Source organism: Pholis gunnellus (assembly GCF_910591455.1).
Source record: "Pholis gunnellus genome assembly, chromosome: 14".
NCBI classification, from domain to species: Eukaryota; Metazoa; Chordata; class Actinopteri; order Perciformes; family Pholidae; genus Pholis; species Pholis gunnellus.
In genome coordinates, this window is record NC_136541.1 from 15,864,426 (window position 1) to 15,936,514 (window position 72,089).

The 72,089-nt window shown below is 42.6% G+C and overlaps 2 protein-coding genes across 2 annotated transcripts in view; both read right to left on the reverse strand.

Annotated features, from left to right (window-relative positions):
- Window positions 1-12,160, reverse strand: part of ptch2 (patched 2) — a gene marked incomplete at its 5' end in the record, with an annotated part of 29,308 nt that extends 17,148 nt beyond the window's left edge. Inside the window, 5 exons of the mRNA XM_079173533.1 lie at window positions 524-615; window positions 716-785; window positions 881-1,070; window positions 10,143-10,335; window positions 12,014-12,160. Coding sequence (XP_079029659.1) covers window positions 524-615; window positions 716-785; window positions 881-1,070; window positions 10,143-10,335; window positions 12,014-12,160 — 692 coding nt within the window. The remainder of the gene's footprint in view (window positions 1-523; window positions 616-715; window positions 786-880; window positions 1,071-10,142; window positions 10,336-12,013) is intronic.
- Window positions 12,161-23,396: 11,236 nt separating this feature from the next.
- Window positions 23,397-52,291, reverse strand: eif2b3 (eukaryotic translation initiation factor 2B, subunit 3 gamma). The gene is made up of 12 exons (XM_079173796.1): window positions 52,020-52,291; window positions 51,198-51,363; window positions 48,464-48,618; window positions 42,105-42,264; window positions 41,699-41,810; window positions 34,882-34,971; window positions 32,603-32,739; window positions 32,148-32,338; window positions 31,554-31,616; window positions 31,183-31,331; window positions 26,979-27,082; window positions 23,397-23,635 (listed from the first exon to the last, which is right to left on the reverse strand). The coding sequence occupies exons 2-12, from the start codon at window positions 51,343-51,345 to the stop codon at window positions 23,583-23,585; spliced, it is 1,362 nt and encodes a 453-aa protein (XP_079029922.1). The 5' UTR covers window positions 51,346-51,363; window positions 52,020-52,291; the 3' UTR covers window positions 23,397-23,582.
- Window positions 52,292-72,089: the final 19,798 nt, after the last annotated feature.

A 72,089-nucleotide genomic window follows, 5' to 3' on the forward strand; every position in this document is an offset into this window, starting at 1 on the left:
GCACTGATGGACACTCACTCGTAAACTGAAAGAATGCTTACCATTGTCTGACCCAAAGGGCTCCCCTGCCACCACCACCACCACCACCACCACCACCACCGCAGCCGCCGCCGCCTCCCCGCCCTCCGTTCTACCAACCCACCACCCAGTTGCTTCTGCAGCCATCTCTCCTCTCTCTCTCTCTCTCTCTCTCTCTCTCCATCCCTCCCTCGTCCTCACTTTCTCCCTTTGAATTTCTCTGTCAGAACCCCCCCCCCCCCTTCCAGTCCCTCTCTGGGCCCTTAAAGAACTCTATTACTGACCGCCGCTGTCAGTCACAGCACTCACTGACCGAATACTGAAAGCCCAACTGTATGTCTCCATCGAGCATGTGTTAAAAGTTACGGAACTCTCCAAAAGCTCTAGTCTGCAACGCAAGTCAGGTGGAAGCAATGACAGCAAAGGGAGAGCCAAAACTTTCGATGAAATGTTTCAATGTGCAAAAAAGAGAAATGTACGTTGGGTCAAATATTAGAAGACTTACGGTAAATAGGCGGAGCCTCCCTGTAGTTTGGCCCCTTCCCAAAAACAGTCCAATGGGGTGATTATCATACAGGGGAATAGCTTGTCAATCATCTGGGATGAGGAAATAGAAAGGAAGCATGATTAAAGATCACAAACCAGGATGAAAATCGGTATATAGAGGAATAAAAAAATCGGTTTGTTGTGAACTCACCCTTTCAATCATGACATTTTCTATAATAGGAACTCCTGATTTATAGCATATTTTGTTCAGATCCCACGACCTACGAGAGAGAGAAAACATGTTATAATTGGCAGCCGTTGTTGTCGACACTCGATTCAAACTTTTTTTCACATAACTTGTCCGTGGTCCACTTACTTTCCAAACAGTGACACCTGGACCTTGCTGGCGGACAGGGCGGCTTCCATGTGAACCAGCAAAGCCTCCTGGGTAAGAATATTGGTGCCCTCTTCTTTAGGGGTCTGGATCAGCATCTGTGAGGTAAATACTGAGTCCTCTCCCTGCTTCTCCTTGGTGTAGCGAAGCTCCGTGCTCACCCGACTACCAGCTAGAAAACAAAGAATAAAGGGAAAATGAATACTGAATTCTCGAGATAGATAGATAGATAGATAGATAGATAGAGGTGCTGTATTATTCATACATTAGCACATATTTATACAAAGACACACACTCAATTAGATCCTATAACAAGGTGTGTTGCATGTGCATATATGCACACACACACACACTTACACAAGAACACACATACATATATCGACCAACGCCCTTGGCCCTCGCCAGTGTTGGTTTTGAAGGCACTTCACACAAGCCAGTGTCTGGCCAAGAGAAATGAGTAATACAGCTTCTCATTGGCTCCTTCTGTGAAACAGATGTGCCCTGTTCATTTGGAAAACCAGCCCTCTGATGCCCCCAAAACCCTCTGCCACTCTGCTCGGGGCAGGAGATATCCAGTTCGACATTTTGAGTACTCAAGAGAAAAGGCCACGATGAGAGGGAGGAGTGAAGAGTCGGTTAGGAGGGAACAGCCAGTGGCTGTGTAGGTACGGCACACAGATGCTCGGTGGTGAAACACATCAAATAACTTACAAGACATTCAAGAAAGGCAAATAGAAGAGAGAGATATTAGATGTCAAGAGGTGGTGATGAACAAAAAGCAGAGACAGAGAGAGGAGGAAAGAGAGAGAGAGAGAGAGAGAGAGAGAGAGAGAGAGAGAGAGAGAGAGAGAGAGAGAGATGTTGTGCTGTGCGGTGGACTCCAGCCCCCTAATTACAGGAGGTTGCCCTGAAAAGAGTTTGCCAGCCGGGGGGATCTGTGCCTGTGCCAAGTGGACATGAAACATGCCGCGCTGGATCACAGAGGGCCCGTCTGCCCCTCTCGCTGTCCCACTACATGACAACCCCAGAGAGAGAAAGAGAGGGAGGGGGGGGAGGATGGAGGAAGTTTGGAAACAAGGGCTACCTCCTTTTTAAATCTATCGCTCGTCACTCTCGTGCTCACCTTCCCTACGCTGCACTCAAACCTGACTGCATCTATTCTCCTCTCAACACTGTCCACTAATCCTGCCTCTTGTCTTTCTCTCCGTCCGTCTCCCTCTTCCTTTCTTTCTTTCTCTCTCTCTCTCTCTCTCTCTCTCTCTCTCTTCCCCTCACACTCTCTGCACCTCCCCCAGCCTGGAGCAGGCTCCTATAATTGATGGGGAGAAAAAGAAAAAACAAACTATTCAGCCTCCGCCGCAAAAGTGTGAGATCAGGTTAGAACTGTGGGCCTCGGAGACGCAGTCCAATATTTCTAGGCTGCGCTTTCAAGGCTTTAATTACCTACGCACGGGGCTTCAGAATATAAGGTCGCCTCATTTATTTGCAGACAAGGGTGTCTATTTGTTTTAAGTGTCTGGCTCAGTCCATCCCAAAAAAGAGAAAGAAAACAACTCAAAATGATCTCGCTGGGTAACTTTTGCACATCTGGTCCTTCAAAAAAAAGTTTAAGTCGAGAAGAAGAATATCCTCACTCTTGTATTTGAGAAATAAAGAGTTTATTTAACATTCATTTCCACACTGTCACGTACGAGTCAAGAACCGGACTCGGGGTAAAGAACCGGTGCTTAGAGGTATACAGTTCTCCTCGGCTCCGCTCAGTTTCCTTGCCACACAGATTTCCAATAAAAAAAAAAAAGGCTACTACAAAATGAAGCCCTTTCCGTCCGTGGACCTCTTTGACATCTGTTAAACCTTTTTTGACGTTTCGTATGTTAACCTCTGCAGTGTGGGGTTTTGATCCCAACAGGAACTGGGTGGCTCGGAGAGACTCTGGCTCTGTAATTACAGGCCTCCTGAAGTAAATTATAGCTATTTGTGTCTCGTTCCTCCCATCTGGACCACCCAGGCAGCCAGTCCTCTCTCTCTTCTCTCTCTCTCTCTCTCTCTCTCTCTCTCTCTCTCGCGCTCTCTTTCTCGCCTTCTCTCCTCAACCCCTGGTCCGGCCCCAACCACCCAACTCTGAGCTTCGCGACTTTTCTGCTCAGTTCAGCTCTGTTCAGCTTACCGCTCGCTCCAGAAGGAACCTTGTCCTTTCTTGTCTTATCTGTCTTTCCATGGTTTTTCTCCCCCCCCCCCCCCTCTTTATCCTTTTCTACTTCTTTTCTCTTTCTCACTCTTTTTCAATCCCCCTACCCTCTCTCCCTGCGCTCAGCCTTAAAGAGACAGTTCCTGGAAATTGTTCCCACCCTGGGAAGAAAGCGCCTTTGAGTGTGGAAACCCGGCGCTTCAACACCCCGGCGGCTGCTAATTTTACTACATGAGCAATTTTCATGAAACATGAAATATGAGTCCGTGTTTGTCAACACGATAAAAATATGGGGGGGAGGGGGGGGGGGGTCACAAAATAATTATAACTCTTTCTAAATCACATCCATGGTTCTTTCATTGGATGTTTTTTTGAGAAACTCTGAAGAATCTTTGCACACAACTCGACTTGCTGGGTGCAACATGTGAATTCATTTAGCTTCACCACTAAAGGCACTTTCACAACAGTTACGACACTGGGAGAGAGAAAAAGCGAATGAAAAACGTCACAACAAGCCCTGACATGGTTTCATGGCTGTGTGTACGGATATAATGCCTGTATGAATGTGTGTGTGAGTGTGCGTGTGTGTGTGTGTGTGTGTGTGTGTGTGTGTGTGTGTGCGCGCGCACCGGTTTAAACACTGGACTCTGTCTCCACCAAACCCAGTCATTTCCTCTCCACCTGACCCTTCCATTTCCAAAAAGCCGAACACCCAGAATCCCCTAACTCTCTGAAAATATGTGCGGCTTCTCACATCTGGCTGCTGGGACGGAGGCAGTGCCATCTTTAAAGTGCTGCGCCTCAAACGCATTCTATTTTATTCTATTCTGTCTTCGGTGGCTTATAGGCCTAGTCCCAGTTCCAGGCCATGCTAGGTCAGACCAGGCCACCTTCAAAGTTCAGTGTGGTAGATTAGCTGGATTAGGGGGCCTCTGAAAGGCCCCACGCTGCTATGGAGGAAGACCCAAGACGAAGAGGGCTGAAAGTGACATGTATGCTTTTACCTGCTACACAGTGCATTGGATTTGACCCTTTCCTGATTTACACAGCACGTCAACATGAGGAGCACTGAACTACTTCTATACAGGACCTCCTTTAATAAAATATAGATTAAAGGGAAAAAGAGGTCTGCTCACAACAGAGTAGCAACAATATGAAAAAGGACAGAAAGTCATTCCTCGGCTGCCATTTATATGCATCATTTACTTTTTCTCTCAGATGCTTTTTTCCAATAGAGGTCCTTTATTTCCTCTTGATTTACAGCAAAGGAGCCAAATAAGTAACTCATTCTCTTGGCCTGGCACCCAGCGTCACAAAAAAAACGTCCTTTTGTCACTTGTGGACCCACCAGAATCAGGACTGTGCCCCACTCTGGGTCCTCAGCCCGGCCCTGCCCTATGGCGTTCCCCTAGCCAGGGCACTGCCGAATGCGGGCTGCCCCCAGCAGATGGGCCGTTCCTCCATACAATCCTTCAGCGCTGCAGCTCCAGTCTGAATGCAGACCCTTTTGTCATTCAACCCCTTCAATTTCTTTCAGATGTTTCCCAACAAACAGCAGAATAAAATAAAAGAGGGAACGTTCTTTTTTTTTTTTTTTTTTTCACAACAAAAGCAAATGGACCAAAACTTTCCCAGCCTGTAAAACAATGGCTGTGGGAGGGTGAGGCTGGCACTTTGGTATCTTACCTATAGAAATACAGTCTGTGTGTGTGCGTGTTTTTGTCTTCACACGCACGCTTGTTTCTGTTCATTAATCGTCCGGGACAGTTGTGTTATTTTAGGAGGAGAAAACCCTAATTGATGTGCGAGCATGAGAAAACTAAATTGATCAGCTTCAATGTGTTTAAATCATGCAGCTCCCACCATCACCAAATAAAAAAAATAAAAAACTGCCCCGAGATCACACCTTAAAAACAGCATAAAACAGCGAAAACAACATGAAAAATCAGTTTCACTTACATTCTATTCAGATGTGCCAGTGGTGTTAGCCACCACACATAAATTTCCACCAGGGTTGGCATTTAGGCACTTTCTATTTCCATATGTATAGGCTTGCCTCTGCTAATTATGCTAATCATGGGCAGAGTTGGCCACTGTGAAAAATAGTCACATTAGACACTCCACTGACCGCTAATACTGCTTAATGTGTGGTTGAAACATACATTCATCCCGGCCTGAAAGGCAAAATTTTTCCACGTTGCTGGTCTCATTCAGCCGAGAAATGAATTTATCGAGCCCCGAGAACCCATTTCTTTTTTTTCCCCCTCCCAAGTGCCGAGGAAGTGTTGAGGCTCTCTCCGTCTCCCTCACCCTTTACTTTTTTTATACTTTCATGGTGTAAAGACAGAAGCAAATGGTGCAAACTCTGAGGTGACTGGTGCCGCTTTATTTCGCGCAGACCAAAGACAAAGGTCGCTCTTCAGCCGGGAAAGAAAGGGCTCCACGCTATATTGATTGCGTTTTCATTATTCCGTCTTCAGTTGCATTGCAGCCTTTCTCCGTATACTGCATTCAGTGTCACGGTGACTGACAGTCCGGTGACCTTTTTTTAATAAAAAAAAAAAAAAAAGCTTTGGCACCAAAATAACCATTCAATGTGTGTTTTATGTTATCGCTGTAAATGTGGCCACCTGGTGAATACTTTTAGTTTTAACATTGCTACTTCAAAAAAAAACAAATAGGTAGGGAGCAGTCAGTGTGCCTCCTGCATCATGGAGGCCATGTGTCTGTCATATGCACATGTATCTGTAGCTGCTCAATGTGTGTTGATTTGTTGGAGGGTGGTCTTGGTCTGACTGTTGAAGAGTGTGTGTGTGTGTGTGTTGGGGGGGGGTGCTGAAAAAAGGGATGGAACGAGGGGGACTTGGATTGAAGGATGGCGGGAAGGAGGGGGGGGGGGGGGGGGGGGGTGAAATAAACATTTAGAAGTGACCCAGGTTGACTCTGGTCTTGTTTGTTCTCTCTACCAGTGAGGTCCCGGGCCCTGAGCGCTGGGAGTTTATTTATCTAGCTGGGGCACCACCGCGCACTATTCACCTCCAATAATGCCTCATAGAGCTCCCTTTCTCTGTCTGAACTGGGGCGCTGTGTGCGCTCCAATGAATTATAGCATTTACCTGCTGTGCCGCTCCGAGGTTTGTTTAGAGAAACCGCTCCAAACACCCAAAATGCCCACGCGTGCATTCGCTCATTTACGCAAACTCAGACGTCGTCGCTCGCTCTCTCTCTCTCTCTCTCTCTCTCTCATCCGGGCTCTCTTTTTAATCAATACACTTCTTGGTCTGATTCCATTGCTAGCTGGCTAAGCTAGTCTCTATGCATTCACGTTACGGGGACCGTGTACGGTCTCGGCCTCCCCCTTTTCCTATCCTCTGTCTACATGGCCTCTTTATGGGACATGTGGTGCGCCTGCTATCCGGATAGGCCCTGTCTCGCTGCACTCATATTTGGACAGCTTGAGTATGTGTACATGTCTGTCATGCCTCACCCAAACTCTGCCAAGAAGAATGAGTTTGGTTAACGTGAGAGTAAACACCGCCACTTTTACACGGAGGCCATTTCTATCGTCTCAAACATCCAAACAAGCTTTTCAAATGGGCCTTTGTCAAAAACAAAAAAAAAAACATGATCTGAGCTGAAAAGTCTTAAAGGTCTGATACAAGACTTGAAACAATTATCGTGACGCGTTGCAAAAATAAATCATTTAGTAGTAAAAATGTCAAGCGACCCTCTCTCTCATAGAGTCTCACGGTCCTTTATGGTGGAAGAAAGACATGCATGAGACAGTCTCACACTTGATTGTTTGTTCAAGTGAGACAAGCAAAAACATGGGCAAGAAAAAGCTAGCCGTAAAACTTCCGCCCTGTTCCTGCCCCAACCCCCTCAACGCCTGCTCTCATCCCTCTCTTCTTCCTGCACCTTTTTTTTTTTTTTTTACGATCTCTCTCTTTTCTGCTTGTGGACAATACAGACTGGGTGACACGTTCCCCCGGCTCACACGCTCAAAGGTGGGCAGGCTGTATAAGCATAAACGGTGTAGGACGGCGTGATGTATGTTTACAGCATGCAGAGCTTCATTTGCCCTGAGAAATGAAACACAGATTCAGGCACCTTTTAGATGATATGCGTCGCTGAGGGAATAATGGAAACATCCCGTAGTCGTGTTCCTCCCTCACGTCTTCAGACACTTTTCAAAAAAAAAAACTATGGGTGATGTCTGTCTCAGAGTGACCGAGCAGTAAGCTAGAAATAATCCCCCTGTCAGACCAAACACCCTGATACTGTGGCTTTTATTCCCACCTACACAGGTGGGAGGAATGAAGGCATGATTAACCCTTTTACTCTTTTGTTGCATGCCCCCCCCCCCCCCCTCCCTCGCAAATGCACAAGAATCCTGAAGGCAAACAGAGAGGAAACGAATAAAGGCCGCATACGGTGGAAGTATGTCTGCTTAGGAACGCAGGTACAGACACTGACTTCCCACAACCTCCCTATTCTGTCTACTCTCTCTAGACAGACTCCACTGCTGTGCTCCGCTTCACAGTGTTTTGGTCCTGTAGGAGGGGAGGAAGCAATTAAAAAAGACCTGGTGGCCTGACTTCACAGAGCAGGCAGGCAGGCAGACAGACAGACAGGTAGAAATATAAACAGACATACACAAAGCATAAGCAGACAGACAGTTAGGAAATTCAGGCGGGCAGACAGACGGCTCGGCAGGCTGTACACACCAAAGGTGGCAAAGATGACAAGTGCGTGTGTGTGCGTGTTTATGTATGCGTGGGAGCAAGCTCTGGTATGAATATATGATAGGAAGCATATGCCCCTAACACATTCACACACACACACACACACACACACACACACACACACACACACAGTTTACACCACTGGCATTGTTAACACATACGGTGTCAATTCACAGCTAGTTTATTCTGAACAAATGAGGAGACAAAGTGGGAAGGCTGTGTTTATGCTGCAATCTGATAGATTAAACACATGAGAAGTAAAAATGTCTCCTAAATTAAGAAATATACAGAAAACACAATCTAATACAACTTAAAAACTAATGTAGAAAAACGTTTTAAGGCTCTTAATATGACATCAGCTGTCTCATTTGAGGGAATATCATTCCTGCTTCGTTCTGCTTATGTGCAACGGGGCATGTGTGTGTGTGTGTGTGTGTGTTTCTGTGTTTGTGTGTGTGTATGAGAGAGAGAGAGAGAGAGAGAGAGAGAGAGAACTAACCTCTCCTTGTTACCGAACCACTTTACTCTCCATTGAGGCCCTAGCAGCTTTGTCAATGGGCTATTGGTGGAAACAAGGCAGGCAGAAACTTTAGAAACATGGCCACGGCCTCTTAAAGGCACAGCATTCCTTTTCAGCCCCCCTTGTTCAACTCTCTCAATCCCGCAGCAAAACAACTGGCACACAAACATCTAAACATCTCCTTTAAGAGATGGATCTGCCAATTAGCTCAAGAGGTAATCCTGAAGCTTTACACTAACCAGAAAGAAACCAAAGAAGAAGAAAAAAAGAGAGACTGTGGAAATTCAAACTCTTGTTGCCTGCCTTTGTTGCAAATTCAGGCTTTTGAAACGTCACGCTAATTATCTCAGAGACTACATTTACAGAGATTGGTTTTTTTTGTTGTTGTTGTTATTATTGTGCCTGATACTGGAAATCTTTTTAATTCCCGTGCGTTTGAAGCGCACAGCCTCCAAACACTTCTCCTGACGCCAGCAGCAGCGTGTGATTGCTCAAACACCTCCGCACAGCTCCTGTGGGAGCCGCCTGTCCCCGTCCTCTAGTGACATGGTGGGCTTAAAAAACCCCATAGAGTCTGTTTATATTCACCAACTGCTGTAGCGCTTTTAGAGTGTGCAAAACAGGTGGGTAAACTTCAGCTGCATTCACTTATATTTTTTCTTCTCGTGAGGAGGAGGAGGAGGAGGAGGGGGAGGGGGGGGGGGGGGGGGGTGGGAGGAGGGAGGGGGGTTTCAGGGAGGTGGTGCCTGCTTGCCTGCCTGCCTGCCTGCTTGCCTCTTGTTGAATGGAATCCAAGAATAGTTAGGGACCACACAGGGAGGTGAGGGGGGGAGGGGTCAGAGCCCTCAAAGATGGCTAACCATTCACACAGTCCATCTGCTGCGGGGATCAGCCCCGGCACTGAAAGCCTGGGGGTTTAAAAGGAATTTGGCCAATGTGAAAAACCAAATAAAGCGGCCGCTACCCCTGAAAATGTACCGATCACCTAAATCTAAAAATGCTCTAAGAGAGCGGTGTCAAATCTAAAGGTTTGTGAGTCAGCGCAGAATCATAAACACAGCCGTGCAGAAAGGACAAGCGGCAGATAGTCAGTGTGTGTGTGTGTGTGTGTGTGTGTGTGTGTGTGTGTGTGTGTGTGAGAGAGACAGAAGAGGGACTATTGTAATGCAGTCCTGTGTTTGAGTTTCTCAGGTAAACTGTGATTTAGTGAGACATGAGCGACCTGCACTGAGCACAGAGTAAAACATGCAGCACAATCCCATCCACAACACACAGGAAACAGAGAAGCAAAACAATTAATACTCTATCTACAAGCTTCTTGGTTACTTGTGTTCCTTCTATACAGAGATGATGGCGTTGATAATTCTACACATCCAGACAAACATAAAACAACTTAAAACCGGCTCACACACATCTTATTCCTTGCTGCTTTAGTCTAGATTTCAGGCAGACAGGCAGTCAGTCTATCAGTCACTGAACACTCCCATGGCACTGAGATGACACTTAACACGGCCACCCTGCATCTTCCCAGCAGCCACTATTGTCATTCAAACTCCATGTTAAACCCAGTGGGGGAAAACAAGCTCATGAAAACGTACAAACTTCTCCCAGCTGAATATTCGGAACAGAAAGTCAGTAAATCCAGCCACGAAAGCCTGCACTGAACTCACAACGGCCATGCCACCTGAAGGATATAGCGATGGTGTGTTTGCGTGAGCAATCAGCAAACAACACCAGAGTCCTTCACGAGAACGCCGCTCAAAAGACAAGGAGAAATATCTTGAAACTCACCTTCCACCCACAGCTGCTCGATGTCCGTTTCGATGGCTGCGACCCGGAGTCCCACAGACAGAGCCCCGAACACTAAGAGTCCAATAAAGAGCACCTTCCCACAGTGCCTCTGGATGTGGCAGCCCAGAGAGAACAGGAGGGCCTGGAACCTCGCCCGGATCCACAGAGGGGCTTTCTGACCTACCGCCTTACCCTGGATTCGAAGAAGCAGGAGGGAAAGGGACAGAGTTATTATCAGCGTTGCCACACATGAGCAATGCTTCATTGCACAACTGTCCACAAAGGCAGCATATAGCTTGTAATCTCTATCTGTGTCACAAGTGTGAAGAATATGTGAAGCGTGTAGTGACTACTTGCATCCAAGACACTGGATTGCACATGCATCAGTATATACAGAGAGAGAGAGAGAGAGAGAGAGAGGCGTCTTTCTGTGGAATTTGAGGTGAAGCCTTGTATAACGCGATGACAAGCGAAGGTGCGAACTCGCTGTAGCCACAGATTCGATGCCGGTGCTGTCATATACCCCCGAAAGAGTGTGTGCTGTCAGATTCCTGCTAAAACACTCATGTCTACCGCCTGAACTGCAGCGCAGACACCAGGCAGGATCTCCACATCTGAGGTGATCTAAACTGCACGGTTGAAGGCAACAATTTTGTACTAATGGCAACTTTTCAGGGAAACTAATTCCTAATAGTTTAAAAAGACAACTTCAATGAAAAAGAGCTTAAAAACACAATGTGCACTAACACAGAACAAACCCAGGACTTAATGGGAGCTACATAGTGACAATTTAGATTATAGCTGCAGTTTAAGAAAATCAACAACACTGTCTTATCAAAAAAGGTGTCACTCTGTATTAGGCACCTTTATAATCTGGTGTTTATTGCAAGAGCAGTACAAGGTTATCATCATGTGTGCACTGCTGTAAAATAGACTATTGGTGGTTAACTATTACATCAGTATAAACTAATACTAGAGTGTAATCTGACAGCTATTTCCCTGCAGTAATCTACAATATACCGTTTTTTTTTTTTTCTCTCCCCTCTAATTTGCAAACTATTTGTCAGCCTCTCGGCCGTTCAGTCCCCCCGGTGCTACAAATGTCACCGCTGCAGGAGAGACATCGCACTGGTGTTGTGGTTTCTCTCAGCAGTGCTGAAACACGTCCAAGCATCCGGGCGGTCCAAAGATGCTTTGTCAGATCAAACTCAATCAGTGAATTCCTTCACAGGACCCACCACATTTCCAAACAGACCGCGGGCCAGTGCGCTCTCCGCCTGCTGCACAAAGCCAAAAAAACACGCACAACACGGGGCTGCGATACGGGAACAAACCCCTCACCCACTCCCTCTCCCTCCCGGTTGGCATTAACAACATACATGAATGAGAGAGAGAGAGAGAGAGAAAGAGAGGGAGGGAGAGAGAGAGAGACTGGTGTCCAGCAACGTTAACGTGCTGCCAAAACGTGAAACTCTTAAGTTGTTATCACTTTATTCCAGGGGAGGGTTCCCAAAAATGTCACGCGAGCTGAGCCTTCAAACGGGGTTTTGTCCCATTAAACACAAACTATTTATGTTTCCTATACCAACCTCTGGTGACAATCTCTACACTGTTTTCGGTAAATGATAAACCGTTTAACTGAACCACTCCTGGGTTTCGCTGTCGTCTCCCTCGGGGAGCTCCGGTGGTCCCCGGATCCCGGTCAGGGAGCTGCTGCGTCAGCCCACCCCGACACATTCCCACATGCGATTAGATAACGGCTAAATCAAAAAGCTGCCTCTGAAGACGTTTCGTTCACATTTTTGAATGGAAAGCTGCAACCCCATATTAAAAAAACATAAATCCACGCTACACCGCGGGCGTCGCATCACCTTTGAGATCTGTTTAAGTGCGAAAGCAGCGTGGCAGTAGCTGGGTCTCCGGAGCACGTCTGGGTTCGCGGGCGGCTGGGAGCGCGTATAACTCGGGGGTAAATCTCCATAGACGCCGGCCCCTGGGACCCCGCGATCCGAGGCCATAGTCCAAAAGGGGGCGAACGGGGGGCGCTGAGCGGTGTGAATCGGTGCGAGTTCAGTAGAAACGACAATAATCCAACATAGAAGGGGAGCGCATCCAGCACCGCCGGCGACAAGTTGGAGGGACGTCTTCTAGTCTTCCCTGGAGGAGCCAAACAAGTCTCGAAACTCCATCCCAACATTATGCGCCGAAATCCGTAAAGATCCCTCAGTCTTCATTCGTCCCGGTAGTTGGTGAAACGACGTCTCAGAGAGGGAGTAGTAGTAGTAGTAGTAGTAGCCTAGTAGTAGTAGTAGTAGTAGTGGTAGTGGTAGCCTAAGTCTGAGCCGTCCGTGTCAAGTCTAACTCCGATCCCGTAGCGGTAACATTTGGAGAAGTTCGCCTCTCGGCAAATCCTGAAAAGGGAGGTTTGATGGAAAAGTGCTCCGGCTCCCATTGGCCAAGGAAGAGGCAAATTACTTTGCAAACATCGCCTATTATTAGCTGCTAAGCAACAGCTCACCAAAGTGGAGAGAGAGGGGGACCACCCAGGCTGCTGCTGCCTGGGCTGGAGGGGAGGGGAGGAGGAGGAGGTGGACGGGGGAGGAGGAGGAGGGGGGAGGAGGAGGGGGAGGAGGGAGAGAGGAACTCTTTCAATAAACTCTGCACAGCCGCGCGCACACGCACGCACACGCACACACACACACACACACACACACACACACACACACACACACGCGCGCGCGCACTCACTCACTCACTCACGCACACAGCTTGCTGCCTGCCCGCCTCACTTGCTCTGTGAACATTGTTCCCAGCGGCCGGGCCCTGCAAGAAGCAATCGCACATGCCATCTATTGATATCACAGCCACACAGGCACGCACACTATTTCTGTGTTTTCTTCTGTTTCATCAGCAAAGGCCAATCAGTGAAAGGAAGAAAAAAAAAAATGTTAATTCAGCTTTTTACGCAAGAATGTAAACATTTTTTTTTTTATTATTTAAGGGAGTATTACAGATCTTTCAACACTTTTCATATCTCAGTCCTTCTCGTGTTTGATGAGGATTTGGATGCCTCATATTTGTTACAGAACACAAAACTTCTTTTTTTTTTAAAAGCTTTCGTGTCTTTGGCAGCTGTGAGAAGAATTGTGTGTAGGGTTTTTAGCACTAACAGCTGTAACCTCAACTCTTGTGCCCAAAAAGCTTCTAAAAGTAGGTTTGATGGGTCTTCTTACACCCTAGAAAATATAACCTCTCATACTTGTAAAGTTTCCCCCTTTAAAAGATTGCAGGAATTGTTGTGTGCATTAAGTAACACCTCGGAGCTGCCTGGTTCAGCGTCACACCCTTATGTAGAGACGTTTGGAGCGTTTCCATGTCTTGCCATGCATGATTTCATGAGTTCAGAGAGCAGTTCACCTAAGAACAACATCTGAGAATCAAAGAAAGAAAGAATGAAAGAAAGAGGCTTCTCAGACCAGACTGTTTCTCATCTCTCAACAAAAAAAAAAAAGGTGTCTTGGTGGTTTGCTAATGTAAGCCCCCATTTGGCCCCACTCATGGCAGTATGGGGGTGAAGAAGAAACACCTTTACCAGATTACACAGTAATTCTCTGCCTGCCAACCTGTGTGGAATACGTGTCAGGTGGCTGGTGCTAATCTGAGGCCCTTAGAGCGACTGTAAAACAATTTGAAGCTAAAGTAAAGCAATTTGTAGGTGTCGGCGCCATAAGTGCAGTGTGTTTGTGACACCGTTACGTCCATCATCACTGTTTACATGCATGAGACAAAGCACACGAGGACCATTTTAAGAGATTAAGAGCGTGTAGCCTTTAAGGGCATATATTGGTATAAAAGGAATCATATATTACTAAATATGTTTTCTTTAGTGTATCATTGATACATGACAATCATTGTGTTTTTGTTACCTTAGAATGAGCCGTTGATATATGCATGCATCGTCGATCCTCTTCATGGAGCAGGCCGCCATGTTGCTACAGAAGCCCAGAACGGACAAACCAAACACTCTAGCTAGGGCGTTCTCACTTTTTTTTCTTCTTCGGTCACCGTAGTTCTCCGACCTACACGATCTGCAACCTTCCACTAGACGTCACCAAATCCTATACACAAGACCTTTAGATATATATTTGTATATATCATAATGGCTTCATGCAAAAACACATGGCGTCAGCTTCCCTAACAGTTGTTATTCAGTGTCTAAGATGAATTTAAATGATTTTGAGATCATATCTATGTCTGCTGATGATCATTTTCATGATAGAATAATCAGTTTCTTTTCAAGTAATTTAATTCATTGTTTACTTTATAAAATGTCAGAACAAAGTGGAAATTGTGTGTGTGTGTGTGTGTGTGTATGTGTGTGTGTGCGTATATATATACGTATATGCCCAGATGGTATGGTATCAAACTACATATGAAACTCGTATAAACACTAAACATGGTATAAGGTGGGACATTTGAATGAAAGAGTCTGTCAGTGTTCAAAACACTCATCCATAAAAAGTTTAGCAACAGTGTCCAACATGATATGCATTTTTCTCTCCAGCTACAATATTTAAAAGTAGATTTAATTCTACTTTCAGGTCAAAATAATATTCAGTGGTGGAAAGTAACTAGGTGTTTACTCAAGTCCTGTACTTCAGTTTAATTTTGAGTTATTTGTACTTTACCCATGCTACCCTTTTTATACTTCTACCCCAAAACTACAACACTACACAATTGTGCTCTTTACTCTAAAACATTCATTTGACAGCGGTTACTACTAGTTACTTTCATATGAACAAACATAGAATTTACTACAATGCGTTGTTATAGATTTAGCTGATAAAAGGTCAAATTACTTCAACCAACTAGGGCAGTATGATGTAACTTACACATTGATGCATATTAACAATATAATGAGATAATCGGTCCATCCATTCATCATCTTTAACCGCTTATCCTGTTCAGGGTCACGGTGGGGGGGCTGGAGCCGATCCCAGCTGACATTGGGTGAAGGACGGGTTCACCCTGTACAGGTAGCCAGACTATCGCAGGGCAGACAGACAGACAGCCAAGGCTTTGGACTGTGGGAGGAAGCTGGAGAACCCGGAGAGAACTCGGAGAGAACCCGGAGAGAACCCGGAGAGAACCCACGCTGCCACGGGGAGAACATGCAAACTCCACACTGAAGGCCAGAGATAATATGTATTTGGAGTCAAGTACTTTTCCTTAATATTTGAATACTTTTTTTCTGAAAATGTACTTGAATAATATTTTGAACAAAGGACTTTTACTTGCAGGTTATTGATATTTTTGGTACTTTTAGATAAGTGAGGGGATCCAAAAACTTCTTCCACCACTGATCACGATCACAACAATAGACATGAATATAAAGCCTATAGCTTCAAATTGTTCTGTTTGCTTTAAAAATATGATTTATCACTGATGTCAGGGTTACGAGTACAGAAAATTCACCTGTCAGGTCACCGCTGGTGGCTAAATAATCAAAGCTTTCACATAAACTGGGATAATAATTAAATCAAAAGGATCAAATATCTGTGTAACGCTCGTTTTGTGATCCTCTTTGAACTCTTTATTTCAGATCTCCATCTTCTTTAAGCTTTACATGTCTGAAAGAGATATAAGTGGAGTCATACATGCTCTCCTCAGATCTCATATCTTGATAAAAACAGGATGTATCCACTGACTGTATCAGTCTATCTGTTGACTTGGAACGTAGGATCACAGATGCTCTTGTTAACGCCTCCTTTGCCGCCACACCGCAGCGCTCTGTGGCAGTTGACCGATACACCCACATATATACTGACTCGTCCAAACGGAGGCGACCATAGAGTTAGAGTGACGCTGGCCGGCGCTGGAACTGGGTATAGTTAGCGTGAACTGGGTTGGGTCGGGTTGAGTGGTAGAGGGAAACAGGCAGCTGGAAATGGGAGCTAATGTGGAATGTGAGGAATTGGGTTGTGTAGTAGGGGGCCCCTTCAAGCCTAACAAACTCAGGGAGGTCCGAGGCCTGGTCTGGAGGCCTTGGATAAATAAACCATCTGAGATGACCATGCGCTGTGTAGATATCTGCCATCACACTGCCCCGGCCTCCAAACACAAACCGCCCAAGCCCTCTCTCCCTCCTTCCCTTCCTCCATGTCCTGTGTCCCACATGGTCCCTCTCCTTCCATCCATCCCTCTCTTTATCCTCTCCGTTTTAATCTCTCTATACTCTTCCTTTTATTTCAGATTGTCTTCATGGCACCTTGGACTTTCCCCTCCGTTTCATCTGCTTCCCTGCTCCTGCTCTTCCTCCCTCCTTCTCCCTCTCCTTCCTATCTCCATTCCTCCGTTTCATGTCTCCCCAGTGACTCCATCCATCCATCCGTTCATCCATGCATGCATGGCTGGCCGTCCGTCCGGGGTTCTGTATGTGCTAGGCAGAGCTACGGAACCGCGCTGGCACTCAGCCGTCGCACAACAGCCCAGACGCCCAGGGTTCAGGCCCAGAGAGTGTTTATTTATCGAAGAGAGAGGCTGTGAGACTGCTCACGACTGCGTTTCTTCTTTTTCTCTCAGAAGGAGTAAGTAGAGATGGAGGAATGAAAGAGTGATAAAATATATGGTGTTTTTCTGCTTTGGAGCAGCAGCGATGGCCGTCGTCATTTAGGACACGTAGTAGAAGTGCGTGAGGTACAAATTCAACCATAAGGGATATTATGGGATATGCCTTTTCAAACAACGATGAGGCAGATCTTTCCAGGAAGGAAATGTGTTTGACAGAAATTGGAACCAAGATGTCAAACAAGTAAATATGGAATAACTGGAAAGGAGAGTCTATCATACCCAAATGACGAGTGTTCGTTGTATTTGTACTTTTAGTTCCTGGTTCCCCAAAAAGGGTGAAAAACTATTTTTTCTTTAAAAGTACAACCTTGTATCAGAAGGGGTTATCTTTTAAAGCCTTCTGCTTTCCAACTTTAATGTTAAAGTTAAGTCCGAGTCTCCTTGAGCAGTGTAACATGATATCAGTGTGTCCCCATAGGTCCAGTTTCTTGATAGATAGTACTTGGCCCAAACAGCTGTCACACGTAATTACAGGAACGTGTTGAGATCACAGTCAAAGATAGGTATATATATATATATATATATAAAAAGAGCCTTTCTACACTTGCCCATGATTGTCTAAATGTATCGCAGCACCGAAACGACAGAAAGACTTAAAAGCTGAGAAGCTGTGCCTTAACAAATAAGACAGTCAGACATGAGGGACACAGTTATAAAACCTTTACATCTCCCCAAAAAAATTAACATTATACAATCACTGAGCAATCTGAAGGCCGGTGAGGAAACATGATAATAATTGTTCTCGTCTCATTATACCCTGTGTATACATCACATCTTAATAATAAAGACTAACTATAACAAAAAAAAAGGGAACAGATCAAAAACACATTTCTGGTTCAAGTCCATTGAAATGAATACATTGTTTTCAAGATAACCAAAAAGAATGTGTGGCTATGTGTTGATAGACTAGACAAATAAAGATGTGTAAAAACACACACATTTTGGTGTTTGATGATGGCAACAAATATACACCATATTCTAGATGAATCAAAACCTCTTTTCAGCGATAAAACATTTGCATTTGAGGGGTTTGAGTTAAAGTTCACAGAGTCATGTTACATATTGTTGGGAAAACCCAGAAGAGGTCTTTAATTACATGTTTCTCAGATATCAGTGAAAAGGCAAAAAGTTGCCCAGTAGCAGGGAGACGCTTTCTGCATTGAGCACCTCTGTCAGTCTCAGAGCAGAGTCGGAGCTGCCACCCACAGTCTCACACAAGATTAATTATGATAATGCATTTCTTTACCCCTTTGTCATCGTAATGAATGGTTGCCTTTCTGGGGGAAAAACACACAAAACACAGAGAAACACACTTTTCTTTAAGTCTTTGTTTGTGCGGTTGTAACAGAGGTATTGTCAGACGAAGCTAGCAGGTGGTAATGCAAACTCAGACCTGTAGAAAGCACAGAACCCCACAACTGTGTGTGTGTGTGTGTGTGTGTGTGTGTGTGTGTGTGCATCTTTAAGTATATGTGGGCAAACATAGCTGTATAGCTTCTTTTTTTTTTTTTTTTTAAAGCACAATTGTGATCGGTTACAAACGATGAAGAAGCCCATCAGAAAGGCTCCTATCCAAACACTTTGAGACCACATACAGCTGTCTTCTTATGCACAGAAATGATGTTTAGAAACCTTTTTGAAGAACTGTAGTAAGAAAATAAGCCTTTTTCAAATCATACAGGAACTTTCTTTAAACTATGTATATCTCTTTTACATCAATAATACAAAATCTGTGATTCAGGAATCCCTCAATTTCAAACATTTCCTGTGTCCATTAAGCTCATTACTAGCAGCCTTGGTGTGAAATTGAATAGATTAAGGGGATTCTTCAGGAGGAGTGATTGTAGTAAAATTACAGTGCAAAATAATAAAAAAAGGAAACATAATTGAATGTTTGGGACAGAATTTTTGCAGTTGCAGCTGTGGATGTTATAAACATTCTAACTAATAAGATTAAAAAGAAAGGTCACCTGAGGGTGTGAAGCAGGTCAGTCTTTTGCTTCTTCCTGTGAGTTTACTGCTAAAGCAATTTAAGATGTGAACCCAATCAGCCACCCAGTCAATGTTTAGTTAATTAGCCGGGGGGCCTCCACAGTGACAGACAGGGATATCTGGCTTAGTGTGTGTATGTGTGTGTAAGGCATGTCGCCGAGGTTGTTATCCCATACATGGGATCTCTGTCTCCACACACACTCTTTGTTGGCTAAGCAACATAAGCAACTGATGTATCTCTAAAGCTTGTAAAAAGAGTGTGTGTGTGTGTGTGTGTGTGTGTGTGTGTATGTATTCAGATGTTTGAGTTAGAGATGGGGTGGTGTTGGTTTGTGTGTGTGTGTGTGTGTGTGTGTATGTGTTTGGGGGGGGGGGGGGGGAGAGTGGTAGCATCTTGAAAGGTAGTGTGTGGAGAGGAAAAAAAGGAGGGAGGAAATTCATTTGTGGCCGGAGAACACAGAAGACAAATTGAGGAAGTGTTGTGCTAATGTGTAGGGGTCAGCAGCAAACACACACAGGTTTCTGACTGACTGCCACTTGGGTGGCCTGCTCGCTCTCTCTCTCTCTCTCTCTCTCTCTTGCTCACCCACGATCAGCCCTCAAGCCATGAAGCCACCCAGCTACTCAGTCAGACTCCACCCCACCTCTGTGTGCATCTGAGTATGACTATGTATCGCACATTTGTCTCCACGATCGAACCGATCCATCTATCTGGGACTGGGCTTCTTTATTTTCTACATCTTTCCCCCCCCAGCAGAAGCAAAACTAAGACATCATGTGTTCGCAGAGGATGTTTCAGAATACATCACGTGTGAAGGCGATCAACATGTATTTTTTTTTTTTTTAGCCATTAAAACACATTTCCCCCCCCCCTCTCGCTTTTAGCCTTAAAATGGTTAAAACCATCTAATTCCTCACAGTTTCCCCAAATTCCAACATGACATATTTGCTATCTTTGGAACTTTTGGGATCTCCATTAAAAAAAATGAATAAATCATCTGTTCGTTTGGAGCAATTCTTGGCTGCAAAGGTTGCGTTGGTAATAATGCCTGACCCACTAATGGGCCGCTGCTTAAGCCGTTAATGGGCTTGTTGTGTTCGACTGGAAAAAGTAAAAGAAACACTGGCCAGACTACTTGGTTGCGTATTTTCTGTTCCTCATTGTTTCTTAGTCAACGTCTCACTTCATAAATCATAGATGAGGAAGGTCAAACACTTCCTCCCTAACTTTATCTCACTTTCTCTCGACAATCTACAGACTTTACTTTGGACAGTTTTCCTCGCAGCTTCTTACTCAGTGGAAGGTAGTTCCAACAAAAACTATAGCCAGACATTTATATCCTGAAAAACACATTACTGCAGTATTTTTACATGTCATTTTTCAATACTTTGTGCACCACAAAACACAATTCCACTCACCTACATTGCATTCAGGTGGCAGAGGTCAATACCTCGGAACGGTGGCCCTCAAAGCTAAATTCTTCACGGCCAGACACCAATTGTGATGACCATTTTATAATACTTACCAACCAGGATATCATTTAGAAAACAGGGTATTGGAGGTACATGTGACATACGACGCATTTATCTTAACTAAAAAACGCCAAATGTTAACAGAGTTTTCCCCAAAGCGCTTTGGGTTCCTTCCCAGACTCTGATGCAGCTTTTAAATCTACAGACATTTGTTAACTTCTATGACATTAATGTCCTAAAAAAAGTGATGTCTTTACGATTCACTCTGCACACCGACGCAAGAAAACAACACATTCATCACAGAAATGAAGTAAGTGCAACAGAAACAGATCTTAAAGCTCATGCACACAAAATAAAAGGAGCCAGTTTTTAAATGCCGCTGCAGATGTGCAAGAGCATCTTCATTCATTAATCTGCTCGATTTCATCCTTGTTAAAACAAACTTTGCGGGCAAACGTGCTGCCAGCAAAACGGGTGACTGATGATAGTCCGTGCATGAAAATGTTTTATTTTACAGATCATTTCATCTTCTCTCTGGGTTTAAAGAAATTAGTTTGGGATGCATAATTAGATGAAAATCTTCTTCCCCATGGCTACAAAACCAAAAGGCTGTCAGACCGACAGACATGCCTGATATATGATCTGCGGCTCAACATCTGATCTCCAGATCTGCACAGCAAACATGCACGTTTCAGTACGCATGTGTGCACACGCATTGCATGCATTCACTCAAAGGGGGTGTGAGAGAGGGCATTGATTAGTTTGTGTGCCAGAGGATTAACAATGGTCACACACACAGGTAAACCTGCGCACATGTGTGCACATACACCAGCGAACACATGTATGTGCTGAAAGGGGGGGGGGATCAACCAAGGTGGCGTTGTATTGAGGGGACTCTGGGGTCTTTGAGTCAATATACAAACCTCTACGCAAACACACCCGGGCTGCCAGATCTCATCATGTGGTTGAAGAGAGAGGTCAGGGTGTGAGACCGCTAAAAAGGTTAACAAAGCCAAGACAAAGAAGTCGGACAATGTGAACCTTAACTGTGGTTTTCACGATTTTAAGCTCAAAACTCAGGTGAAGCATGCAGTCTTTCACCTCCTCTACGGTCCTGCTTGTCATCGGGGGGAAAATGACTATGCCAGGTTGAAGAACCACAAAAATCACTTCCTTGTTGTGATTCAAATTTGCAACATATAGAGGGGAATAACTGATAATGCAAGGGTGAACAATGAGGACTCACAGTGTGAATGAAATGGGAATAATGTAACGGGAAGATGAACACAGGTGAGACAAGAGGAATGGAAAAATACTGAACAATGAAGTATTTCTGTCTGTGAGCTGAAGCCCCTTCTAGAGTAAACACAGTGGGAAGACAATTCAGCGGTGGGGCCACATAAAGAATACTCTTTATTTAGCAGTTTTCAGCCCGAGACTCACATTTATGGAATCTATTCTTGTAAGGACACCAGTCAACTGTGACTCCTTGGTTTTCACTCCTCCATGTGCAGACTGGCCCAATCCCAAATTCATCGTACATACTATCGCCACTGTTCGAGCTGCTAGCATACAAAAAAATAAAACATACTTTCATATTTTAAGAGAAATGATAAGACGTGCAAGTCGCCGCCAATCAAACTTAACAAAGAAAAACGAAATATCTCTCTTAAGACTTTTTGTTTTCCGAGATCTTTGGATTGTAGGTGGAGCTGTCCCACCACTGCTCACAATCTAAATGTTTCCAGCTGTGAGCGGCCTTTCCTCTGTGCATTGCATTGTGGGAAATTACATTAACAACGCGTTCAAAAATCGATTGGTTAATGTATGACATCTTAGACCGGGTTGAAAAAAATGTTACATCCTACATTTCCACTAATGCAACTTAAACACAGATATTTCCAATACAAAAGAAATAAGTCTTGGATCTCAAGCCCAAAATAACCCTGATGACATCAGCAGGGTTGTATTCTCTGACTTATGGAAGCTTCTCCAGAGCCACAGAAGACATACAAGTGTTTCTACCACACATGAGTAAACTGATCTCCATGTGTAAAATCAATAGTTACAGGTTTCTGTTTCAACAACATCTCATACTGAGCAAAGCTCTGTGCAGTTCAGGAGTCATCAACAAACTACTTTCGACAGTTTTGGGGATGAAAACATAACTGAGTTTACGACTATTCTTTATTAGATACCCAACAATATTACAATTTTAGTGCAGTATACTGTACGTGGATATAAATAGTTGATGCAACAGATGAAAGCCACACTAGTTATTGTCATTTCTTAAAGAATAATGATAAAAACATGTCCCTCTAACTGACAGGATAACAAGCACATCTAATGGCCAGTACAGATGGAAGAAAAGACATCATCTCTCTCACACACACACACACACATCATCATGTAATCAGGCCACAAGAGACAGCCTAAATGACTCCTGCAGACAATAGGAAACAGAGGACTCAAACACACGTACACACAAAAGCCCACGCGCAGACATCCCTGTCCTCACCGTCTTCCTTCGTGACTAAGGAACTTCAAACCTGTAATTTAAGAAATACCCGGCAGAAGGAATGTAATAAATCTGGTGACAGCGAAGTGAGCAGAGAGGGAGAGAAGAGCAGAAGAAAAAAAAGAAAGAAAAGTGTCAGGCGTGAGTCAGTTTCCTCCTCCGCTGTGTTTGTGTGTGAGGGCGGGGTGTCGGTGTTAACTGATACAGGATCAAGCTGGGTGGTCCGGGGCCTGCACATACACCATTTTTGTGTACAAATAAACTTAACCCCCCCCACGCCATTGTGGTCACCCCTCCCACGGCTTTCTTCCCCTCCATCTCTGGTCTTCACAGCTGCACAGTGTGCACGCTGACACCCATGCACATTCAAACGTCGTACGAGGCTCCACCCTCTCCAACGGGGTAAATTGAGTCCTGCCATTACAGGAGACGGCAAGAGTCTGATAATAACTATGTGGCAAAAAGAATTACATAGATCTACTGACAACTAGTCAAGATGTCTCTGTTGAACATGTTCTCAAAGAGATGGAGACCTAACACTAAAAGTCCAAAAAGATGAACAAAATCATTTGTGATTTCGGGCTATACAAATAAATTTAAATTGAATTGAAATGAACAAATAAAAACACCAACATGCTGACTCATGGGTTTAAGCACTTGTTTTATTTGGACACAATGTAGAAAAGGCCTATGAAGAAGAGAGTGTAGAACTGTTCAAGCAGCATCCAGGCTTCCGGTTGGTCAGTCAGCTGATGAATTAGTTGACCGCTATGTTTTGCTGCTCTCTGATTGGTTAATGAGGGGATGCCACTCTATCCCTGTGGGAGCTAGATCTCCATCAGCTGGTCCGTTCCAACGATGACCTCGTTAGTCCTCTCAGCTAAAAAGAAATAACATTTATTTTAACAATCAACACTTGAAATGATGAAGGCAGTACAACATGTAAAGAGAGAGGCATTTATAATGCAGGTACTGATGTTTGAAAACCACCAAAAACAACATTAAATAAAGACAAAAGGTGCAGTGGTTAAGAGACAGCTGGTAAAGTGAACGAGCATGTGGTGGGCAGAATGATTCTGTCTTTACTTTAGCCAACAGGAGATTCAACTATTCACGGTTCCTACAACTCAATGCAAGTACTATTAAAGACGTTAATAGATGCCACGAATTATTCCCATGTCTTGGTACTTTTAATAACTTTGGAAGATTGATTTTAGACATTTGAATACCCATTAAGGCCTTATTTTTAGATGAATAGATTGAATGACTTTCAAGAATCTTTAAGGCTCCGTGGGAACCCTGTTTATTACACGACGCAGAAAACTTTTACCAAAGATTTATAGGCACTGGAGTGTTTACCCCAATGTGATACCCATTAAGTCATGTCTGCATATTCATTTTACCAAACTGAAATGAATGGAAACCAATGTCTGCCTGGCATATGTATGCAATTTGTAGATAACCGCTGTCCCCTCTTAGTCGATTAGTCAACTACTCGGATGTTTTGGTCTTAGTCAACTGTGATTTCTTTCATCGATTAGTCATTTCTTTACAGCCCGAGTCAACAGGCTACAACGTGCAAACCCACTGTACTCTATGATGTATTAGAAATCAGTCCCAGAACCGTCAGAGTGTTGTCACCCTGACCGCTACCCCTGAACCTCACAAAAAGCATTTTCTGTCGCTATCTCTCTCTCTCTCTCTCAACCCAAAGCTAGTTCAGCACGAGGAGAGCAGACGCTGCTCCCCCCTCCGGCTCCGAGCACCGGTCCCGAGCACCGGTCCGGATCCAAAGCAAACGGTGGCAGAGACTAACGTTCCGTCCACACAGACGGCTTTTAGTGTGAAGGAATCTGCCGCTCAGAAGGAGTTTATGCTCTGCAGTGGAGGAGTGAGGGGAGGACAAATGGAGCGTTGGACAGCAGCAGAGGAAGCGACTATAGAGGAAGGGATGAAGGGAGGAAGGGAGACTCTATCTGGGTCTGTTAATTCATCAGTAACTTATCCTGTATAGCGTTTAAATGTATTAGAACTATATATATATTTACAACTCCTCCTGGGCTTTGATAATAGAGAGCTCACACTCTGACCTGATTCAACAAATAAAGGAGAGAAATAAGCCACATGTCGTCAGCACATATTCTAACCGACTGTTAGTTGATTGTCAGGTAAATAGTTGAATGTAATCAGGATGCACCATTAGAGAAGAACGTAGCGTCATCTCCAGGAGACAAAGGGAAGAAGAGCAGAGACAGTGTGTTAATGTATGCGTGTGTATTTATCAAAGCACCCAGAGGAAAAGGTGTGTATCTTTTAAATATCAACACCTGACGGACCTGTATCTGTGTGTGTGTGAGTGTGAGTGAGTGTGTGTGAGGCTAACTAGCAGGGTGGTCCCTGGCTGCTAACAGCTTCAGCAGTGGACTGGGTGTGTAATGTCTTTCGCAGCCTGCGGTCAGCAGGCCAGATTAGTAGCTAGAGACAAGCCTGTGCTTTCTTACAATAGGAAAGCAAACAGGAGAGCAGGTTTATCATTAGAGCAGCGTATTATAGAGATGAAACTAATCGGATCTAAGCCTGATCCATAAACCGGTAGATGTTTAGGGATTCTACCAAAAACTGTTGGCATTTTTTAAGTGGATTACAGTGGACTATATATATATATATATATATATATATATATAAAATATATATAATATATATCAAAAACTGTTAAGTACTCGTGTATTCAACATGATACTGTGCATAAAGGGTTGTCCATGATCCAAGACTAAGATAAAAGTTTAGTTTGGGTATGTTTTTGTTTCCTTCTCACTCAGCTCGAGGTGAAATGGATTTTGATATCCACCACATGGGTCCGTGCATGTGCCAGAAAGTTAATGCGCCAAATTTCTGTAATTATGAACAAACTCGGTGATTCAAGAGCCTATGTGGTTTCATCCCCTCTTCAGACATGGGAGACAGGGTCGTTCGTCTATTGCTCTTTCTGAGCTCCTATTTTTGTTTCCTGTATTCACTTTGAGAATAAGAGAGTGCTGTATGCTGTACATACTGTAAAGCCCTCTGAGGGAAAACCTGCGGTTTTGGGCTATTTAAATAAACTTGACTTCACTTGACTATATACACAGCAGACTGCCTTTACAATGTCTACTGAAGAGACAACAAGACATTTTATAAAATAACATCACAGAGAGAAACTATACAATAAAATGTGAGACAAAGAGAGACTGTCCGTCCATCAGAGACATAGAGGCTGGAACTTTGCAATTGTGTGACTGAACTTTTGGCCATGCAGTGTACGCAAAACAATTATGCAACCAGGGGTCTAAGTTTCCAGCGTTCAACAACATAAAGTCAGCAGCTCGTTGCCGGCCAGTGAGGAAACACGTCCCTCAGAAAAGCTGAAGCAAGATCTGTTCTGATGCTTCAAAAAGTCTCAAACACTGTTTTTTTTTTAGGCGAGTTTAGCTCAAATTCACACTGTTGTTACTTAGAGCACCCTGTTGTTCACTCAATTAGGCTGCTTAGTCTGGTAGCCGAGCCTGCTCTCTATATGTGTGTGTGTGTGTGTGTGTGTGTGTGAGTGAGTGTGTGTGTGTTGGATGTGGCTGGAGGCTGCTGCTGTTGAATTCCGGGTGGTCCTGTTCTGGCCCTGCTCTCTAACCTCTCCATCAATGTGACACACACACATACACATGCACACACACACGCGCACACACACACACACACACACACACACACACACACTTAGCTAGCTTTGGGGACAAGAGGATTAAGGAAATAAAAAAATAAAAAATAAAAAATCTCTGACAAATCGCTCTATCACACAGAATTCAGAATGAAGAAACTTTCCTGGTTGGCTTGAACACTTGGCACTTCCAGATACCACACACACACATTAACACCTTATCGGAGTCAGCAGAGGAGAAGTGCCGCGGGCTTCAGAAGATAGCATTGATTTGTAGGCTGTTTGAAGTTCTTGTACTGAATGGTGTTATGATGTGAGGCGTTTCTGTTACTTTGCTTACTCTGTCCTTTCTTTCATTGTCAAGTTGATTTAATATGGAGACGCAAAAATGGTCAACTACTGTTTGTTCTGCTCCATCCAAACACCTAAAATGTACTTTCAGCTTCCCGGGGTAATGAGACGAGGGAGGGTGTTGACCATCGCTGTGAGAAAAGAAAGCCATTATTCTTTACGTGTTTACGACAGTGGACCTCACCTTCTGGTTCGATCTGTTGTCCGCTTCCCACCAGACAGTACTTGAGGTCTGCTCCTCGGCCGATGACGGCGTTACTGCAGATCACGCAGCCCTGGATGTTACACCTGGAAACCACACACACACACACACACACACACACACACACACACACACACACATTACATTAGTCACATTGTTCGGATATTTCTACAGCCGTGGTTCCCAACCAGGCTGTCGGAACTCCTCATTGCGTCACAAGATAATAAAAAAAAAGATTGGAAAGAAAAAACATGTTTCTGTGACATGCTGATTATGTTTTTCTCCCCTGTAGAATAGTCAATTCTTTCAATTCTTCAGGACTTCAATCTAAAGGTCTTTACACACCGGGGACATGAGGAATAAACTTTTTCAGTAAAAGGTTCAATATATTGTTGCACACAGAGGACCAGCTACCGGGATCTGAGGTACGTTGTTGTATAGCCTCAGCTAATGTAAGCTATTTAATTGAAGTTCCCTCCGGTAAACGGTAACGCAGTGTGTAGGTCTGATAAGAACGGACTGAGTGGATCTGGTATGCTCGGCCTTTGTCAAGGATGACAGGAGCAATAAAGTTTGCAGTCTTGGTTCGGACATCGAAGCCTCAGTGTTGTTGAACACTATAGTGCATGTTTTGAATATGTCACGTATGACAGAACGTGATTGGTTGAGGCCTTCATGTGTGGTGCGATATAGAAATGAAACATCACTCATTGGTGGAACTGCTCATAACTCTTCTACATTTTGGCCACAAACAGTGATGTGATGTCACATTGCTTTGTTTCATTAGATACACCTAGCTAGAAAATAATGCCATCTAATACAACAGACCCGCAATAATCCCATCCTTCTTAAAAGTTTCATGCTTGATTTCTGGTACTCTTGAGTAGTTAGAGATTCATATTTGTTCTCGGACGGGTTTGATGGTGTTGAAACAGGATTTTCCGACCCTGCTGTTTGTTCTCTGGGCCTGCAGGAGATCCAAACATGTTTGTGGTTCACATTCTGTTTTCTACCGCCCACCCTTACGTACACACACGACACACAGGGGGCGCGGGCGCGGGCGCGGGCGCGCGCGCACACACACACACACACGCAGTTAAGAACATTCATACTGGGAGCTGCCCAGTACGGCCACAGTGTTCCACTGTTGACTGTTGACTGTTCCTCCGCTCCCCACATTAGTGGAGCGATCAGGGATCCTCACACCTGCCACGAAGACTCAAACGCATCCAATCAACTGAAATCATTCACAGGATATTAGCATATGTATATTAAAGAACAAAAGCAGCCCATGCTGTGTGCACGTGTGTCTTTGTGTATGTCTGTGTATGTCTGTGTGTGTGTGTGTGTTAAGACATTGTTGGCTCTGTGCTACGGTCCCACCTGAGCTGGCAGTGCCAACCCACCGTGCTCACATTCAGCCAAACCATCACCATAAAATTCTTGGAGGGGAGACACAGACAGTCTTGTGTGTCCTGTGTCAGCTAACCGTGGAGGGCGTGTACGTGAAAAGTGCGTGGGTTAGAGAATGTGTGCCTCAGTGGCTCGGGGAGCCCGGCGGAGAACACGTGTTGGTCTTGCCCGGGCAGTGACGCACACACACTTGGCCCTCTGCAACTCACACACAGACGCAGGTTTGTGTTGGCCTATTCTGTTCAGGTGGTTAGGCCTGGAAGGAGAGGGAGAAAGGAGTGTGTGGATGTGTGTGTGTGTGTGTGTGTGTGTGTGTGTGTGTGTGCGTGTGTAAGTGACTCTACCTAGGAGGTGGTGGTGGTAGTTGGTGATGGGAGATTACAAGATTCAGAGTTTTGTAACATTAGAGAGAGAGGGAGTGAGAGAGACCACCAAAGAAGCTTCAGAGCTGAAACACCACTAATTACTAACACCGGGGCTCCTCCTTGCCCCCCCCCCCCCCCCCATCCTCCTTCTCACTCACACACACACGTCAACCCCCACCACCTCCCGTGCCAACACCCCCCCCCCCCCCTGTAAAGTTGACCCTTACTATCCCCCTTCCCAAACATGCAGCGCTTTGTCAACAAGTTCTGGTCAGCTCCAAACAAAGAGAGCAGAAATGCGAGGGGTTTCTGCGACATGGCCGGGGTCTGCTAATCCCCTCACACTGGCTCTTTCTTTCCTTCTTTCTCCTTCCTTCTTATGTCCTTTAAAAAAAAAAAAAAAAGAAAGAAAGAAAGAAAAGAAAGAATCGCAGTTTCTTTCTTGCGTGCTAGCTTGCTTTCCCCTCGCTTCTTTCTTCCCTTCTCTCTCGTTCTTTCATGCCTTTGTGCGTGCACCTACATGGGCATGATGAGGGTCCCCACGCTGGCTGGCTGGGGTCCCTGAAAAGGCTTAAGAAGAGATGGAGAGAGACAGAAAGAGAGAGAGAGAGAGAGAGAGAGAGAGAGAGAGAGAGAGAGGAGATAGATGGCGTTGAGGCGTTGATGGAGAGAAAAGAGAGGGAAGAGTAAGAAACTGAGATATGAAAAAAGGAGCTTCTGAATGAGTGCATTAAAATCCAGACTTGAGGCCAAGATGAGTCTCTTTCCGCTAGTTTCTGGCTGAGAGACTGAGCACATCAATCTACATGCTAATTCTACAGTGGCTGCTGGCGCTCTCTGTACAAAGTCCTCTTTGGTTGCAACAAAGCAGTCAATTTTGACCACTTTTAACTACTCGCTACCTTTGAAAACCGTGATGCGTAATAAAGTGACTGATCGTGATTCATCACTATTCAGACTGGGGCTTTTTTTCTTCTTTCTTTCTTCTCCCTAAGTGACATCATAATGTGGCAAACACAATATCTGCTATGTCCTGCGACTTGGAATATAAAAAAATCCTTCCGGGTTCATTCAAGTGATGTAACAGTTGTAAAGAATGACGTAAATAGTTTGGTTTCTCCTGTTGGTTTCTACGAAGAAAAGCAGCACATTTGTAGAATTTTCAGCACATCCAATTTCTGTAGGAAATGATGTCTAGTGACCATCATAAACAGCCAATGAAAGAATTATTCAAATAATAACAATATTACTTGGAAACAAATTAGATTTGTGAAGATGTATTCAGCAAATGCTTGATGTCCCCTTAAACCTCATTGACCCGGTGGTGAGACGGTCTTTACAAACTCTTGATGTACAACCAAACTTAATTCAAATGCAATGAACTTTCATTCCAACGTTAAGAACTGAATATAACTGATTTCCTATGAATGGAATGGTGCAGTCATGAAAATATTTCATTGTAAATACCATAATATCAACCGTAAAGCTAAAAAGAAAATAGGAAAAACTGGGAAAACTAACCTGTATGTGAAGGGACTGACCTAATAAATGACATAACAGATTATCAAAATACAAAGACACATTTTCTGGCATTTGATTAGCTGGTATTAATGAAACTCATCAATGAATAATAATTTCAATTCGTCTTACTTCCTAAGACAACCATCAAACAGCTCAGACTTTTTGTCTGGAATACACCTTTCAAACCCCCACAGCGTTCCACAAATTCCATAACCAGTGGGAACTTTGGTATGGCCAAGTAAATTAGTGGCTAAACAAAATATATGAACGCTGTGTGTTTCAGTTCAACAGCTCCGTGTTTGTTTGGAACTGGTCTCTGGCTGGTTGCACACCAATAGATGCATTGTTAACTCGACGCTCCCCGTTTGACCCCCGGGCAGCACAGAACACAGAACCTGTTACACGTCCCATCAACGGACACACACACACATCCACAAGCATCTGCCCACCACACACACACACACACACACACACACACACACACACACACACACACACACACACACACACACGTCTGCACACAGGAGCACCTAGGAAATGCAATGGAAAGGTACGCAGTGAATGAAGATATGTGAGAGACAAACAGTGTTAACAGATAAAAGGAAGCAGTTGAGTCATTTTTGGGGGATTGTGCAAGGACACGTTTTATCCTGGCATCATAAGATCACTCGTCCTATTTTGAAATCTTTGTTTATTAAATTCCACTGCGTTGCCGTCTTTGTCTCACACTGAAGTCATGTACTGACTGAGCACTGACGTGACAATTAAAACTGTAATTCAGAAACATGCCTCGAAGGTGAAATTCTTTTCCAGGCTAAGTTAATGTGTTTGCAAAATCACTTCAAAGTACGAGTTATCAACGAGTGTGTGCATGTGTGTGTTCTCACCCCTCCTCGATGGTAACCCCGTGCATGATGATAGAGTTGGTGACTTTGACCTTCTCTTTGACCGTGGTGGAGTTTCCGATGGTGGACCTCTTTATGGAAGTCTTATCTGCTACCTGGCACAGTGCTCCGATGATGCTGTCTGATCCCATCTGTTGGCCGAGCACAAACGGTAACATTACTCACACATAGACGCATTCACAGGCCTCTCCAGTGGAAGTGCAGATTAGACTAGATCAAATTAGATGATAGCGAGTGAGCTGTGATACAGGACAATTGGTAAAACTGCTAATTAAGAGGGAAATGTAAGAAAATAGAAATAAAAAAACTGAGTTTTGAACTGTCTAATGGTTCTTCTTCTGCATTACACTTACCTGACATCTCTCAGAAATGACAGCGGTTGGGTGGACTGCTGGCTCCTCAAACAGCTTTGGGGCCTAGTTGGGAGGAGGCAGAGGAGAGGGAGACATGAGATTTAAATAAAGATGATAAGCTAACTTTAATGATCCATCTGGAGGAATTGGGTCATAGGGCCAAGTACACAGGACTCAAACAAGCATGCAATTCTGCATTAGAAGTGGCAAAATAGAAGCAGAATTATGAGCAATGAAAATGGAAACGACGACATCGACAAGAATGAGAGGGATAAGAGATGCGGAAGAGACAATATTGATCACCGCAGTTATTTTCTTAATTAATCCCAACAAAAACTTACAAATACTAAAAAATAACAGCTAATTGTAGCTTATAAAAGGCTGGAACCAGAGAATGCTGGGTATTTTTCTCATCTTTGCCGTCCTAATACTTTATGTAATCAAATTAAAGTCATGTATACATGAACATATCTAGGCACATACAACTGAATTCCCTCCAGTCTTACTCAAATGCACATGCAGTTTGGACACAACATGCACACTTTAAAAAATGCGTGTTTAACAAAAAAAGGTGCAGGATTCTGTCCGACTCACCAGCCGGTTTGCTTCTATGTAAGCAGCTAAAGTGTTGACGCGGTAGCAAAGGCCCTGGTCAATGATGTGAACGTAGCAGCGGAGCTTTCCTCCGTGGTAAGCCTCGCTCATGTCACCGCGGTGGTCGTTCCAACAGGAGCGCTCCTGGGCCAGCTGGAGGAGAGGCTCGTCTCGTGAGGAGATGAGGAGCTCTGGACAATAAAAAAAGAGGCAAGTAGAGCGACACACACACACGCACTGTTTAGGGGGAATTTGTGTGCCTCTGGATTAGGCAGAGTTGTCCTTTTTTGTCTACTTTCTATGAGTTCTATGTCAGTGTTCATTTAAAACAAAAGCCAAACATCGATATCCTCCATGGCTCATATGAATAAGACCCAGAGCTATTCTAACACCGCCGTGGCTGTTAAATGGTGTTTCCCCTCTGATTTTAGCGATGTGTCCGCGTGAACACTGACCGTGGCAGGTGGAGCCGTCGACCGTTTTCTGGTTCTGATCCTCCGCGTCCTCTTTGATTTTGGGACTGTTGGTTGTTTTTGAAAACTGCTTCCGCACCAAATACGGCACCAGCTCGCCACGGATCGAAGAGATGGACCTACGGTACAAGAAGAGGAAAGATTAAATAAGATTTCAACATCATGTTGAGCATCCTAAAAAGTCATCAGCATCACACACACGCCACAACATAAGTCCATGATCTCAGTTTAATGTTCTATCGTTAGACAATGGCTTCCTCATCGTCAATTTGTTAGGAAAGCTTCACTTCTAGTAACAGTGATTGAAATAATACATAAAGAAGTGTATCCTTCTGGTGCTATGCATCTAAGACATTCACATCCTCTTGCTTTGCTGCCACTTGTGCCCAACATCTGATTCTGTCAGATGAATCAACATCTGATATCTCGATTATCTTTGCAGAGAGATAGAGTAACCCGAAAGAACTTTTGAGAATTGCAAACAGGAAGTCAAATGATGCCTATATCATTACTGTAATTGAGTATTGATTGTTACTCGATTGTTGAATTGAGTATTGATTGTTAGTAAATTCAATAGACGCTAATTAAAAAATATAGTTCATCTAATTAAAAGCAGGTCACGACAATAAGCACCTCGGTGTAAAATGATGACTTCAAGTCTCCCTCTGTGTAACCACGAGGTAACGTGGTCTTACCGTCTTAATTTCCTTTTCCTCCTCCATGCACTGTGCTGTGCTACCAACCCCCCCGCCCCCCCTTTCACTTGCCCGCTCTTACTTTCTTTTAAAAAGGGAGATTAGAATTTCCATCTGAATGACAGGAGAAAAACAACAGTTACTCTGTCCATTTCTCTCCTTGAGCAAGAGACAGCATGGAGGAGAAAGGAGGAGAGAGAGAGAGAGGAGCTGTTTAAAAGAAAGTCCAAGAAAAGAGCTGAAGAAAGAAATGAGTCATCTAACAAGAGAGATGATATACGGCGGCGGCAGAGGGTCCATTAGTGATGTAATGACGTAAGATTTATATCTATGGCACCGCTTGCCTTAACCAGAAATATACATCGGGGGTGAAGAGATGGGTGTCGGGTGATTTGTGTTCGTTGGCTTTGGATGTATTTATGTATTATCTAAAACTGGACACTCCATTTGAAATTGTTCACACTTAAAAACGTTCTGCACACACACATCGTCATCACCACCCTGTATGGAGAAGCTTGGCGCCGCGCTGTATCTTAGCGCGCAACCCTGTCTGGGATGCATCTGGATCAAGTGCCGTCGTTATCAAACACGCTTGATATATTTGTCTTTAAATGTGCTACAGTAGATCTCCTCCTCCAGTGTGCCCAGCTTGCCAAAAATGTTCTGTTATTAATGTACGGGAGGAGATGAGGTAAGACTTCCTCTGACAAAACCTCGTCTGGAGGGCAGACCAGGGCAGACCTGGTCAGATTTGTTGTTAACAATCCATCCTCTAACGGGTTGTGGCACAATATTCTGCGATACAAAGCTGTTTGAGGACATTCTTGTCAACATATCTTATATTATTCAGTGAATATTAAAGAAGTTCAGCTTGTAAAACCAGATGATTTATTTTTTTAATTCAAGAGCTTTGATTTTTAGCTGCGATACTTGGCATTTTGCAGCTAAATCTTTTAGAAAAACTTTAGAAAATGAAACAGTTATTGGACATGATGCACCTGATGAGTAATAACTAATAAATGTTCTATTAAAATACTTATTGTACTTTTTTGTGGGTGTATCAAACCATGAGGCCTTTTTTTTTAACTGAATCATGAGCTGACTGTATTGTTGCACCCCTACTTAATACTAATATGTCATTACTAACACCTAAATATATCTACAAAACATTTGAATACGAGCTCATATCATATCGGTCTTTTGATTTCTCTTACCAATCTGACCATGTTCGTACTGCCAGTGGAGCCACAGAGGCTCCCTGTGACACTGCCTTGCCTCAGAGGCTAAAGGCCTAACAGCCTGCCTCAGTGGCACATAGTAAAACAAATTAACACCTCGCTAGAATACCGTGCTAACGGGTCCTTTCAAAGCCTTACACACCATGTAACCACGTTTAACACGTTCTACTGCGAATGTCTGTTTGACTGTATGGGTTCCTACCAAGTGTATGCGCGCATGTAACACCAATACTGCCCGCGCCGCAGATATACACTGGTCATTTTTAAATTAGTTTGAAACTATGGTTGGATAGCAAAAATATCTAATTATGTTCATTGAAGAACTCACTTGTTGTCGGCGAGAAAGTCCACCACTGCTTTTTTCAGACAGTAGAGGTGAGCGTCCACGAGGCCCGTTTTGATGTGCATCCTGGGATGTCTGCAGGTAGAAGACAAGAGTCAAGAGAGGACAATCACATCAAATCTGACTTTTTATTAATTCATCAGCACTAAAAAGATATTGGGCCTCATTCACAATTACGTGCGTAGAAATGTTCTTAATTTGCACAACAAAAGAAGTCGTTGTAAGAGAGAAGCATGGCCCCTAAAGCAAAAAAGCAACAGAATTTCACAACTGGACGTGGGCTTCATATGCCCAATTTCATGGCAGTTGGTGGAGGAGCCGAGTCAGTAAAAACAATTAAAACCACAACTGTTACATTTCGATGTGGACATGGTCATAAACGCCAGTGTAAGCCAAGTCTGGGACACTCAGTTTATATATATATTTTAATTATGACAATAATTGAGGATGAAAGTGAACCAATTTCATAGTTATTTAATACATTTGGTCAATGCAATAGTATATTTATTCATTTTTAATGAATGCGGTTTTAATATGAGATGCATTTAGTTAACAGGTGTGTCATCATTTTTTGCTGTTTGTGAATATAGCCCATTTTTTTCTGACATTTTAACGAAGGCTGAAAAAAAAATACACCAGAGTTTTCATCAGAATATGCTTTTGTGGAGTCCCACCGCACTGCATGCGTGCACCACTTTCATGACAAGCATTATAACCATGGCTGCTACTTCGAGGAGAACTCGCTTTGATTCTTTCCATCACCTGCTGTGTTTATGTTTTACGTTTGCTACTCGTTTACTGAAAGCCCTTTTAATTTACCTCCGCTTTGCACATAGGACAGGAACTTTTGATGAAAGCCAGACACGGCCGTGGGCTCACATAAAAGTCAGAGAATAGTGACATCTGTCTATTGTCCTCCGTCAGCTACCGTAGATGTCGCCCCCACAGAGCTGCCGCCAGTGAGACAGGTTTATGTTGACTGGGGGGGGGGGGGGGGGGGGGGCGCACATGCACACAGACACAGCGTCACCCCCAATCATGCATTCACTCATTCACACATTTATTTATTTACACACGGACACACAGTTTGACCATGTGACATTTACGAAGCGAGGGCCAAAGAAAACCATGTCATCCTCCGGGTTTCAATAAAGCCCTTCATCCTCTCCGACGACCTATCCTCCTCTTCCTCGGCCCCTTCAATCACTACATAGTAAAAGCTGCGGGGCGCATTGTTCCTGAAAGGAGCGTACCAGTGCTTTTACATGTTTTAGTCCATTTGCTGCAAATCACATATAGGCCTTCCATTACTGCTCACCAGATTTCAAAGCATGCTGCACTGATTTAGATTATTAAAGTTGTAAAAGCAGATTGATTTGAAAAGTCTGTGCCTCGTTACCACACAACAATAGCGTAACTCTGACTAAATTAAAAGCAGACGACGGTTCACTGTTTATATGTGAAGATCTTGAGCGTGCCGATCCACGTTTTCAAACTGAAATCAGTTGAAACTAAATCTGAGATTCTATCTTATTTTACATGCAAAAATAAGTACTATATATTCTTTTATTTAGTGTTTTGACGATGATGTTCTCTCAAATCTGGGTTACTGGTGACCGAAAACTCCATGGCGTGTGATTCAGATCATTTGGCTCAACTTACCAATACCCTCCTGGGGATCAATAAAATATTTATTTTATGTTTCTTTTTAATTTGACCTTTATTTAACCAAATAAGTCAACTGAGAACCAGTTCTCATTAACAATGACGACCTGGCCAAAAAGGCAAGCAAACGAATCTGGTACAAAGATTACGACATCATAATATGTACAATCAATAAACAAACAGTTGCAGTGATCCCAGTCTATCGTTTGTAATGAGGTATTGGAGGAGGGTGACGGAATGAGGGTGTGGAGTTTTAGCTTTTTTTTGCAACTCGTTCCAGTCTGCTGCTCCGAGCGACTGGAACGAGCAGCGGCCGAAGGCGGTGCGGACGTTTGGAATGACCGTGTTGATTAAATTGCTGGAGCGTAAATTGCGGTTCCTGTTGGAGATGATGAGTAGAGGGCGGAGGTATGTGGGGGTTTCACCAATGATAGATTTAAAGATGAACTGATACCAGGGGATTAATCCGCGGGTGTGGAGTGACGGCCAGTTGACTAGAGACTATTTCTGATTCTAATCAGAAGCATTTTCATTTATTAAGCTTTACTTGCATTTATGTTTTTTCTTTAAATTTGTCAACCATCTGTACATACATATTGGTTCTACTAATGAACCTCTTATTGTTGGTATCGGTATCCAGCACTAATCTACCATCACCAGCAGTGCGCCAGTAACGGGACCATAAACTGAAAACACCTGTGTGGGTGTTCAGAGACTTTAAAACTCCTCTTTACTCTTTAACATGCACAGAGAAATTTCTAAAATGTCAAATAAAATATATCTGCCATGATCCAGGATAGGATACTGAAAATGGCATGGGAATAAATGAAAATGGTGATTGATGCAACCCCTCTACCTCTCCTCCGCCCACTTCCTTCCTCTCTCTTTCATCAAAAACTCTTCTCTACAATGTTGACCGTTCTCCTTTTAACTCTCCCCGTCTTAACCAGGCCTGCCCTATAACTAGAGTGACTCAGGAGGATTGCCTAGTCACACATATTTCACAACCAAATGCTGAAAGCCATAAATCGAACTGTGTGTGTGTGTGTGTGGTTCCGTCTGTGTTTGGCTATTTTATTAAAAAGCATAAAAACACATGTGCGAGCACAGACACGCTCTGCGGGTGTTTGTCAAATGTATTTATTCATACAACTTTTCCCAGGTGTGCGCCTGTGTGTGTGTGTGTGTGTGTGTATCGTGGGCTGAAAGCGGAATTTATGGGAACACCCAGCATGTGACATCACCGTTTGGCATCTGGGGGTACGAGTCGAGAGCAAGAACCAGAGAGAGAGAGAGAGAGAGCAGGAACAGGTGCTCTTAAAAGTGAAGGGCAGCATGGTGAAGAACAGGTATAAGGGATGTGCAGCACTTCAGGCTTCACAAAAACATGTTGAACAGCAGAGTGAAGTCTCGCAATCAAGTGTTGGTTCTGCCCACTGCCATTCATTATATGAATCCAGCCACCGAATGAATTATTTTTGACTTTAGCACTCTTAATTTCATGCAAGGCGGTTTTTTTGTTTTTTGACAAAAAATAATAAGACAATATTAGACCTCTTATTTCACTGAAATATTAAAAATGAACCAGCAAAAACAAAACAGTAAACAAATCATTCTCTTGTATTAGGCTAAACCAATAGAAATGCAACACAACTTAAAATGTGTCACTTGTTCTAATACATTTCTGTTTAAGGATGACATTACCCAAGTTATAAACAAAAAATATTATTTTTCTTTAACCCCAAAATCAAGACTCTCCAAAGCTTCGATCCTAAACTGAATCGTCTGTATGAACTGAATGGGATTCCTTTTAAAGCAGGAAAGTATTCTACTATTTGGAAACTAATACACAAATTACATTTTGTTTTAAAAAGGTTGCTAGTCCTTTTGATGAAAACACCGAGCACTGGCCACATACCACTTTATTCGTTTACACGTTTCGCAGAATCCAACAAACATCTTGTGTTTCCCAAACAAGGGTAAACATGTTGCTCTTCCAGCAACATCACGTGACTTCTGGTTGCTGTGAGTGCTGTAGACCTCGGTGTCAAGTGGAGCAGGAATTTAGTCTCTGCAGGCGAGGATGACTCAACACTTGGATTAATGACGGACTACTAAAGTACCACTAAAGTCCTCAGTGGGAGAGAGGAGTCACATCTCTCTCGCGCGCAAACACACGCAGCATCGTGTCTTATTTAGTTAAACTAAAACCCCACAGCGGACGATGACTCAGGCACAGCAGAACGACCGTTAATTCTCTCATTAGTCAGGTTTCCACTCCAGAGCCAGCAGGGCTAAAAGAGCTCACGACTCATTCAGAGCATGGAACTACTGCGTCCAAAACTAAATGCGTGTGATTCCCTTAATACCATGCTAAGCTAAAAAGATGCTTCCTTAATTGAGCTGGCTCACATATTTGAGCGCACATGGACCTGCAGGTGTGGTGCAGTTACTATTGATGACTGACCAGCACATCTTTATATATATATATACAAAATCCTATTTAGTGCATAAAATGTCACTAAGTCAGAGCTTGAAATTGAGATTTTGTAGAACAAACAATCTGGCACAAAGATATTCCATCGCATTTGAGAAGCTGTTACCAGCATGCGTTGGGCTTTTGTGTTTAATAAATGGCAAATACTCGATCATTTCAGGCCTAATGTTTATGTTTTGAAATTTCATAAATGTTGAAGAAAGGAAAATTAAAACCAGACCAACGCATATGCCAGCATTTGGATTTTAGGTTTTGAAGCCTGCCAAATGATTCAGAGGTTCTGACATTTAAAAAATAAATAAAAATGAGCCAGCAAGTAAACAAATATCCATAAAACAAATAAAGCTGATGCACAACAGAACTCATAGAAGAGTGTACAAATACAAGAAAATAATTATTAACTTTCCCTTTTTGGCTTCCAGTAGCAGCATGTGTTGATGGTACATTTAGTACCAGGTACAGTGACACAAAGGTTACACATCAAAACAGTTTGTTCCTAAAATGTGTTACTGCATTAATGTAATCAAGCCCTTTTGTTGAACTGCAATGGAAGTTATTAGAGTTCTGGAAGGTGCAGCGTGGGGTGTTTGTGTTGATTGGGCCGGTTTCAGCTCGTCTGTACTCGTGCCATCATTGCAAACAGATGCACACAAACTCCAGGTCCAATATCTTAAAAAGGTCAATGCACTTAAGATATGCTTCTCAAAAAAATGTGATGCAACCTTTTATAGCGTCCCTGCTTTGTTTATTTTATTATTATAATTTTACAAGCAACCAGGTTACCATCATAGTAAAGACACATGATGTTTTATACTGACTGTAATTTAATGACACTACCCAAACATGGAGCTCAATGGTTCTGCTTGAGTCTTTCTCACGATTAAAAACAATTTTGATTTGGAATCGGCCAATTAACCCGCAGCCAACCGTTCCTCCAGGCCTGCGTCCAAGAGACCCTGACAGGTGGAGCTGTAACGTACGAGGGGAAGCTCAGCTGGAGTCCTTTCACGCCATTTTAAGCGATCTCCACGTCAAACTATCTCACATGTGCAGAAGGTTTTGAGCGAACACTCCTCCACCATGTGGAAAACATAAAGAAGAAGAAGAAAGAAAAAAAAAGCACAGGATTGAGGACGAACAAGGATGAAAGAATAGATAAACAAACAGATGTATGGAATGACACACAGAATAAGGGAGAGATGCCTAAAAGAACGAAGTGAAGAGGGAAAAAGAATTATATAAAAAACTAAACATGATCTCATATATTTCCACGTTTGAACATTGGATTGGTGGGCACTGTGAGGAGTGCATTCAATGTATTCAAATCCTCATTTTGAAAAAGCATGAAAGAGTGAATGAATGATCGTGTGGACGGAAGCACAGCACTGAAGGCTGAAGAGAATTAATTAGAACTGGAAGCAAATAAACTGGATATGAAAACGCTCTGGACAGAGGACCCAGCTGGGATCAGACTGGTGAGCACAAATGTTCCATGAATGAGACGGCGTGCACGTGTAAAATACAAATTATAGAAGGAAGGCACCTGTAGTGTGTGTATGACGTGCCATGACGAAATGACCTTTGACTGGATGGTACTGATGTGCAAAACAGTCAAATCTTGTAAAACTACCCAGTGGTGTTACAAAAAAAAATAAACCCACAACTCTGGAATTTATTCTGCTATGTGTTACCGTCTGCGTAAATACTGTACGTGGAGAGATTTGTCTGGTATGGTTGTGTGACGCGTGTGTGTATAAATGATCAGAGGTGATTTAAAAGTTCCAAGTCCTTCAACGTAAGCCATAAATGTTTAGCTGTGGGCTCGTGTTTCCATAACACAGATGACAACGCAAGAGTGTTTTCTCTCCATCAATGTCCACCCCGAGGTTTCTGTGTGTGTTCATATAAGCATTTCTGTGTGTGTGTGTGTGTGTGTGTGTGTATATATGTGTGTGTGTGTGTGTGTGTGTGTGTGTGTGTGTGTGTGTGTGGCTGAAGATTTCTCTGTGCATGGAAGCATGCAAGCAGCTGCTCTGGCCCCCCTCTTATTGGCCAGAATTTACAGTGGCTTTGGCTCCATGAAGTATTTACGAGCTCCCAAAACACCCGCTCTCACTCATACATGCATTTTAGGACTCAGAAAGGAAAACCTACCTAGAGTACTCTTCCTGTAACAAAAATCCCACACACCCGCCACAGAGCCTTCGGCCTAAAACAGAAAGCGAGACGTCTGCTCTCTAAACCTAAACACAGAACATATTTATCCCAAACACTGGTCGTTTAACGGTCGGCTCACCTAATTACCAAAACTATTTTCTTACCAGCGATATTTAGCCATGAATATGACACAAAGTTGCAATAGAGGAGTGCACAGGCTTTGTGGTGAACGGTTTTCACTTGTTTCTACTGGAGAAACTGTCCCTTTAAAAACTGTTCACAACAAGGGCTGTTGATTATTATATATTGAATATTTTCTACATGTGATTTTTCAATGCTGTGCTGTATTATAGTGTGGGAGGGGGAGATATCTTAGAGGTGGATATCTCAAAAATCTGGACAAATTAAACCAAACCTATCTGCATAGTAAGAGATGAAATATGTGTTTGTAACCCAGATAAACCCATTTTTAAAATGACTTACTTCCTCATGATAGACTTCCTAATTGACAGCCCGTCCTCCAGATCGGCCTCATTGGCCATGAACAGCAGCCTCTTCCCTGACTGATCCACTCCCACAAAGTCTCTCTGTTCAGCTGGGGGGGAAGAAATACACAATATGTAATGTTCACACAAAACAATGGAGGCTAAGAGTAAGTGACACATTTAGCAATTTAAGTTTGGTTGAATTTATGAGGAAGCCCGTTTCCTCTCTTAAACATTTGGGGAGTAGGCAATTGAATATCAATGACGAGCATTAAGACCTTCACTGAAATGAATTCTTTAAGTATAAATATATCATGACCAATCACTCATCCTATCAGAATCCTGGCATGCAGGTAATGTCTGCAGTAACAGTGTCTTCCCCTGTGATCACTTATTCTTCTTACCCGTCTTTTTCTTGCCCTTCTGGCCTGGGACCGTCTCTGTGAACTCATGGGCTTTGCTCATCAGCATGGCCAGTGTTGCATTGTGGGCTCTGAACAGGTCGACCACCTCGTGAAGCGCCACATCTGTTATCAGGTCACAGCTCAGCACCAGGACGTCCGTCTGAAGGGGGAGGTCGGGAAGACAGCAGACAGTAAAGTGAGACAGTGTCTAAATAAGATGTGACAAAAGGACCACAACATACTGGATCTCTCAGGCTTTCAAATGGAAGTTTCTGGCTTGTCCTCTATTTTTGGAACCAAATCTTCCCGCCTGTTGTGAATTTGCAGACATTTCCAATGTCTCCCCTGCAAACACGTAAAAAAACAAAACACAGAAATGCATAAGATATAGCTTGAAGGGCGAGTCGTGTTTACAAAGTGAGGTTTCCTCACTCACGAAAGTCGTCTCAGAGCGCACGCAGACTACACAGAAATATATGTGGCGACATCGCTCCACATAAACACCTCAGGACACGAGAGCTTGAAATGGGTTATTTTCAATACTCACAACAGCAATTGGCTCACCGAGACGGAGTTTGAGACAGACAGAGACGGAGGAGAATGAAGAAATAACTGTTCTTGGTCAACAGCGGGCTCCTCCTTGTTAGCACTGCTTGTACACCAGCCAAACCGTTATCATTGTTTTAGGAAAGCGTCTGTTTCTCATCATCTGATTTAACTCTTTTGTTTGAAAGTGAGCTCTATTGTTGAAATGTTGCCTCATCATCCTTTAGCTGCATGTGTACAGTGACATCACAGCAATGAATGCAAACAAATAACTTTGAATGAAAACTTGTGACATTAGAAGATGAATGAAGTTCCCAACAACAGAAAACCAGCTTATAGGACCAAACAATAGTTGAGTTGCTACAAATAACAAAAGCCACAGTGATAACGTAAGAACAGCTTTAGCTGGAAATGTTGCACTATTGGAACTACTTTGATATTGAACCGGGCGGTATGACCTGAACAGCAACAGTTTGCTAAATGCAATTAAAACTTTGCTCAACCCTTTTGAACGATAGTTGTAATTTTCTATTTATTGTTTAAAACAATGCTGGACAGATGACATATCTGACGTGTTTACTTTTCATTCTGTGAGCGATCATATCTCTGAAAACAATAAGTGGGTAAAATAAATCAAGGCCACCTCTAAATTTGCAAATCATTTTTATAATTGTTTTCTATTATCCTGGCAGAGAATGACAGAATATCACATAAATAACTTCCTATCTCCCTCTTTCACCAAGAACAACAAAGCTAGGCCGCCCGACTTTAAGGACCTTCCTATGAACTGATCCAAAGACAGCACCGCTCGAACATCATGATGCAAAGAGAATAAGGATGCTGGCGCTTGATTTCCAAAACCCAAATGACAAAAGACACTCGTATTTAAAATAAACCCACCATCATTTGCCAAAGAAGGCCAGAAAAAGAATATTCTTTAACAATTTCACACTCCAGAGATTATTTCCATTATAAACTCAAACTATGCTCAGCGTTCCAGCTGTATAATAATGTGTAAACCAATCTAGGTCTTAAACTGTATATCAATACACAGCTTGTGAATTCCGTAGAGATATCACTTACTCTACCACCAACGACAGAGAGCACAAAACAGACATCAATCCTATGAACTGGCCTCCATGGATGTTACATGTCTGTCTGCCTGTGTGTGTGTGTGTGTGTGTGTGTGTGTGTGTGTGTGTGTGTGTGTGTGTGTGTGTGTGTGTGTGTGTGTGTGTGTGTGTGTTTACATGTGGGTGCGCCCACATTTGTGTGTCTGTGTGCGGTATCCATCTGTCTGTCCTGTGATGAAGGCTGTCAGCATAAGACTTAATCCCACCATTAGCACCAGCAGCCGTAACGACAGAGACATCTTTACTATGTCTGTGACGGAGGGAAGAAGGAAAAGAAAGAGTGAGAGATGAGGGGGGAGATGTAAGGAAGATAAACTGGTTAGTAAAAAAATCAACCTGTCAAAAATGAAGAAAGAAAAAGAGAGGAACATTGGAAGTATAATAAGGCAAAGATGGAAGGGGGAAAGAGTGAAGAGAAAATGGATGATGGGAGGCGCTGGCAAAACTTAATGTACTGCATTCCCTAAAGCACATCAGTGTATAAGTATGTAGTGCAAGTAAAAGGATGCATCTTAAAATATTTAAGAACACAACCAACACCTCAACTGTTTAGCCTGATTAAGACAAATGAATGAGTGAAGGAAGAAACTAATAAAACTACAGCGGTACACATCTGCTTTTCTGTCTACTACGTTCTGAAATTGGAGAGGAAGGACTTTGACACTTCAACCTGGTTTAACATTGCATTCACCATTTCACTTGAAACACTTGAAAATGATGAAGCGTTACTACAAAGGATTAAAGAATTCCCTTGATTTTGTAAGTAACGAACACTAAGGGTGACTGTTGAAGAGCTGAGCTCTCCGTGTGCGAGTGTGTGTGCAGAGGGCCGGTATCAGTGGGGTCAGGGGTCGTGGAGTTGACCTAGAGGTAACTCCCAGCGTAACCTGGTCGGGACCTGGCGACAGGAAGCTGCCACGGCAAAGCTGGAGGTGTCTGCAGGAGATCTACTGACACTGAAACTCAGAGACCTTTCAACTCTCCTCTCCAACACACACATGTTCTGAACCAGAGCACACAAGTATGCGCGCACACACGCACACACACACACTCAGGCGACAGCAGAGTGGAGTCAGCTGGGGAGACAGAGACACTTTGGCCTTTCAACAACCAGGATCTCTGGACAGGTCAGGACCACACACACTGATGCACACGCACACACGCGCACACGCGCACACGCGCACACGCACACACGCACACACACACACACACACACACACACACACACACACACACACACACACACTTGTCCCAGTGGTCCAAAACATCTGATTACACAATCTCGACCCACTTTAACAATGCTTGGAAACTCTGTATGCATGGTGATTGTGTCCATTTTGTTTTGGAGCTTGCCTGATGAAGGCCTTTTTATCAAATAATATCTACCTCAAGGATTTTTAAGTGACAAAGTTAGCAGTGAGAAAGCTAGTAGCAGGAAAGCTAGTAGTGAGATAACTAGCAGCGAGAAAGCTAGTAGCGAAAGCTAGTAGCGAAAGCTAGTAGCAGGGAAGCTAGCAGCGAGATAACGAGCTGTGAGAAAGCTAGTCGTGAGATAACTAGCAGCGAGAAAGCTAGCAGCGAAAGCTAGTAGCAGGAAAGCTAGCAGCGAGATAGTTTATAATAAAGCGAACATTTTTCAAATTGAAAAACCATTAGGAAATATTTTTACAAAATAATAAAATAACAAGTACTTATCCCGCTGCAAATCAACAACCAAGTCTGCAGCTTTATGCAGATTTCTTCTCTTGTTTTCGGTTGGCTGATGAAGTCGACTGTAACCTCTCCCCATGTATAAGATGGCAAACTGCTCCTTATTTATGAACTCCCATTACATTTACAGAAGAGGAATAATAAAATGAACTGGCCATATATTTTAAGAGAGTCTGAACATTTTGGATACCTCTCAGATGGTATTGCGTATGAGAGTGAACGTGTCTTTCCTGGATTTACTCGTGGATGTGTCATGAGAAAACTCTGTTCCAAGATGGCTACCATACAATTCATACGATCTTCTCATTCGTCATGTCCTTAGCAAATATTAAAGCAGGGCATTTCCACCACCATCTGATCCTTTGTATCCAAACCGTGGCTTAACATAGAAAACGTAAACTATTGTGTGTCACAGGAAGGATGAAAAGGGTGGTTTTGAGGTTGGAGAGCAAGGTGGTTCAAAACAAGTCTCATCTAAGCACGTTTGCCGTGTCCACCTCAAATGAAAAGCCTCGGCTCCATCTCTCACTTGGCTCTCCCTCTTCACCTTTTGTCTGGCGTCTCACACGCTGACTAACATGTGTAGACCGAAGGTGAACCTTTGAATCTGGAACACCGATGTATATGTAGTTCCATTCGCCTGCACACACTCAGGTGATTAAGCCTGACTGATAATACAAACGTCAAAGAGGCTTTAAGCACACAAAGCAAAAAGTGCACGTAAAGTACTCCTTTCACTGGTTGGGCTTATTGTGAAAGACCTAAGTAATAATCAGGCACATCCCTCAACTTTTGTTGTAACCTTGCAGTTTGAAGAGGGAACAAAATAAAATATGCTGCCTGTAATCTCTCTTTTCAATAATCAAGAGGAATGACCTGCTCCGCTCACCCACGGTGCACACGGATTCCTGTAAGTATGTGAGTTTGATAGGTTACACCAAATCCCCTCATGGGAGGGTGTTTGTGTAAAGAGATGAGTGAGTGTGTGTGTGTGTGTGTGTCTATACTGTACTCATGCGTCACTTTGACAGTTTGAGTGATCTCTGTGCTGGGAATTGGCAAGCCATGGTTACAGTTCCTCACTCATCACCCTCCAGTGTGCGAGTGTGTGTAACTCAATGCCTCTAATCGAGCTGACTGCTCAAAGGATTAGGGACTCGACTATTCTCAATGGGAGCATGCTGGAGCTAGTAAGTGTGTGTGTGTGTGTGTGTGTGTGTGTGTGTGTGTGTGTGTGTGTGTGTGTGTGTGTGTGTGTGTGTGTGTGGTTATACTATGCATGCATCGATCAAAAAGCTCTTGAGCAAAGAGAATAATAAGTATCTGTACAGACCCATTCAAATGCCAGAGGAAAAAAACAGAAACATTAAACTCACTTGTCACAACAAATTCAGCTTTTTAAGTGTTTGATATATTCGTTTCCAAAAGCAAAGCCGACTGATGTCGCTCTGAACAATTTAATGAGCGGCCTTATGCCTTCAAGTGTACGCTTCATGTGCCACGCTCTAAACAGAGAAGGTATCAGGAAGCGTTTTTTTCAACCGAGACTGTTGGAAGTGGGAATTCTTGGAAATTTGATTATGTTTCATTGATTTTATTTTTTGGGGATATTACTGCAGAGAACTGCCAGTAAAATGTTTCAAATGACTGCAGTTAACTTATCTTTTTCAATTAAATTAAACTTTTTTTTTTTTTTTATTTGTAAACGGTTTCAGAATCATAGAGGATGAAGGATGATTGTGATTATTCGGTCGTTCAATATTTCCCTCTAGAAATTGTAGAGAAACCAAACAGGAAGCAGTAATTATAACGTAAAGTACAGCCGTCTATATACTCAACGTTACCGAGCCAACCCCAAGCAATCATTGACAGTCCAACATTAAACAAGGGCAAATGCTTCAGAAAATACGTCAACACAAAACCTCATACAAACATGTCTTCATGGTCTCTGGGGGTCTGTCAGAACCGTGGCATATAAAGAGGAACGACATTTACCCGAACTTACCCAAACACAAATGTTGCGCAGATGTGCATGACTACAGGAAGAGAATAAATGGTGCACTGGGTAAACTGGCAGCACAGCGAGTTTGAGTCTTAACCATGACCTCATCTGCTTAGAGAGAATCGGATGAAGGGAGGGATGTGGGGGGGGGGGGGTTAGGGGGGGGAAATCAGCAGGCAGGATACAGAGGGGGGTCTGGAAATTGGGGTTGGGGGTCATGGATGCCATGTCAGCATGTGTAAATGCGTGCGTCTGTGCGTGTTTGTGTGTGTTTTAAAAAGGTGAAATGAGGCACTGCAGCAGCCTTGACCATTCGGGGGAGGGAAAGGCACGGCCCAGTGGTCACCCAGCGGTACACACAACGCCCGCCTAAGCCCGCCTAAGCCCGCCTAAACCCCCCCCCCACAACTTCTCTCTCAATGTTGTTCTACAGGGTCGACATTACACAAGAAAACTGGCTTACAAAACAATGGTATTGTTGAGTGTATAAGTGTTGGCTCCCCCCCTTCCACCACATAATAAAGCAATTATCACTTGTTCATTACGAACAGCTTAGCCACGTTATCTTGCTCAAATTAAGGTCGCGATGAGTAAACAACAATTAATTAACAACGCTGGAACACTTCAGCCTTTCCAAGGAACTGGCATTCTTTCCATAAATTCACAAAAAGTCTGTTTTCTGTTATTGCATTGATCCAAAACACACAACATGAATGTCAGAGTGAATGGGATGGAAATGTGTGAATTCATCAAGACAAAGTGTGTCCTCATTATTCTGGACATTACTTAATCAAGAAAAAAAACAATTCAAAACTAAATTAAAAAAAACCCACTAACTATTCAAAGTGATTGAGGTGTGTGCATGTAAACTTTGAATAAACCTTGAAAGACTATTCTGTTGGTGAGAAGTGAATATGACGTGCTACACTCAGTTAGCGGTCTGCACACACAAAGACACACACACGCACCTTGATCTTAGGCTGGATGTATCTGAGAGCGTCTGCGGTGCCCATGTCTTCGTCTTCCTGGATGTAAACCATGTCCAGTTTCATCTTCACGTCCTTCATTTTAGGGTCTGTGCTCATCATCTTTTGGACCTCTTTGGTGGTGATCACGATCACCTCTGAAAACACAGGTCACAGAAAATCAGTATGAAGACCTCAGCACATCGCTGCAACAATGTCAAGGAAACTCTGCAGTGCTCCAGGACTGTCTTTTAAGTTAAGTGCTCCTTTCTTGCACATAAGCGTTGCATCATTGCGCCTAAAATCTTTTTCTCACTGAAATTCATTTAAAAAAAAATGTACACGTGTTCAGAAAGCAATAAAACACGTCATGCTACCCACTAAAGCCTGACGTCCAATATAGTTTGCTCCTAAAACAAAGTCAAATCTTTACGATGGTTATGACATTTCTTAAAAACGTCCGTCGACCTCTATTTTTTAGGGAAAAAATAAATAGTAAAAATGACAGTCTTCCTCTCTGATCCTTAATTGAATGAGAGATGCAAAGATACAATGTCTATTTGCCTATAATACATCCTACACATTACATCGGGCTAAGACCACTGCTCCCTTTTAATTATAAAGTTGGTGATAACATTAACAGACCACTTTGTGAATTTGGAACATTGCAGAATCCGTCTGCTTTAATTTGCCATGTCTGCATAAAATGTGTTCTACCGGGCATTTGTTCACTCTAGCTGTGTCAGCCTAGTAAAAGCAAATTGCAGGGCTTTGGCTAGCTGGCTGCACACAGTAAACTGCTGGCCACACAGGATGATGATGTATAGAAAGCTAGTTTTATTTAGGGTCGTGAGGACCTACAGGCTTTTATAACAAACAGCCCTGTTTACTGGCAAGAACAGCATACTGCAACAAATCCCTTTATAGGCCCAGAGGTTGTGGATCTACTGCATGCTGCAGCACAAGAGGCGAACAATCGAGGCAGGAAATGCACACCTGACACGGGCCGATGATGTGATGACAAGCTGGTGAAATTATGACTGGAAAAAGCAGCGCAGTTGTAAACTTGTTTAAGTTGCTGGGGGCCTCGCGTCTTCTGTATCGGTACCAAACACAAAAGCTACCACTGACCATGAAGGGAATAAAGAATTACAACGCCACATTCTTTAATTAACCGTTTCATTTCACTATATTTGAACTATTTTTTTAATCTCATAATTTACAGTCACATTTTTGTAATCTCTCTCTCGGCAGAACACCCACCACAATAGATTAGAAATAGTCTGTAGCACGAGAGTTTGTAGTTCCTTGGCTGCTCTCTGACTTTAATAGCTAAAATTAAAAGCCAATCAATCACAGTTGACATGAATTTACACATGAATTTCTTGGTAATTAAAATAAAAAATTTAAGTTTGTATGATCTTTTTAGTCAACATGTGTTGTATCACAGGGAATCGGTCTTATTTAAGTATCTCAGAAACATTTGCTCTCAAAAAAAAAAAAAAAGTGTCAATATTTAAAAAGGGAGAGACATTTTTACTTGGGGTTATAAACCAGTAATTTGACCGATACAATACTTGTGTTTAAACAGAAAACAATAGGAGTAGAATTACATTCAAATCAACGTGGCAGGTTGGTAAGAGAAGCGGACATTTTTATACTGTTGCAAACAATGTAGTTTTGGCTCCGGAGGAGGACAAGCTTTTTATTTTTCCCCAGCGAGCTACAACAACATTTCACGGCCCGGCTGACTTGTGTTGTCACCATAACAACTAAAAAAAATCACCATTTTGTTTTGTACTTGTCAAATGACCACGGAAAACAGTTCAATGTCTGTTCTACTCCTATTCTATTTCTATGGTTTAAAATGAAAAAGTTATGGTCCTTGAGTTTGAACAGGAGGTGATCTTTTCTCTTCAAGTTCCTCTTTCTCCACATTAATGCTGAAATGACGTTTGCACATTTTTTTTGTTCCAGGTTTTCCAAGTGGGCCACATAAACGTACAGTAGAAGTACTGGCTGTAATTCTGCTTCTTTACGTTTTATGTGGAAACCAACCAAGAATGCCAACGCTCTCCTGTAACACTTTCCGACCCCGTCACACAGTCTGGATGGAGGGCGAACGGCTCAAAAGAGGCCACAACCATCCGATCCAATGAATGAGAGGCTCTGACGAGGAAATGTTACATTACCAGAGCACAGCGTTTCTAAAATTCACCTTTTATCATGTAAATCATGTGAAGGATACAATATAAATTCTGCTCACATTCCATAATGAGGACAAAAAGTAAGACTAAGAGCAAAAGACTTAAACTATTTCCTATTTTTCTACTGTTTTAACCTTTTTCCTGCAACCCGACACAGGTGTTTTCAATTACTCTGGCTGATTAGACCTCTAGTCAGGTTGAAGGAGGGCAGGTCAATAAAGATGTCCCGCCCTGAACGGTGCTACAAAAGTAAAAAAAGACAGTGAAGTAGATGTCAATCACACACAGTCTGTACACACACACACACACACACACACTGTCCTGAGAAGAGGATTAATTAGGCAACATCATGTCTAATAGAGTATTGTTTGGTGTAGTGACATTTTTAGGACAGCATCCTTAGACCTGCTGATAACATGAACCTTCTCATAGTATGTATTAGTAGTGGGAGCAGTAATTGAGGCAGCTATAGCAGTAATAGGGATATCAGATGTGGTCGTTTCCGTAGAAGAAGTACTTCGAGCTCTCACCTTCAAAGCCCACCCTCTCCAGCAGGTTCAGCGGGTACCATATGAGGGGCTTGTTGCCCACAGGCAGCATTGGTTTGGGGGTGTTGTACGTCAGATCCGGCATGCGAGAACCCCCACCAGCCGCCATCAACACCGCCTGGAGCTCCATGATGTTCGCTGGGGAGAGCTAAAAGAGAGGGACAAACAGATAGATTAATAGTCATATCCATGTGAACTGAAAACCTACCACAACTCAGATTAATATGTGTTAATGTGTATTCACATAGGAAGCTTGTATGCGCCTAAGTGGCCCTGGGAAAGTTTTGATGAGACAGCTCTGAGGTTCAGTATTTTACCAAAGCCTTATTAGACCTGCTGGTAATGAATTGAATAAGTCACTGTTGGTGACTCGGCACTACAGCTACATTTATATTACACACTGAAGAAGGTGCAAACTGTTTTATTCTTTACATTCACATGGAGGATCAAAATGCATGAGGTACACTCTCTAAAAGTATTCTGCAAGTGTGCCAGTTTCAACACAGCATGTAGTCATAACACATTATAATACACCATTATTACAACAAGTGTACTGTATGTTGTACTGTGAAGGCATATTTATCGCATACATGTCACATAAATCATAAGGAAAGCGGCATTTCTTTCTACGTTATGTCAAAATTAAACTTACACTTATCTTGATATAACTAACGGTAGCGGTATACTGGCATTATACTGTCAAGGCACACTTCCAGCTAAATCTACAAAAGGGCATCAACAAAGAGGCGACATTCTCATGCTGACTCGCTCAGTGGTAATAATGGAGTCTAAATGTAACGTTACCTGTCAGTGATCCCTATTAATGTGCAGCTGCTTGAAATGACAGCAACGGTCGACGCATGTAAAGTTGGCTGCTGTCACTGTTGTTAGCACTTAGCTAACGATTAGCACAGAGCAGCAAACGATACCGCTGCTGCGCCGACAGCTCGCGAGCAGCTGGACACGTCCGTTGAACAGCAAACACCCACTCGGACAAGCGTCGGTGGGCAGAAGTTAAGTTCCTCGTTCAACTATTTGACAGAGCTTGCGTAAAATGAGCTAGCAGCTAGCATCGAATGATGACACCTGGGTGCTTTCAGTGAAATGCGTCCGTGTAGGAAACTACTTCCTCCGTGAAGTGGTTCCTACATAGAAGTGATTATTTGCATTTTAAAACAACTTAATATTCCACACTGGTGGAAATTTTTCCTTGAAATTTCCTTGACTTTGCCTGCAGCCAATGGTGTAAGAAATAGCATAAAATACAACATAAAAGTAGCAATACCCCGAGTGAAGAAAATGTATTTAGTAGACTAAAAGTAATCATTAGGCAGAATGGCCCCTATTATCAATATTAATATTAATATTAATGTAAAGTCTCAATCTGAAAAGTATTAACTATAATATGTATAGTAAAGTAATAACTGCACTATTATATATTTCATTTAGTGGTGTAGTTCCTAGTCAAGTATATATATTAAAAAAGAGAGAAGCACTTTCTTTATGTTGCAATGCTAAAAAAACACCAAATATAATCAAGTAAAATACAATTTAGCATCATGGTGGTAAAATATACACCATTTATATGGAAGGCTTATCATCCGTTTACACAACCACCAAAGAAAGTAAATAATAACAACAACAATACTACTACTTCTACTATTAATAATCATCATTATCATAATCATAATAACAGAAACGGTGTTGATTGAACATGGAGTTATTGACAAGATTCATGCATTTGACAATTTGCTGTTATTAATGTTGTTAACATGTTTACATACATTTTTATAAGTCACGTTTCCGGTGATTTGTCAGTTGCTGAAACTGAATGACTACTTTAAAAACAAATAAAAGCCTTAAATACACATGCAATTTTTTTGTCCTCTATACCACATAGTACAACCAATTCCTTGGGTACACACGCATACACACACACAAAAAGTGGTGTGAGCCGATTAGCAGCCAGAAGCCACCCAGCTCCTCCAGACTTCAAGCTTGAAAACTCCCAATTCACAGAGCTGAGACGTAACAGCAAATTGAGCTCGGGGAATGTGGCTTTGGTTTTGTTTGCTCTGGCCGGGAGATGAGCTTCACTGCTCGCTGCTGCTTGCGCAAAAACCAGAAGAGCGAGAGAAAGGAGGGAAGAAGGAGACAGACAAAAAGAGAGAAGGAGACAAACAAGCATGTCAGTCTGTTGTTGCCTGAATGCCAGAATAATGAAATAAGATAATAATGGAAAGAGGAAGCCTGGAGGGTTGAAATGTTGAAGGAAGAAGAGAGAGGAAGTGAAAAAAAGGTTAAAAAAAAGACAGGTTCCTGGAAAAGGGGGTCCCTAAGTAATGAGGAGAAAAGAGTCAGAGGTGAGAAGAGCTGAGGAGGAGGGAAACAGCTGGGAGAGAAGTGATCGAACGATAGAGAAAAGAAAGAAGAGGAAAGGAACAGACAGAGAGACTTTTTATTGCAAGATGTCACAAATAATGGTGACATGCTCATACTTCCCTCACATGTTGGTCATCGTTGTGTGTACAGCTGATGATTAGACACTTGCTCAGCTTGAGTTCTTTTAGGAGTGAAAGCATGCTTATAGCTCAATATGTAGTAAAGTCAGTGGTAAAGCTGCGTGTGTAGACAACAACATACACTGGAAAACAAATGTATTACAACAACAACAAAATCCACAATGGTTATATTTAAACGGGCCAAAATAATGTAGTTACAATTTAAATTTCTTAAATTTAGACCGTGGAGAAAAAAAAATCTCAGCTCATTGCTAAAAGTTGCTAAAAGTTAAGGACTTGTTGGTTAAAGAACATTTATTTTTTTGACTAGTATCTATAAGTGCTTTATTGACAAAACAGAGATGGAGGTTAGGCCAGACAGATAGTAGAATCAGATTGTGGATACTACTCCACTGATGATAAAGCCCTTCTATGGTGCGACATTCAAACGGGTAGCTCAGCAATTTAGTAATGTATTTTTTGGGGGGGAATTACAAAAAGAATGGTCAAAAAAAGCAGCAGAGGCCAAGATGTCCTGGATCAAGCTCATAAAACATTGCATCCCCTATTTTTTACATAATTTGACCAATAGCAGTGTCTTTCAAAACACACATCTTCAGTTTGTTATGCAGGCTTTCTGTTAAAAATGTGGACCGCAAGCCAAAACTAAGATAACTTCTTTATTTTCTCAGACTGAAGCTCTTTCATGGCAACGGAAGACATCTACAAATGTTTTCATGGCTGGTTTATAAATTGACCTGTTATGTGTTAAATCAGTAGATTCTCTAGTAAATGTTCTGCTTTTTGTTTGAAACATGAAACATCACTAAAACTTGTCGTTTGCACAATCTGTGACATTTTTGGGGTTATTTTGATATGTATCTTTTCAAAAATAATTCTTGAATAACTTATTTATTCATGTGTGATTTGTAGTGTTAGGACAGTGTAGCCGTTGGTCCCTCACTGTAGACATAAACTTGATTTAAGGAGGACTACCTTACTCTAAAACCTAAATCAAGCCATCTAATGTGCAATTGTGATATAGGAGATGAAAAAGTCATCTCCCAATGCAACTTGAAAAATGTAACTTAAAAGTCCTTTTAGATACATTTTGTCAAGTATGAAAAAATGTATCTGACAAATATTGGTATTTTAAATGAACTTATATTAATGCAAGAGGTAATATTTTCCAATACATGCTCAAGCTACAAAAGCTCCTCTATGTTTTCCTGTTTTTTCCTCTTTACAAGGTGTTGTCAGTGTGCAGGTGGATCCCTCTCTCTTTATAAAAAGGGGGATCTGGCAAAAAAAAAAGCGAAGCTCCAATAAAAGTCAACCTAAAAACCACTAACACTCACAGAGATTACTGCCTGTCAGGGTTACCACAGAGCGCTGATGTGTGCAAGACATTCCACATAACTTAACTGGAGAACTGGGCCTCAGTTTACCGGTGTCACTGAAAGCTCACGTGACGAGATGCAAACATGTCTGCGAAAGATACAAAAGGCGGATGTCTTTTCTTCTTCTTCACAAGAACAAAAAAAAAGAGGCCATCCCAGCAAATGCTGCCACAGTATCATCCTTTCAAGTCACCTTGTCCTGCACATGGCATGTTCATTATAAGAAAATAATTGATTGTTATCAAGATTCTTTTTTTTCTCGCTTTTCTGAGGGAAATTAGAAAAGGAAAAAGAAAAGAAGCGGAGAATGAGGTTGAGAGCCTTCACAGGCAATTGACAATCCACTGATCCCTTGTGTTTTGCATATCGTCAAAGCCCAGCTAATTTCTCAAATAAAGACATCCTTCTCAGCAATGAGTGTGTGTGTGTGTGTGTGTGTGTGGGGGGGGGGGGGGGGGGGGGGGGGGGGGCACATGAAAAAAGACAGAAACACAGAATGCCACAGCTCTGAGATGGAAACAGATGGAGATAGGCGTGAGAGCAGACTCAGAGACAACTGTGCAAGGTCTCGTCACAGAGTGACTTGAAATGGAGCCCTAAGATTTCCTCTGATTTCCTCCACCCTCCTTGGCCCCGTTGCGGCATCTTGTAAATCATTCTCAATTCACTGAAACAAGCCAGTTGGATTAGCTTGGTTTAGATCATAAACATTTGCAGCGCAGACCACCCAGGGAGAGAGCACAGCCACGGCAAGACTGTGTGTGTGTGTGTAGTGCCCACCTCTAAACTCGAAGGGAGGCTTCACGCACACACACACACACACACACACACACACACTCAAATGTGGTCTCTCACACACACACACACACAGACATACTTGTACTGTGGTTTGTGTTTGCGCCACTTCCAGGACCAGTGCACTGTGGGGCCCTCACCGCTGCCGTGGAAACCAAAACAGGCCCGTTCAGCCAATGTCAGAGATTAACACACACAAGATAAAGATGTCTCACTGCACTGCTGCTTAACAATGCCACAGATATTTCTTTTGTTCTGGTACATGTACATGCTTTTAATTACAGTGAATGCATTTTCCTCCATTGTTTATGAAGGTGCAGACTTTTGTTTTGTCATTTTTCAACCAAATTGTCTTATTGGAACAAAAAAAAAACCCAAAACCAAATATATTATTCACGGTCACTTCTCGAAAGCAGCTGCAAGATGTTACGTGTCATCGACCCAAACAACTGGGATGCAAAGCATGTTTTCCAAGGGGCTTTCACAAATAAATGCTTTTTTTTTCCCTTTTTCTTCCGAAAGTTCAACAGTCTGCGTCACCAGACCTTGAAATTCATACATTTTTCACTTGAACACAGTTGGATTAATTCTTCTCTTGTTTCTCTCCACATGCAATAGAGATCTGAGAGCCAAGCTGGTGTCAGAACCAGGAAATATCTGGGCTGTGTTTTGAAGAGTCAGAGAGGGAAAAGCTGGGCAACTCCCTGCCGCAAGGCGCTGGCACTTTCCTCTGTGAGCTGCTTGTCTGTCTGACTGACTTTCTAACCGTGTGTGTGTGTTGTCTTTTCATTTAACTTCCTCTTTGTTTAGTTACTTCAGTTGCCAGCTTTGTCCGTCTCACTGCCATTCATTTTGATACCTGATACGATGCTTTTCATAAGAAAGAGTTGGGACCATCTTGTGTTGGAGGACAGCACATTTGTGTATTCCAAAGCCGTCGTTTTGAGTGACTAATGGCTCTCGTGCAACGGCGTCAAGCTTGAGGTGTTGCAAAAAGTATACTTGACAACTCATTTTTGCAAAATGGGTTTTCATCTTATAATCAGGCTTGTTCTTCTCTATGTGTCTGGTTTTATATATGTGCGCTTAATGCAGATGTAAGTGCTGTTGCTTTATTGATATATTTCGCAGTGTGAAAAGTTTGTCGTAGGGGAAGACAAATATACGGAATAAGGAACATAAGGAACAATATAGGATATAGGATAAGACATAAGTAAGAGAACGGAATCCCGTCGTGGTTTGACCACACATTTCCAACAGCAGCGTCCCTGTCTTCAGTGTGTGTGTGTGTGTGTGTGTGTGTGTGTGTGTGTGTGTGTGTGTGTGTGTGTGTGTGTGTACATGTTTGCCCTGTGTGGTTGAGGGACCTCCCAGTCAGTGGACAGTCCGTAAGACAGAACGTGACCACAGACAGACACATGCAGACACAGACAGACCAAGAGACGGGCTTTGTGTATGTCGATAGTTAAACATAGTAAATGTTACATGAAACATGTCTTTGTTTTGGGAAATGACATCTCCAGGCTCTATTCCGAATAAAAAAAAAATGAAATAAAGCATATCCAGGATAGTGCTGAACTGTTCAAGGCCTTTCAATGACCTGGGATATTATCCATCCTGCTGTCTTTCACACTCTGATGTGACACATGTAGTTTGTGTGTTAATGAAAGCTTTTCTTCAGTGGACATTCTTTTTCAAAATCATGATACACTTCAATTCAAAAAATGAGGGCATCGTCGTAAAGCTTAAGCATTTTTAAAACAAATAACAAATAAAAGGCTGTTAGGATTAGCATGCTGGCACTATTATAAAGTCAAATCCCGACTTGTCTGAAATGATCACAAACTCTGAAGGGGATGATTTAGAAAATCACTTCTCTCTCTCCTTTTGAAATGGTTCATGGGTAAGCAATGACTCAGCATTGCTCTTTTGATGTGTAAACCTGTCCCGTTTTATGGACAACACACCCAAAATATTTGGTCATGTTTGATCTCTTTCTATCTGGTGGCCAATGTGTAGTTCAACTTATACACACATACACACACACACACACACACACGCACACACAGACACGCATGCACATATAAACTTGTGAAAAGAAAACCAAAATCTTCTTTTCAACCGAAATAAATGTTTATGACATTCCAAACATTTTGTGTGTGAGACAGTACGTGTGGTCCTGTCTGCACCTAGCTTGAGGTTTGAGGTTAAGGTGTTTGTCTGCTGGTGTGTGAGCTGCGGTGTGTGTGTGCATGTCAGTGATGTCTGTGTGAGGCGGGGGGGGGGGGGGGGGGGGGGGGGGGGGGGGTGTATGTGTGTGAGTGAGTGAGAGAGAGCGAGAGAGACAGAGGAACACCCATGCTTCTAAAGTGTTTTGAAAAAGAGTGAAAGAGAGAGAAATGAGAAAAAAAGATTTACTGGATCCAAGTTGTTTGGGATCGCTGTGACACAGTGCTGAGCACAGATACAAATGATGAGGCCAGGTAACGCGGTAGGTCATCGGGTGGAGCATTAGAACCATTGGAGATGGCACCAAATGATGAGATAAAGGCTATTTTTTATTCCGAACCCGGTGGTTGAAGAGCTGCTCTTCACTGTGTGGGACACAGATTGCTTTAAGAATCAAACATTACAAATATTCAAAGTGACGGCACATATAGGTGCCAAGTTTTAAAGGGACTAATTGTAGTCATATAGAAAAGAATATTAAAGGAACATTGATATTTGATTGGCTGATGATGGACACGACTTCCCATGAATTATTCTCACATGCTTTGCGTGTAATCTTTGCTCTTTGGCGAAGCATGCCAAAATGACCTAAATGTTTACGTAATAAGCTTTTTTAATATTTTGTTTAATATGTGCTTTGTCCCAAAACTGGTTGACCTACGGCAGCTGTATTCTGGTATGTTTTAACAATGGGAGTCCAAACATGATGTGCCAAATATGTATAGGATTGGATCAAACGTCTGGGACTGGCTGGCCATTAAAACTCATTTATTACATTTGCCATGAAATTACGTGTGATGAGTTTTGGACGAATATACGTCGGAGCACTTAAGCTTGGACGGACGCACGCGCACCACTGATTATACGCCGACACAGCCGCTGGCCAGTGTTCATTTTCTGTGATACTTATTTAGAATTAATCAGTGAAATATGAGCTTGAGTTTTATTCTCTATTCTCCCTTAAAAATTGATTATAAAAAGTCTCAGCTTGAGGTCTTACTCGCTTGTTACTCAGCTTTTGACCTCATCAGATGTCTTCATCAGCAGGTGAACGTAGCTTGGTTGTCATGGAACTGTACACGTTCACAACTGAAAGTGTCACAACTTCCAATAACAAACAAAGAAAATAAGAATAAATAAATATGTTAAGTACTTTAATGAACCAAAAATAATTAGACACTGGCCACGTGTATCTTCTTTTTTTTTCTTTTTGGCATATTTAACAGACTCATGCTATAAAAACTACAATAAACCAGCCCCAATTACGGTAAAGACACTCAGTAACAAAAAGCACACAATGTCTTTCCAGCATTTTGCTAATCTCTGTGATATTTCCCAAAAGGAATGTAACGCCAGACACTATAAAATACATGGAAACAGCCTTTAGAGACCATTAAACAAGCAAACAGTATGCGGCATATTCACACATACATGGCCACACACACACAATTGTCGAGGACACTCAAATGATGATCCAAATGATACCGCTTGTCCATGGTAATCATTATTATTGGTGTCATTTGTAATTAGGTCCATGTCTAAGCCACAGTTTGCTGTTTTATGCTATGAGGTCTTTTATTTGTGTATTTAAGTTGTTTTTCAGCGCCGTTCACTGTCAAGGCCAATACGTACAGTAAGTGTCTGCTCTTTCACCTCAATTTACTTGTGGCTAAAAGATGTGTGTTTCTAAATCCTTCCTGTTTTTTTTTTCCACAGTAACTGGATGACAATGTCGGTCAGTCTGTTGTTTGGTCAGTTTGGTCAGTTATGGTCCCCGAACAATAAAGCCATATGACTATGGTAATCCCCTGTCTTTTCCTGTCATGTCATCGTCAGGTCAGAATTTCTTTTTTTCCAATAGGCCGCTTTAGTTCATGACCAAATACCTTAAAAACCAGCATGCTAACACACATTATACCTGCTCTCCATCAAGTACATTATCACCGTGAGCATGTTAGCATGCAGACATTAGCATTTAGCTCCAAGCACCATTGTGCCGAGGTACAGCCTCACAGAGCTGCTAGCTTGAGAATTGTCTTATTGTGGGTTACTTATGGCACCAGTGACTGTTCGGTTACTCAGCTCTTACAGATAAAAAAAGAAAATAGGTATCAGATATAGATACAGTATCACATTTTTTTCAGGTTTCTTGTGGTCTGGAGGCAAGGTCAGAATCACTTCTTATTAAATATATATCCAAAAATGATATAAAAAAAGTTTGACCACGTGTGTGCTGAAGGTTGGAGATCAAGTAGTTTTCTATATGTATCTTAATCCCACAACTATATCAAACAACTATATCAAGGAGGCACAGCAATATGTGTCAAACTGTGTGCCTTAAAGACAGTGAGAAACTGAGGGAGGAAAGAATAATCTAAATCATCTAAATGACTTATTGCTTATTGTGAAATATATTTGAAGTAGGAGGCTGAGTATCATTTCAGGGCTTTCTATATCAAAAAGAAGATGCGTGCATAATCATGCACACACACACACACATACACACACAGATGTATGCGTCTGCTCCAGATGTTGAGGGTATTTTGTTTCGGTGAAGGTAGTGCAGCCTCACATCGGAGAGGAGATAAATCACAGCCCCTGGACAGCAGTGAAGACACTTTTAGAGGCATTCGTAAACCCACCGCGTTCACTTTGTTCCCCTATGGCAATATTCACAGATGCTGTTCGGAATGACACTCATGGCGGACAGGAGCAGTCGTACACAGAGCCAATTGTTTGCAATGCTACCCATCAAATTTTATTTTCTTCTCTGGAGGAGATGAAATGGAAATGTTGCACCACAAGTTGGGAGTGAGAACTTGTTGCAGAAGAGATGCGTCTAAAAGTGAAACCATTAAAAGACATACTGTGCAACATTTTCCACTTAGGCAAGAGCACAACTGAGCTACTGTTTTAACATTCCACACGGATTGTCTAGAACAGTGGTTCCTAACCTTTTTGACTCTCAAAATAAATGTCTACCTGTGACCCCTAATAACAGGTTATGGCCTACTTCCTTACTTAAGGATTTTAGAGGTCCTCTGAAGTGAGTGTATCTAATATTTCACAAGAAAAAAATAAACTAAAACTGGCAAAAAAATAAAGATAAAAACGATTTTTTTTTCTTATCCCTTTAATTCTGTTGTGACGCCTCAGATTCATCTTGTGAACACCTGGGGGGGGGGGGGGGGGGGGGGGGGGTCCCAACATCCTAAAACAAAAAGATATTAGGTTTGAGCATGGAAGTTCAATGTTAGGTTTGGCTCTAACTGTATCTACGTGATAATACTTTCTTTGACATTTGAGGTTTTTACCTGGCTCTCAACCTTACATTCTCCACACATGCATGCAGGTTTCCAAACATGCAGTACTCCAACATAACCTGCTGGAAATTCACTATTTTTCACCGTAACTACTGTAGATGATCAAGTCATATAATGCTGTAAGACAATATTGATTGTAGGGAGAATGGAGAGTTGTATTGAATTAGTATGAGTAAGGTGAGGTCACACACACCCATCAAGGTCATTACACCATATTTGACTCAAAAAACTACTGGACTAGACGTACAATGAGACAAATGAATCGTATCCCTGTAAAATCACTCTGGGTGCTGTCATTCATGGCCACAAAGTTCAATTGTATCACTGTGACATGAGCAAAAGAAAATCTCACTCCTCTGACTGTGTTCTTATTCTTCTCTTCCACCCAACGTCACAGAGATCTAAAACACACTGCCTCCGTTGGACATTATATGAGACACTTGTGGAATAGCCTCAGACCTTCATTCATGTGGGGGATTCAAAATCACCATTGTGGTTTATGTGAATAAAAGCAGTTTCCTGGCCTTGACAACTCATATAGTTGTTTCTCCTCTCATCTTGATGTGAAGCCTTTTTTGAACAGAGAAGGTGTCATCAATCATATTATCTTGAAACGTGGTCTGTCTGTCTCTGTCTCTGTCTCTCTCTCTGTCTCTCTCTGTCTGTCTCTCTCTCTCTCTCTCTCTCATACATAAAAGGAAATAAAAAGATAAAAAGAAAAAAACGATAAGCTGTACTTTAGAATATCAATGCTAAGTTATATGCTGCGGGTAGAAAGTCTGAATAAAGTGTATAATAAAGATGAAAGGGTCCTCTTTAAAGCCCACCACGAAAAACTCAACATATCAGTTATTAATTAAAATACATTTTGCCCACAATGGACTTGAATGGATTGAAGACAGAGCGCTCTTTCTTTCTCAATCCATCCACCATTTGTTCAGGGGGCCTTTTTAATCAAATCAATATTTTTTCATGCAACATAACACACAAATGACTAATTGGTAAGTCCTTAGGACATACTGTAGATGTGGATATACAACTCTGCTGTTGGCCTCTGAAGAGACTCTGCGTGTGCAAGAGAAAGTGACTGAGCACCATCTGCTGGTCTGAAGGTTGTATTGCCGTTAATTTGGTGGCGCATGACCGAAAACAGATGTGACCTGCACTCTGTTGCCAATAGCCATGTGGGTATGGGGCAAAGTGATGTTAAGCGCTAGAATAGCCAGCATCATTCTTTGTAATACATTTTTATCAATGCATTTTAGCCATCTTGCAAGCACCACTGTACACATTACTTTTTAATGTTGGATTATAGACATTTCAAAGAACCTTTCCTGAGTTGAACCACTGATGCAGCTCCACAAGAAGATTACTTGAAAATGATGATGGCTGCATCAGTCTCTCCTTTGCATTTCCAGCATTCATTGTGCAGTGTGTGAGGAGTTGATCAAATACTGTCTGGTGCAACAAAATCTTTCTGTTGACCTTGTAGAAGTCATTATGCACAACGCCAGATTTGACCATAACTCCTTAGCTCCGATTGGACTGGCCCAAAAATGCAATGAATCAGTCAAAATCCCTCTTTATGTCCCATTTACTCTTTCCGTGAGGCGTTTGAGCCGGGCTGCAGCGAGCAAACTCGCGGCTTAATTATTAAAAGTGTGTGCTGTCTGCTCCGAGGGGGAGATATTCTCTGGACATGATGTGACTGACCTTGCTGCTTTCAACCCATTCACACTCCCGCCCTGCTTCACTGGTGGATGTCACAGTGTCACCCACAGGGATGATGAGGGAGAGGGAGAAAGAGAGAGGTGGACGACAGGCATTCCTACACTGGTTGCTACTTACAAGTTCTGCATTTACACACACACACAATACCCCCCCCCCCGCCAAACACACACGCACAGCAAGTCACAGCATCCTCACGTATAGATCTCTGGCAAAGCCAAAGCGATGCAACTGCTACTCCATTGTCGAACCCCTTAACTCCCTCCCTCTCCCACTCTTTCCCCCTCACTCACCCCAATCTCTACCCCAATCCCTGCTAGCTGGCCCCACTCTTTTCTCCGGGTTGTCATGGAGATGGCTAACAAAGCCATCACTTTTACCAATTTCCTCAGAGACAGGTGCTGGCACAATGACTGCTTCCTCGCCGGCTGAAAGGGGAAGGGGCAAGAGGGGTCCATGGGAACTCCAGGCGGACACTCTGAGGGCTGTCCAAGTGTCCTCCTCCCCAGGCCTTGCCGAGAAAAGAAGGCTAATTTGTTGTCCCTGTTTTCCCAGGGAGGGGGGATGCAGGAGGAAGGGGGGAGGAGGGCGAGCGAGGCAGAGAGAGGGAGAGATAGAGAGTGTGTATGCAAAGGGGTGTCCACCAGTTTTCAAAACAGACCGCCTAATATCAGTCTCTTCTCGCTTTCCACTGCCAATGGGTGGCAAGGTCCTCCTTTCTCCCCTTGTTCCTTCCATCTCCTCTCGCGTCTCCTATTCTCTTGCTACAACTCTTTGGGCCCGGAAACAATGGCGAGTCATGGCATCATGACTGCAAGATGTTTCAATTTAGCTTTCAGCAAGCATTCACTTCCCTCTTTGTGAGTGCCTTGTGTGTGTGTGTGTGTGTGTGTGTGTGTGTGTGTCTGGATTGTAATGTTTAGTGACAAATAAGATGAGCAGTGAAAAGAATGCTTTTCTTCCATTTACTTCCAATTACTGCAATACTGTTGTATCGGTATGACCAAAAACAAAGTGTTATTGTTATTGTCAAGTGTTGCCTGATTGATGTTGTAAGTGCTGCAGGGCTAACATCTAATATTCAGTACCGTACATCAAATATGATGATTTTGTTCTGAAAAATATTTTCATATTTGCTACTTTTAAAGCTGATGCTTTCTTTAAGTCATTGTTTGATGGCTTCTTTCAGAGCCTGGCTGACACTCTGAAAGAGGGGCTGCCTGTTGGCACAGCTACAAAGTATTAATTACCCCTCAGAGGAGAGAAGCCATGGGTTTTCAGTTTGAGGGAGGTGTGTGTCTGTGTGTGTGTGTCTGTACATGTGTGTCTGCTTATGAAGTTGTATGCATGTGTGGGAGCTCTTGTTTGAATAGACCATACACACTTTTTGTTGGTGGCACAAATCTCTTTGAGGCAGCATGTAAAGCACTTACCTTCTGTAAAAGACATGCTATTCAGCTGCAAACGACCCTAACGGCTGTTGTACTGGCACTGTGTGTGTGTGTGTGTGTGTGTGTATGTGTGTGTGCAAACGCTAGGGCAAGTCCACATCAAGTTCTGAGGCCCTGCGATAGATGGAGGACATTTCCAGGGTGTTACGGGTCCTCATAAACCACATAAAGCAAGCAATCTCTGTCTGTCTGTAGGTGTGAACTGTTCATCCTATCTACTTCATACATGATGGGTGTGGTGTCGAATTTAGTGACGTGTGATATCTCCTCTTTTAACTCTCCTTGCACTGGAACAGGAAATAAATTGGGACCATAAAACATAGTGAGACGCCATATTCGGCACGGGTAGCGACCTGTCAATCACAAGGTAGCCGAGCACTTAAGCATACCCTCCATTATCGTCTACCTTACTCTAAATGTGACCATAATTTACGAAATGAACACCATGCTGTATTGAAGACAACTTAAAACGATAGCGATTGATGCGATTCATGTTTACAATGTTTATTGAGGTAATAAATCAAGTGAGAAGCAGGATTATTTTCTCATAGACGTCCATAAAATCGGACTTCTTTTTGCAACCGGAGGAGTCGCCCCCTGCTGGCCAGTAGAGAGAATGCATGTTTAGGGCACTTCCGCATTGGCTTCACTTTGAACTGGAGGTTGCCGTCTGACTGGGACACATTTTGTTTACAACTGTAAAATAGTTTATCCTGATCCACACTTCATACCAGTTGATGGCAGTAGCCTAATGCACCATAATGTTGTTTGCCAACTGCCATAAACACCAAGTAGAAGAATACCAGCGCAGCGCACTGATACAGTCTTGTGGCTCAGCAGCGAGTCGAGCCTTCACGGCTCTGCAAAGAGTCGGGAATGTCGTTGACAGTGGAGAGACCGCGGCTCATTGGCTGCAGTTTTCTTTATAAGGCTTGCTAATTCTACGTGGACGCTGGGTAACTTCACTTCCATGGAGCCAACGAGCTGGAGCGGATAGCCTAAAGGAACAGCGCCATTTTGCCACTGCAACTCAAATTGGGTTAGTTTCTGTCATACACTAAGTTGTAACACTGGCAATGTTGCCGCCAGTTAAGTAACTCCGGGCTAGCCGCCTGTGCATGTTCGTGCATGTGTGTCCCACTGGCTAGCTAATGGCTAGCTAACACTGCGCTAACACTGCACCACTGCAGCATCGTTGCAATAACTACACAGCGTGTAGTTAAGAGTTAATTTGCATATTTTTTAAGTGCTTGGGGGCCTTTTTGTTATTTACGGGGGAAATGATTTAGTACAGTAACATAATTCAATCATTTTCATATCTAAACATCCTAATAAATCTACAGTGATTAGAAGCTGTGACTTGGAGCAGATTTAATTATTTGGAGGCCCACACCTTCTAGCTTCACTTTTCACCCTTTCTCTAGCCTGTTGGCATTGGCAGCGGAAGAAGTACTTCAGAATATTAAATATTTATAGTAAAACTATTAATAACGCACATGCAGTTAAAGTCCTGCAGGCATTTGTTTTTACCTCAAGTGAATAGTGAAAGAGCATTATCTGCACAAAGCACTTAAATTTACTTTGGTTCTTACTTAGGCACTTAAAGTCGGTTCAAGGTGGAGTTTTCTGAATAGTTTAATGAATAATTATGCATCATATTTCAATTGTTCTAATTTGTGAGTAAAATCACTTGTCAGGTAAATGTATTAGAATGTTAATGGTTGTTTTTTCCCCATGCACTGGTGTTTCTGAACGTGAGTAGCCATACTTGGGTGCGTTTGTCATCCAGATTGTATCGCACTGATTTTTCTGAGTAGCCGTGACTAGGTGTGTGACACAAGTATGTCATGGCAGGTGTATTGCTGCGGACCCAGTGTCTAGGGTGAAGTTGTTTGTATGAGTGGTCCAGTAACACCACAGGTCAAGAATTATTTTGTGGTTGGATGGATTGGACAAGGTTTGAATCGACTGCTACGAATGGCGTTACAAATTTGAAAGCTAATCTGATATCTGAAATATAGTATATTGAACTAAAGTTGCTGTATGAAAGATACTGTAAAAAAAATAGATAGTTATCATTGATCTACCTTTGTGGAACTACAATGGGTTTCTGTACAATAACTGTTCGTTACATTTAATTAAAATGACGAATGTACACTTTCTTTATTGGTTTTACATATCAGTGCTCATGACTGGTTTGCATTTGTCGTCACAAATATACAAACCATATTTCATTATTCGAAAAAATAAGCTAGCTTCAAAACCACAAAGTTACAATTGACTACATTCACATACAAAGCATTGAAACCTTTCGAAAGACTTTCTTTTAAAAATGCTGTATGTTAAATTGTACATACGGCTATGACATATTTCTACTTATTCTAACCCTGGTCAAAACTGGTGTAGTCATGACTCTATGTGTTGCACTAACGTCCATCACTCTCAGTGTTCTGGAGTTAGATTTGATGTCAGCCACAGTGTCTTAAATTCAAACTATCACTTGAGGGCGCCAAAGCCTCAATACCCTGCAAACGGTGGCTTTACCATGTTGCCATTAAAAAGTCTCCCACTCCTGAAGTCATTCATTTTTCTTCAAGTATATTGAAGGCTTTTCTCAGTCTGTTTTTCAAATGTATTCAGTTTTAAATGAGGTACAGGTTTCCTGATTTGGTACCACCTTTTATTATAAATAATGAAGTCAGAACGATAAACCTCTATATGTGACGTTTTGATTGGGGTGCCGGAAGTTTACATCTTGGTTGCCATAACATACATCAGCTGACCTGCAGGAAGTTTTTTTTTAGCTGTCAGGGAAACCCTCATCTGTCACGCTCAGGTCTATGTTTAGCGTCCATTACCCAACTTCCCTGTGACGTGAGGAGCCAAGTACCGGACTCCGGGGTGAAGCAGGGCCAGGAAGATGAATGAAACACGAGCACATAGTTTTCACGACAGACACAAACCCAGACCCGTCCTCTGACACAATTATTGAAACCAACCAAGCACATTGTCTGCACTACACCAAGTTTAAAATTCTAAAACACACTTTTTTTTCTAAATGAGTGTGGAGAACTTACAGTTTGTTGCCACTTGCCACGCATTTGTGTTCATCGTCTACAGCAAGCTACAAAGGAAAATGCCTTTTTTCTTTTATAAAACACTATGATTTTATAAAAAGTGGTTATTTTATACTTTATAGCACATCAGTGTGCGTTTGGCATGAAGAGCTATTTATTTGGTGTTTCTGTGGGAAATTGTGATGCAGTTGTAATACAGTACTGATTGATGTGTTTGCTTTTGCAAGAGATGTTGGACATTTAGTGTACGTGTACATGTTTGTGTGTAGAATTTGGATAAAGAGGGCCCAAGTTTCCGAAATTGTTTTTTAGCAATTGCAAAAAAAGGCCGGCAGAAGTCGCTGGATTTAAAAGGCCCCGTCACCCCCCCCCCCCCCCCCCCCCCCCCCCCCATGATTGCCGTGACTCATTTTGTATCCTGTTGCCAGGGGGGTTGGTTTGTTTGGCAAGGTTGTGTCGTTGTGTCATTTCATCATAGTGCAAATAGTCATGTGTCAAATGTGTTGAGCTGTCGTTTCTCTGAATAAGATCATCTGTGGGAGGGTTATCATTGATGTATATAACATTATAGCATATGCCTGATTCCAACTCGTCTCAGCCACTGGGTCGGGCTCTCAGAGCGCCAACTATGGGCCATGCAGGTCCTGCCAAATGGTTGGAGTAATTAAAATGCTGAGGTAATTTACAAAGCGATTCTATATATATATATATATTCTATATCTAAATGTGCTCAAGAATTCACATAAAAAGTAAAAACATAGTCATTCAAACAAAGTTAAACTCCGTTGACCAGTTATAATTATACACATCAGGTCGAGACAAATGTGTTTGCCATTGTTAGCTATCTAACGTCCTCGTATGCAGGGTCACACAATGGATCGGTTCTTAAATGAAAAAGTGAAGATGGAGACAACTCGGTGTCAGTAAAAGCTCCAAAGCGTGTGATGGGGAAGTATGACCCTGCACATATTCTTTTAGGCAGTGATGGGTGAGGTCAAGCAGAATATTTATTTCGGTCATTACAGCTGTCAGTGACATAACACGTGCAGCCCAGTTCATTGTTCTCCTTTTTTGTCATGCTATGTATTTTATTTCCTGTACTTTTGAAGGTGGTCATCAGGAGTGGAACTCTCAGCATGACAAGATTTGGTAATACGGAGGCTACTTCTCATTTGTTCATGACAAATACATGAAAGTAATAGTTACTGGGATACTAAACCCACAGTAACCATGTGAAGTTAAACCAATTCATAATTCAGATTATTCACTTAAATGGGACCTCGAGAAACTTCATTCATCTTTCATTTATATGTGACCTCGAATAAGTCCTGAGATCAACTTTAAGCCAAAGTCAGTTCAGTGATCACTTTTCTTTTGTCTGCAGGTCTCATGAAGAGAGAATTTGTACTGACATCTCTTTTATTTTATGAATACCTACTTCTGAATGGAAATAAGAATAAGAAATGACTGTTTGGATCTTGAATCCTTTTATACATAACATTTCAATTCTGTCAAGTAGATATCAGCAAAACAACAATAAAGAAATGTCTCACATCACGGAGGAAGCCATGTGTCCCGCAGCAGACGCTTAACATGATACATTAGTATTACATGTATTACAAATGGATTCGTATACCATGAAAGTTAAGGTGCCACATTTTGAGTTCAGGGTTCAACATTCAGGGTTGTTATATTACAATAATATATTACATTAAATTTATTATTATTATTAAATATATTACAAAAAAGTATTTTCCTGCATTGAGACTCATCAACGTCACGTAAAAGCTTTTGTTCAAGCCTGATGAAGAGAGAATCATCATTTCTAGTTTATGTTGACTCTCTGTGTCGACTCAGAGAATTCAGGTCAAGCGGTTGTTGTCTTCCCAATATTTGACTTAATGACTGATGGGACACATCATTAAATATGAGCTATGTATACTTTTTCGTTTTCCGGCCATGACTTTGTTATTGACAAGCTCCAAATGCTGCAGAGCAGAAGACACAGAGAAAACCAACACGCTTTGTGTTTGATTTATTTTCAAAGGAACTCCTTCAGGCTTTTTCTTTTCTTTCTATTCATCATTTGAATGATGACCATGGTCTTTAGAATAGCATGTTGTTTTTATCCATTAGATCAGTGGTTCTCAAACTTTTTCTGTCGCGCCCCACTTTGGAGGAAGAAAAATGTTCACGCCCCACCGCCCCAACAAAATTGTAACAAAATGGTCCATGTTGAACTTTTATTGAAATAACATTTTGTGACGCCATATGCTCACACATACCAGGATCATTTTATTTTAAATATGAGCTTTAAAATGTAGCATTCTGGTGTACTCTGAGAAGAAAATTAAGTGATACAACATTTACTTTAACAAATTTATTATTCAGTTATTAATCAGTATTTCAGCTCTATTATTATTAACCTTTAAAAGTTTGTCATATAAAAACAAAGATAGCAAGAGTAGCGAGAACCATCGTCTGTACAAATATAGTGATTAGTTTTCATTACTGTATTGCTTCATATTAACTTCCACTGTTACTGTACAGCTGTTAGGATTGTGGCCGATCTTCTATTTGCAAATAATATGCATTCAATCCACTTCAATTATTTAAATGAAAATGATAATCTACTCTGGCTAAGGTAGCTTATCAAGAGTAAAATAATAGCTGTGATTTAACTGCACGTGGGACTGTTGGGACCGGAAGTACTGAAGTGTGATGAGAGGGCACGTGAGCCCTTGTTGGTGTACTTTATCTCCTTGGAACAGAGGCTGCATTTAGCATACCCTGCCTCATCAATGTATTTAAAACACTGTGACAGCAGGAAGCCCTGTACTCACGTCCGTTTAGACCTCCACCTTTATCCAGGCCCAGCTCCACCTTTATCCAGACCCAGCTCCCATCTCAGCCCTGCGTCAAGCTGCGCTACACAAACAGCCTCCTCTTCCTGAAGCTCTTTGACCTCATCATCTCATCAGTATCTGGGCCTTTCATTCTACTTTGAGTTAAAACAAACAACCTGCAACCAGATCCGCCGGTGTTCGGGTTTAACGTTAACGAGTGACCGCGTGAACTGAACCGGAATACGGGGCTGCATGTTTCATCACGTTACGTTTTTACCTCCTAAATCCGTTCCGCATGCAGTGAATGTTAACTTAACCCAGCAAGTCTGAACTGTAACGGAACATAACGTAACTTAAACTTTAACAGAGGGAAAGATGCTGTAGACATCTTAACGCTGATTGGCCAAGACTCGACACGTCACATCAAAGATGTTTTGTAGTGAAGATCACCACATCACCTTTTCTCCTCGTCTCACTCCAACCTGACTCTACGGATCTACACGATTCACGTGGATGATATATTTTGATTCAAAACGGCGAATTTCGCCGAAAAGCAACAAGTTTGCAGGTATTCTGCATTTCCCCTCGCGCCCCACCTGCAATACCGCCGCGCCCCACTAGAGGGGCGCGCCCCACAGTTTGAGAACCACTGCATTAGGGGGAAGCATTGTGCAAGCTATACTCTGTCTGCCCTAGTGGCTTTTGTGAGTGCAGCTGTGCTGCTTGTCCCTCGCCATCCATCTCCTCTCTGTCTCACCGCCGCCTCCATTGAAGTGTAAACGGATCTGTTTGTCAGGTGGTCCGTTGTAAGGACAATACAGTACGCAGCATTGGTGACCGTCAATACTACATACAAAACCCGACACTTAAGGCTGGTTTACATCCCCAGCTCCTCTGCAGCTCTTGTTCCAAAAATGTTTCATCCGCTCCAGTGGTCCAGAACCTGAGAGGGCCAAAACAGTGACAGCTGTGACCATCGACTGTAAGATGTTGCTGATCGGCCTGATTCAGCTGGGAAACAACCAGCACCGACGCATGTACTGTATACATGTATCATTACATCACCAGTTACCATCTCCCCATGCCTTCCGCTTGTTCTCGTCATGTGTTTTAATGAGAGTGTAATGAATGTTGCTGGTGCAACTGGCCTACATACACAGTATGCCTCGCATGCTTAATCACTCTCAGGAAATTAATATTCAACAGTTCCCTGTTTTCACTGGATGACCAGACAAATGAATACACGCAGATATAAAGCCTCTTCATCATACAATATAAAAACAATGTTATATGTTTGACATCATATTCTGTATGATAATAATATACACTATTCCGGTATTGTATGGAAATTGGTATTTAACACACCAGTCATGATAAAAAAAAAAGCAGGTGGAGAGGGAAATACAGTACAAATATAGAGTGAAGATTTTCTTCATATGCACATACTGTTCATGGTTGTGAGAAAAGAAGACTCAAAAAGAGCAAAAGCAGAGCGAGGTCAGCGATAGAGTGTCTGGATCCTCT

Coding starts and splice junctions, on each gene's coding strand:
- eif2b3 (XM_079173796.1), bottom strand. CDS start 51,345: ATGGAGCTCCAGGCGGTGTTGATGGCGGCTGGTGGGGGTTCTCGCATG. Junction 48,619..51,197: donor GGAGAGGGTGGGCTTTGAAG/GTGAGAGCTCGA, acceptor CTGTGTTTTCAG/AGGTGATCGTGATCACCACC. Junction 27,083..31,182: donor GGGGTTACCATCGAGGAGGG/GTGAGAACACAC, acceptor TGTGGTTTCCAG/GTGTAACATCCAGGGCTGCG.